This window comes from Hyalella azteca, unplaced genomic scaffold (assembly GCF_000764305.2).
Source record: "Hyalella azteca isolate HAZT.00-mixed unplaced genomic scaffold, Hazt_2.0.2 contig9858, whole genome shotgun sequence".
NCBI classification, from domain to species: Eukaryota; Metazoa; Arthropoda; class Malacostraca; order Amphipoda; family Hyalellidae; genus Hyalella; species Hyalella azteca.
The window spans coordinates 163,982-224,929 of NW_025939917.1; the positions used below are offsets into that span (position 1 = coordinate 163,982).

Below are 60,948 nucleotides of genomic sequence, written 5' to 3' on the forward strand. Positions count from 1 at the left end.
ATAGTGCGTAAGTACTTACGTTCACTTAGCGAGTTCTGAAAGTATGGCCCCAGGCTTCTAAGTGAAAATCCTAATTAAGACTGAAATCTGTGTCTCAGTTTGAGGGTAGAATGTGTTCAATTATATTTACTTCACAATCATCGCGGTATTATTTAGCGAACAACTACATCGAATAAATAAAAAGCCTGAAATTAAATATAATTGAAATGACATACTTGAATATCATGAACGTACTTGTAATAGTATCAAAATACTATTTATGTTAGCGCTCTTTATCAGAAAATATAATGATCAAATAGCAACGTGACGATATGAACACTTTTAGAAACAGAGATTATGTAAACATTTCATTCAAGTGGTAAATAACTCAATAAACCAAACCGACCAAAACCTCACATCGGGATCGAATGAATTGTACATGAATCAAGTATAATCGATCAGGTGATTTAAATTAATATACATATACATTGTAAAAATTACAATGTATATGTAATTTTTACATATACATATATACATTGCAAAAATTGTACAATTACATATACATTGTAAAAATTGTCAAATCATCATAGACATATAAAGGAGTCTCATAACAAAATTGGTTTAAAAAAAGTTTAACGCAAATGTTAATTTCGACCGGAAGTAAAAGTATCCATACTTTATAAAGTGAATAAAATTCCTTCAAACAATTTTTTGATCCTTGATGTTTTCGAACAAATTTTATTTATGTTACAACCTCTGGTCAATACGTTCAACAAAAATAGCGACTTTACCACCGCCAAGTTATGAAATATTTACGTATATAAGAAACGATGAACTATCCATCCACTAACTTGGAGTTTCGTAAGCTTCTGTCCTGGCTTCAGCGTCGTCGTTGTTGTTCCTTTGTCATTTTTGATGCTGGAAATTTCATCATCCCTGCGGGCTTATATTCTTTTTAAAGCGGTGCCGCTAACACCGTCACCGTTCATTAACTTTCACTTTCCATACATGCGGGAGAATCGATCCGAAAATTTATCGTTTATCACTATTATTCTATATTTTTGTTCTTGTTGATTTAGTCTTTTATAATAAAGTAAATTACCGAGTTAATCGACACAAGTGCACATTTTTTAAAGCACTTATCCAGTTAGTATGCTCACAATTATTGAAATTATTAGTTCAAGAACATGAAGCTCGACTTATTTTACATCCTATTCCTCCGACAACCTATTCCTTCGATATGATGTAAATAACGAAACAAATGCGAAAACTCGAAAATTATTCTTCTTATGAGCCAAAAAGGTATTTTGCAGGTATTTCCATTTCATGGAAATACCTGCAAAAAATAATGTTTTATAAGGTCACTTAGTTAATATAGCCACTCATGAAAAATGTTTTGATTTATGCATTCCATTAGGTCTTCTGGAATGCTATAAAGATTGTGAAAAAGAATTTGTAAAAAGATTTTATGCGTTACCTAACTTTCTGTCCTCTGCTTTAACAATTTTTTTGTAATAAGAAATTGTGTGGTTTTTCACATAATAAACTTTGTTAAGGGAAAATAAACTATGAAAAATATATAGGAACTTATATTCTTGGCACTTATATTCTTAAGTTATTATACAGAATAATCCATCGTAAAAATTGAGCCAAAAAATTTTTGCAGTTCATTAAAATTAGTTCCAGGAATTCCCGTATTAAAATATTTGACTATTATATTATATTAGCGTAAGTAGAATGGATATGATCAGAAAAAAATGCTGAAAATATTTACAGTAATTTTAACCGCACGAATTTCGTGAATTGAATCACAGTAAATTTTTGCATCAGAGCTGATAACAATTCGTGATAATTCAGAGTTATCCAGATATTTCCAGATAGTAATATTCAGAGAATGTCCAAATTTCTCTGATCCAATTTCCCCATTCACTTGTTAAGATAGTTCATCAAGAAGTAACTGACATGAATTACTTCATACAGACGAAGGCAAGCAAGCAAAATTGTCGACCAGTCTGCACAGGAAACCTCGGAAGCACAGCGCTAACTAGTGTTACTTTAAACTTTTTTTAACTAACTTATGTTACTTATATTGCGGTTACTAGAATACCTGAACCCCGAGGCCACGACGACTCTAACCACGACATCACTGCAAATTCAAGCAATTTCTAAGAACACAAAAAATGCAGTCAAATTTTGTCTAGCGGAGACTGAGCATGCGAGAAGTATGCCAAGGTCGACAAACATCAGGCCTAAGAATCAACGTAACATTAATATAGGCAGATTTTCGACACAATAACCTACGAAACAAAGACGATGAAGCAACAGCTTCACCCTTTCCGCGCTCCGTAGCTCTTTGGCTGCCATTCAATTCATATAAAAATTCTATGAAAGGAAGTTTTTCTCTAGCACAGCATATGAAAAGGTAATAAATATAAATTTTTCGGAACTATTGTTTTCGTGGCACAGCACAATGTCGACAACACCAGAGACTTTAAACAAATAAATTCTAATAAATAAATTTTAGCGACCCTATTGACATGAATATCAAGTGCTAAAGTATCTATTTCATAAAATGATTAAGCTTTAGAGGACTTATAACATGCATGATTCTTACCACACGAATTTATTATTCATGATGACACAGATTTGCATAGATTCCAAGTTTTGTTTTAAAGATAAATTAATGCATTATCCATAAATATCCACAGAGAAAGCAAATATCCATGTAGAAATAAATGCAAGTCTACCTTATTTCCCTTACATAATCGATGTATTGGTGAGCATGTAAGAAGCAGCGTCGAAGCAGTACCTGTAAAACTAATTACGTTACTATCCTGTCGCGAAAAAACGCCAATCTTCAGTCACTAAAAACTTTAGTCTCTATTGGCAAAATGCCAGTCAATTGTCTTTAATAACTTTGGTCTACACTCTCAATTGTAATTAATCTCCATTCTCAAATAACATCAGTCTCTAGTTGATAATAACATCAGTCTCCAGTCGCTAATAACATCAGTTCAAAGTCGCTAATGACATCAATCTTCAGTCGCTAATGACATCAGTCTCAAGTCGCTAATAGCATCAGTCTCAAGTCGCTAATAACATCAGTCTCAAGTCGCTAATAACATCAGTCTCAAGTCTCTAATAACATCAGTCTCAAATCACTAATAACATCAGTCTCAATTCGCTAATAATATCAGTTTCCAGTCGCTAATACCATCGGTCTCCAGTCGATAATAACATCAGTATCAATTCACTAATAATATCAGTCTCCATGCAGTCACTAAAAACCTCAGTCTCATGTCGCTAATAACATCAGTCTCAAGTCGTTAAAAGCATCAGTCTCCAATCGTTAATAACATCAGTCTCAAGTCTCTAATAACATCAGTCTCAAGTCTAATAACATCAGTTTTCGGTCTCTGATAACGTCATTCCCCAGACGTTGTTCAGGTCTCTCGCATTATCGACGTTAGTATCGTTCGTTGCAGCCAAGACATGTGACAAGCAAGGAGCTTGCTTCGCCCATCGTCTTTCCATTCACTCTTTCTAAAGGTCAAACTCAAGACAGTCGCACGCTAAATAACAGAAGAGTGAAAACAAGAGGTCATCAAAAACATTCTATATCCTCATGTCCTGCTTGAAATTTTATTGACGAGCCAACATGGCTGCAATAACATACTGAAGTAAAATGTGATTATCCACATTTAATTCATGTGGTTTAAAATTCAATTTTTTTACCAGGAATAGTCAGTAAATAACTCATGTTAAAAAGTATTTGAAAATATAATCGGAAGTCATTGCGCATGAAATTGTCAAATTTGTTGTATTTTAGTGTTGTGTTCTTGTTAAATCCACAATTATTTATTAGGTCAAATATTTTTTCAACATTTTATAAGCCAGCATCAACCATTCTTGAATATAAGTAACTTCTTCATGCAAGTAAAATCATAAAAATAACATATAATACTAGATAATACGATTGAAAATTTAAAATAGAGTTGTTGATTGACTGATTTATCGATTGCAAAGAGTGCACACCTATTGACAACGCTCATTATAATTCGTGTACTTTTCAGTTCCATTGATTGTCACTAGTTCATATCTAGTCCATGTTATCAGAGCTACGCCTGTTCATCGTGCTCACTTCACTCATCTGTATTTGTAATTTGCCTTGATCACAATTTAAAATTCTTAAACAGCGATGATACATTTTTTGTATTAAAATCCATGTACACAACAACGTGCATAATAATCAAAGGACAGGAAGTAAGCCGTTGAAAATCACATTTATTGAATATATCCAGATGGAAAGTGGGTCGAAAAACTGCTAAACAATCACTTCGATAATACATTAGTAAGTTTTAAAATTCACATAAATTCCACATGTAGATCCATGATCCCTTCATACATAAATTTATAGTAAGCTGTAGTAATTGTGCTCAATTAGGATTTATTCCTCCCATCTACCTTAACAAACACAAATGTTGACCACCTTTTAGTTTGAATTTCACCTCACATGTGTTCGGAAAGTTGAAGAACCTTTTAAAAACTTTCAAGATTCCTCAGTTGATAAAAGTTCGCGCTGGCAATAAATGCCTTTGGAAGTTTTCTACTAGTAAAATGTTGATAAAATAATGCACAATAGTCCACTCAATTCAGAAGATAGCAAATCCAATACAAAACGATCGAATGGTGTCGAGAAAGAGACTGCACGAATAAAATATTCAATTCAATTAAAAATATTCCACTTTGGACCCAAACTCATGGATATTAAACCTGAAGATGTGCATTCTGTCTGCAATACTCTTACAATCAAGTTTGTCATGCGTGTCTAGACTCAATCTTACCCTTAGATTGCTGGAGCAAATACGCATGCGTTATGTCTGTTTGGAGGACAAGGTAGTACCGACACGATGATCTACTAAAGCCTGTCCGTCACGTGCAAGAGTTCACTTTTACTTTCGTTCCGTGTTATGATGAAGATTAGAGTTGCGTTCCCGCGTTTCTATCCTTTTGCACGGTATTGCAATACACTATATACTTGTGTATGTATTTATTTTCGATTCGAGAACGTGGCATGCCCGATTAGGACCGAAAAATGAAAGGAAAATTGCCAAATTATCAACCATGACGCCCACCGGCCCGTACAGAGAAGGCTGCTCTCACCTTCTCTCTTCCTCTAAATGGGAAAACATTGCGCAAGGTATTTTTACGTTGCAAAAACCCACTCACGCTCGTTTTATGGGAGGGACAAAATTGCACCTTCTCGGTCATTATCGTCTTCATCGGGCCAGAATTATTGTCTGGATGCTTTCAACCAAGTAATAATATAAGCGTGGTATCGCCACTATTTTAATACTGCGATTGAATAAAAACATGGAAAATAAACGAAGTACGACATCGTTGAACACAAGGGTCAGCCGTAAAATTTACAAATATGATTTCACTTATACCATTGTTAAAAAAATGTTCGAATGACGTAAAGTCATATAAATACCAAGAATACATTTTCAATTCAGAACTTTTGTGAATGTAATCAAAGACCGTTGTAAATTAAAATTGTTCAAGTATGTACCTGGATATTAATTCACTACCTTCGCAATCATAGAAATTTCAGAACATTCGGAAAATATAAATGCTGTTATTAATAGTCGCAGCTCAAACACTCGATATTTTAGATAAAATAAAAAATATTAGCTTAACATTTAATCCAGGTAAATTATATATGACCTATCGACGGGTCATCGGCGGCATCGTGGGAGGCAGATTGCGATGAAATTGATGTTAAAAGAAAATGAGCAACTGAATGAATGATCTGACAATGACTTTATATTTCCTATTCATGTCTTCATGGATTATCGGGCCCTAAGGGTAATTAATTGCAAGCTTTGACCACTTCCTGCGTGTTATGTACTGACACATCCGTTGAATTTTGAATAGGGGTAGATTTTGTACCGAGACATCCACTGAATTGCGGAGTATGGGTAAATTTTGTTCTGACACATCCGCTGAATTTCGGAGTACGGGCTAAATTTTGTATAAACTGATTCATCCACTGAATTTTGGAGTACGGGCTAAATTTTGTATATACTGATTCATATACTGAATTATATATATATATAGTATATATATATATATGTATATATATACTGAATTTCGGAGTAGGGGTAGATTTTGTACCGACACATCCACTGAATTTCGGAGCAGGGGTAGATTTTGTACTGACACATCCACTGAATTTCGGAGTAGAAGTAAATTTTGTACTGACACATCCACTGAATTTCGGAGTAAGGGTAGATTTTGTACTGACACATCCACTGAATTTCCGAGTACGGGTAGATTTTTTACTGACACATCCACTGAATTTCGGAGTAGAGGTAGATTTTACTCCATAATAAAAACCTGAATAAATGGGTAATTGTAATGATGCTATGATATATGCATTCGATTTCATGCAAATGTATGTTTTGATAGCAAGATAAAAAATTCAGTATTACTTATCACATGAATTTCTTGCGAGCAACTTTTTGTGTTATTTCTTGGCGAAGGGCATTTTAAATGGGTGTTCCATAAATATTATTATCGGAAGTTGTAAATATCTTGCAATAAAAGCATTTATATTTTCTATGGGAAAATGCAAAAGGTTTACGGTAAATTTTTAGACTGTTGACGTTCGTTATGGCTGGCTGAAGGAATCTTCGACGTAACATTGCCAAATGTAGAAAAAATAATTTCAGATTTACATTGAATTTTATAATTTAAAATGGTTCGTAAATTTACGTGCCACAGTAATCCAGATACACAAAATAGATTGACATGATTTTCGCAGCCATGTTTGCGATCTCACACTTTCAACTTATGAAGTTGTTGTCCGATAATGTTTTTATTAATTACTATACTCAAATTTTCTATTAGGAATGTACAGGGGAACAATTTATTATGCTTGGCAGCTGAAAATTGCTAATGACTTCTTCAGTGAATCTATACGAAATGGACTGCAAAATACACCAATAATAAGAAAATTTTGGGCCGTATATAGCAGTGAGGTATCAATCCGATGCGATGCATAGATGCAACATAACCATGCGTAGAAACAGCACTGATGTTATGTACTGATGCAACATAGCCATGTGCAGAGACAGTACCGATGCTATGTACTGATGAAACATAGTCATGTGTAGAAACAGCACCGATGTTGTGTACTGATGCAACATAGCCATGCGTAGAAACATCAGTACCGATGTTGTGTACTGATGCAACATAGCCTTGTGCAGAGACAGTACCGATGCTATGTACTGATGCAACATAGCCATGTGTAGGAACATCAGTACTGATGTTATGTACTGATGCAACATAGCCATATGTAGAAACAGTACCGATGTTAATGTAGAAACATCAGTACTGATGTTATGTACTGATGCAACATAGCCATATGTAGAAACAGTACCGATGTTATGTACTGATGCAACATAGCCATGTGCAGAGCTTCGTGTTCTACACACTCAGGTCGTTCTAGCAGCAATGCTGCGACTCTTTCTCTCCGCCCTATAACGTCAGGGTCTATTTTTGTAGGCAAAATGTACAACCTTTGTTTTTTATGATTAATATTTCTGCCATGCTGAACGGATTGCTGTCCGGAGAGATCCTAGCATTTTTTAGTGAAAAATTTCGTTGCTTTCATGGCAGGAGCAACACTATTTAAAATAAAGCTACGTAATTTGAAACGTTATCGGGATTTTAATGCTTGGTCTACAACCACAGTACGCATGCCTGTTAATGTCAAGGCTGAATTATGTTTAACATGCGCATATCAATTATTTTAAATAATCCCACTCCAGTATAGCCAAACAGTAATTTCATCGCATTAAGTAACGATATCTTAATTATTTTAACTAATGCTACTCAAGGATAGCCAAGCCTCCGCCAAACTTCACTCTCCTCTTGCGACATCGCGCTTGTCTCTGCGAGGTTTCCCAAGCAAGGCGCGTCTGGTGCCTTGAACTTCTTCCCTCAGTTTCCTATATAACCGACAAGCTCGTGCTTGCTTGCATCAGTCATATTCTCGACGCACCGACAACATGAACGCTGTAAGTCCGACTCGTGGCAGTCACTTTTAATTTGTATTATTTACTATATAATATTAAATAAGTTTCGTTCGTGCTCTATGAGGTACAGATGATTTTTCAAAAATCCTACAAAATAGTAGGATGCTAGTCCAGGCATGGTAGGATACCATGTATGTTGGTAGTACTCCCCAATTCGAAAGCACCGGCGACACCAACTACACATTGCCCCTCTCATATCGGGTATTTATTTATTTATGTATAGGCTATATTAACATACATGTAGATTAGTATCTTAGCTTTTACCTCAAAACAAACACTTATATTCGCATTTAATCTCTCATCGGCAATCCAGTGGGAAATTCAAACTTATTTCTATTAAAAATTAATGCGGATTCTGTCGTGTTAGAGATTGAACGAAGTGATATTTGAGAAGAAAAAAATTGTTCATCCTGATCAACTCTCTAATTTATTGAGAAATTTTGTTAATTTTGAAATTGACTAATATTGAATATGAATACTTTTTGACTCACCATCGATTCGTGAGATAACAAAGTAAAAAATTATAGATTTCTCTACAATGTTGAGAAAATAATCCTGTTGCATTAAAATTACGTAACTTCGATAACTAACTTACGGAAACCAAACGAATGCTTTACACCCGCGTTCAGAGGAATATCTGAAGCACGCCTGAAATCGATTTATATTTAAGACAGCAGTAAGAATGAGAATCATACGAAGATTTTGCTTACACAGCCATTTCATAATAAGTTGCGGTATATTGCTTGTGTCCACTCTTACATTGTACATTTTTGTTGATGTCTCAACAGTCAAAATAAGTGATCCGTTGCTAAGAACTAACAATCAAAGACCGGATTGTCCATGATAATTTTAATAAAAATAAACGTATTTTCGAATTATTGACCATACGGCAAGGTATTCTCATTAGGTCTTACATAAAATGTAATATCACTATTAACCAACTTCATTTCAGATCATCTTCACCTGCCTTTTGGCCGTGGCCGCCGCTCGCCCCGACTCAGGCTACTCCGCTCCCAGATCTGGCGGAGCCAGCCGCGAGGTCCCCATCCTGCGTGACGACCGCGTGTACCCCAGCGCCGCTGGACAGTACAGCACCGACACCGAAACCGGAGATGGCATCGTGATCTCAGAGTCCGGCTACGGCTCAGGCCCCGATGGCGCCGTCGAGACCCAAGGAACCATCCGCTTCACCCACCCCGATGGAACCCCCTTCGAACTGAAGTTTGTTGCTGATGCCGCCGGTGGATACCAGCCCGAGTCTGCTGCTCTCCCCGTGGCCCCTGCCTTCCCTCACCCCATCCCTCAGTTCGTCCTCGATCAGATCGCCTTCGCCGCGACCCAGAGAGACAACTCCGACGAGAGACGATCATACAACTAAGATGATTGAAAAATGTTTATGTGATTATCAAATACTTATTTTTTTCACGAAATATTTAGATTTTAATTGATTTATTTTATTTATGCATAATTTTGTTATCAATGAGTGTCGAAACTCGCAAATAAGCGTTATTCTTCAATTCCGAATGATGAAGTTAAACGATCTGTACACTTGTGATTATCAAAACTAATGGCTTAAAGCATGAAAAAGTTGAATTTTATTATTTTTCTTTAATTTTTTTTACTATTTTGTTATTAACAAATGATAAAGCTCGCAAACAGGCTTTTTTCTAAATCCTTAATAAGGTACTATTTGAGCTGATAATTACCTAAAATTTCCTATAATAGTTAATTAAAAGATCATAAAACAAAAATGATTCATAAATATAAGAAAACCATCCACTTAAATTTAGAGTCACATTCAATATAATATATGCCAAGAATTAATTCATTTACTGATTATAATTTATATAACCAAAATTGTATCGATACTCGACTAATTCCCCTCCATCTGCATCAAACAACATTTACAACATCAAAGGAGATCGAATAATATTTTCAACAGTTAAATGAATTTTTGCAGCAATAAATTGGAACTTGTCGCTGAACAAAGTTCTACAGATATCAAAGGAAAATTTCATTCTACTTAATTAACTATTATTTAAATTAGACTTTATGAACGACGCTTCCGCTCAATCCACGAAACAAATCCAGTACAAAATGAATGGCGCCGTGAAACAGACTGACGAATAAAATAATAAATTAAAATAAAAATATTCCACAAAAAACATTTCTGCTTACTTAAAAGAGACAACTAAAGAGTTTCAAACGACAAAGTTTATTCTGCAATAATTGATAGTTAAACTCGATGTAAAAGTGTCATAACTACGAATTAGAAATATTAGAAATAGAATAATCTCCCCATCCATATGTAGAAAGAGCAAAATTTATATATGGCCACACTCAGGCTTGTCAAATAATTTAATGAAAATAAAAAATAACTATTTCAGATATATTAAATGATCAAGGACATCCCTGAACCGCTGCGTTTCACGTATACTATAGGCACTGTAGAAATCAATAGAATATTAATTAAAATCAAACAACAATTGCTAAACTGCGTTTTAAAGTTCCTCAACCACCTATTTCTGGTACAAAAAATACGCGCTGGAAGTAATTATAGAACATGTACAATTAATTCTGAACGGACACTAACGCTAAAAGTTCTACTGCTTTTATAAAGGACTGAGTTTGAAGGTGACCAGCCATTTTCTGGATTTACAATTAGATGATTGGCATGATTAAAGATAATAGAGATTGAATTATGGCGAGTCTCGATTCGGGAGTCGAATTTGAAATCTTGAGAAATTTAGCAGAACATCAATTATATATAAGTAAATAAGAGTTGTCTATAAAATTTATGCAATAATATGGTACATTGCGATAACTAATGAAAAATTCTACTTTGGAGAGAATTTCTATATCAGAAATTCTACTATAAATGTAATACATATATATGGAGATTTTCAATGAGCGGAAATTAAAAGCTAACAGAAACTAACAAAACTGATTTTTAATGAAAACAATTTGATTACATTACAAACAATTTGATGATCGTAAGTTTCGCCTTCGCAATATTCTTAGCAATACCTTACACGCGTGTGTTCGTTTCTATTTCATGTAAATTGAGATGACTTCCCTATAATGAACTCCTATAGGACTGAGCGTTAAAATTTGACATTTCACATGTGTTTACGGTATATCTGGAACCAACAAATAACAACCTTCGGTTAACTGCATAAGCTTCCATACATACAAAAAAATTTGAAGATTTGAAATAATTTTTTTTTATTCTCCAAATGATTGAAAATGCACTAGAAATATTCTAAAGAATCACATTGGTTTGAAAAAATATTTCAGAGTTTTACCAGCCTCATGGCAAAAATTGGCTTTAATTTAGAAAAATTTAATACAAGCTTATTTCTCAAGGTAAAATGAAAATTTTGAATTTTGTTCGAGGATTGGAATTCTGTTTAGAAAGCAGCTGCCTCCCAAAATTAAACGTGGCCGCTCTTTCGTTTGATATGAAACCCTATCCATATGAGCAACAGCCAAAATCAGGTGGAGCGTGAAAATAACGATACGGCTCTTGAAAGCTCTTCCATAGATCAAACTAAATTATAGTTCCCATAAAATCGCGGTAAATGTAATTATTATCTGATATTTAATGTGAATATCATGCAAAAATTGTCACGGTTATTACAAAAAATCATATCATTAAAATATGCATATTTTTTATACCCAGATTGATTTAGCCGTCAGCTCGATATGTTTTTGTTGGAGCATTGGTCAACTCGATACATATATAGAAAAAGATTTTGCTTTGTCTACAATTTTTTCATCGTGTTTTTGATAAATCTGCCACGTTATGAAATGAATGTTTGCAACGGAAATGATTTATATGGGCTGTACTACTATACTATCTATATAAATTCAAACATTCTAACTTAAGTAACGATACTGAAAAAAATCCGACGTATACAAATTCAAATAATTTTATCCGTGGGAGTTTATTATGAAAGTGAAATGCTTCATGTAAGTGAAGTATGTTGGGTAAGCGAACCACGTGTACTGGATGACCTGTAAATTTAGACGAGAAAAAACTACAATACGGTAACTCCTTGACCATCCATTTTTTCTACATGCTCCCGTTATTTTAGTGTTATTATTCTTGCCTTGGGTGTGCCAAGGCCAACGTCTATGAACAATTAACGAAAATGACCTCCTGCAAGGTATGATCTTGAATTGATCGACTTGATCAATCCTTGAAGCAGAAGGAACTCCACGACTGCCTTGAACTCTTTCAGTTTTCCTATAAAGCAGAGACGTCTGTGCTTGCAGGCACCAGTCCATCTTGAGATACGTCAGCAACATGAACGCTGTGAGTACGCTTCTTGCGAATTGTTGAAAATTGAAAATTGTAAAATATTTAACCAGCTTCAGGATTGCATGAACTAAGTTGACAGACCTCGGTGCAGTGATGATCCTGGATGAAAGATCTATGATCGGGAGTGCGTACCTGATATGTTTTTATTATGGTATAATTTTTGGTTGGGCATTGGATGACCAATGTTAATCATATCCAATTTACCAGAATGTTAGGTATCAAATACTTCAGTATCTCTTCATGAAAGAAATGTGGACGCGGACAAAGTCAAACATAAACAATTTTTTAACTTGTAGTGAAGCATGTTCGACTGAGAAACTTTTGGCACTACTTTACGACTAAAAAAGAAATGATTCGCCAAGAAGTAGAATTTAATTCATCTTCGAGAAATACCTCTTTGTGGGAACGAGACAGGGCTTTATATAATTTTTTTCTGTACATTAGTGTTGCCAATTGAGCTTTTTACTCAGCTGAAATGGTTTCAAAAGTCATCAAAAAAATAAATTACATCGCCTTATCAAGGGCGAAAATGAATTAAAGATGGATTCACAATCTTCGCGTATGCGGGGTGAACGTAAATTTCTTTATAAATTGAGTGTAAACGATTCTAAAAAAATTATCAAGACTAAAAATGTAATATAAATAAACATATCAAAGCAATCGGTGAGACAAACGGCATAATATAAGCTTCGCCATTATCTACTACCTTAAAAACGTTTTCCCAAATAATGACTTTAATTTTTTTGCCTTCAGTTCATCTTCGCCTGCCTCTTGGCCGTGGCTGCCGCCCGCCCCGACTCCCGCTACGCCGCTCCCGCGCAGAGCAGGGACAGCTCTCCCCGTGGCCCCTGCCTTCCCTCACCCCATCCCTCAGTTCGTCCTCGATCAGATCGCCTTCGCCGCGACTCAGAGAGACAACTCCGACGAAGACAGACGCTCGTACAACTAAGATACTGGGATAGTAATCTGCCCGACTGGTGGTCACATTCTAAAAAATGTTCGTCATAACCTGTTGTATTTATTTGTATTTATTGTGGATAAATTGATTCTGTGCCAAATCTTGTTTCATTTTTCGTAATCGAAATTACATTTGTCAGAATTCATCTGCAATCGTAAACGAATTTGCGATGTTCAAATATGCATGCAATATTGCAGCAAAGATCGATCAACATTATTATTCCATTACTCTTTGTTATAGATAGTATAAATATACTAACGATCGTCGGTGACGGATGAAACTTGCCGATGCAAAATTCACAGATCGGTTAGAGTGAAAATCTTTTATTAAAAAAATGTTGCTGGACAAAGTTTAACAATCCATCAATAAAATTTTCAAGGATTCTTTGCGGAACCACGACTTAGAGGTGGAGGGATTTTTGCTGCGTGGAGTACCAGAAAATTTCCAGTAGTCAAGGGATGCAAGAACAGATACCTTATAGAAAAATATAATCCAGTACTCACTGCAGTGAGTGACAGAGAGCGCATTTTCTCGTCGAAAACGTGAAGTCACGGACGGACAGACAGACGGACAGACGGACATGGCGAGCACAATAGTGCATTTTTTCCATAAATGAGACAACGCGCTAAAAAATGTATTTCGAAAACTTAGTTGATAAAATTCGATAAATTCATTTACCGATCGTTTTCTCGTGTACTTTAATTTTCAGTCATTCTGCTTCTATCTTACTCACACAGAACCTGGCTTGTGGTGTGAGCATGAAGTTGTGATAAACAGACAAAACTTGGAAACGACAGAACTAAAACAGGTTGAATTTTATAATATGAATAATGAATGAATAGTGAAAATGTACGAAAATATATCAGTGGTACGTTAGTTCATGAACAAAATTTAAACATCATTTAAATATAAAAACAGGTAGTTAACTCGAACAATAATCATTGAGGTTAGTGTAGCTCAATGTCCATATTTGTCAGGATAATTAAATTCCTAGAAAGTTACCACGGAAGATTTCTTTCGACGAAGTGACATACTTGTACTTCACTGAGGACTAAATTTGATATGTAATATTAAAACTGAAGAAACTTTAAACTTAGAAGGCAACTTCAAGCTTCAGAGCGTAAATACGTTATTTTAAATTGAAATGCAATAAAAGTATTAATATATTCATTTATTTCGCGAATGCTCCGAAAGAATCTTTTTCATGTTTCAATGTATTTCGAGCACGTAACAAGTGACCTCAAATAAGGGTGGTTTTTCTTTGAACAACTTGTAAAATAAAATAGACAAAGGCCAACCTATATCATACAAGAACAACGTTTATGCAATTGAACATCAAACAAAAAACCAATTTTACCAATTAACAATTTTATGCATAGAATGACCACTTTAAACGTTTTGCCTTGAAGATTGGTAGGCGCAGTTATAATTTCAGTTAAATCATACTGAATGGAGCTCCTCCGCTAATTAAGTTACTCATACCATGAAATAATGAGGAAATCAGTGCTAATCAATCAAGCAATAAATTATATCTTAATTGGGGAATAGAGTAACCCTGGTTCATGGAAGGCGTCACAACTGGATTAAAGTTAACAAAATACCGCGAAAAAAATTTGCAATAGTCCAAGAAATATTCGCCTGACCTGACTTGGTGGTTGAAATGCCTAATTAAATGGATTTCAGGTTATATTTGATGATGAAAATAGACCTTTTAAAGATACTCAACAGCAATCTTCTACACATTGTTGTGTCTACAATTCAACATGCACAAATGGAAATAGTAAAATGCTTGTGCGCCCACGAGCTTGATTGAGACTTCAGTTCATCCGTCGAAGACAAAAATTAATTAGTCCAGAAAAAGCTCACATGCAAGGTGCACGAATCAAAACTGTTCTCATGGTGAATTTTGTTATATAAATTTTTCCGATTGAGTTGTACTGACGAGGTTACCAAATGAATATGGATCTGCGTACGGCGATGAATGAACAATTTTTACAATTTGGTGGTGGTTTAATATTTTTTCCACCGAATGTTTAATTGAATGGATAGGTTGATGCATGGTTGAACTAGTAGATCGACTCGACTCGACTCGACTCGATATATAGTTCAACCATGGGTTGAAGCAAAATGGCTGGATCTCTATAAAAAAAAACTCATATGTGGCGGTTCATTCCGAGGTCTCCAAGTTTATCGGGAAAATTTACGCGAGTTTGTAGATTAGTTATTGTACATCCTGGGTGCATTTCAACTGGTTCGTAGTCACCAGAAATCAAATTTAGATGATTAATTTGAACGTTATATGTCGATTATTATTCAGAATCATTCTAAATTTTTATTTGAGATTGACTACTAGGAACGCTGAAATGTGCTCGCAGACATTAGGAGCAAATCTATCTAATTTACAGCACAAAGACGAGAAACATGAGCATTATTCATATTACCTGGGAAGATCACTGCAAACAACCCCTAATTTACTTTTCTTTGAGTGCAATTTTTTTGCATCAAACAACGTCGATCTTTTTACATCAAACATTCATGTCGGCCAATGCAGCTGAAGAAGTATGTTAAGTATGCCGTGGCTCCATAACCCTATAATCATCGTGACCAGGGACCGCTTGCTACTGTGACCTTCCAAAATTTCGAGCTCTCTCGCGTGGTGAAGCCATCCCGAGGCGAGGGGAACGCCTTGCCGTCTGCCTTGAACTTCCTAAAGTTTCATATAAAACCACCACAGTTCTGTGTGCTTGCATCAGTCAATCCACAGACACTTCAGCATCATGAACGCAGTAAGTGAGCTACAGAAGCAAACATTTCAATATATAGATTCATTCAATATTGATATAATGTATTGGCAGTAAGTGAGCTACAGAAGCCAACATTTCAATATATAGATTCATTCAATATTTGATATAATGTATCGAAATAATGTTTAAATAAATTTGTGTGTTTGTTCGAATAAAATAAAATTTAAAATCCAAAAATGTAACATTATATAGCACAACTAATATTATAAGCTGTACAAGAAACGTCGTGTAAAATAATGAATTGACCGAGCGACGGAGAAAGTTTTAATCTAGCAAGCTAAAGAAAATTTCAATTGGGTACCATGCATTTAACATTTGCATCAAATTCTTTATATAAATAAAACCCGAAATTTTAAACGATCTAATTCGAGAAACGAAAGAGTGGATGAGTATCAAGGAGTTGTAAAATATCAAACTTTCGTCTCTCACAAAAAATTTTTCTTTGAGTTCATTCATAGGCTTCTTGAAAAGAAAACAAGGTGGTTTCTGAAATATTGAACGTGCAAACTATAATTTACTTTAATATGGGCTGTTAAAAGATTGAAAATTTAATAATTTTTGCCTATAAAATGATAAAGGAACATATTTTATCGTCTTTCATTGAGCACAATTAACATATACTATCTCCAAAACATTCATCAGTTGTTTTGATTTAAATGTACATCAGATAGTGTTCGGTTTAAGATTAAATGAATGATCATGATTAGATATTTTAATAGAATACACCTTAATCTAATTCCAATATAAACCATTATTGATGATGTTTTATATTGGAAACATCAGCCTCCGTTATTCGTTACTATTTTATCATTAACTATATAAACCCCCGTATTGTGTTCAGTTCATCTTCGCCTGCCTCTTGGCCGTGGCTGCCGCCCGCCCCGACTCCCGCTACGCCGCTCCCGCGCAGAGCAGGGACATTCCCTCACCCCATCCCTCAGTTCGTCCTCGATCAGATCGCCTTCGCCGCGACCCAGAGAGACGACTCTGACGAAGACAGACGCTCGTACAACTAAGATTTCGGTTGCGATAATATTTTTGGTCAGAAGAATAACTCACCATTGAATGGTCAGTTGTTCACTTCAACACTATTTATGAATCTCCACAAATAAAGAATTATAAACGTTACCTTTTGGTTTAAATTTCCTATAAATAAAAATTATAATTCCAACTTTAGCAATTAGAAAGCCATCTATATTTTCAGCGCGTTCAACGAGTCAACGAATAACGTAGAGTGGAACATGATAAATTATTCCAAGCTCTACTTGAAACAGAGGCTTTGGATGTAAGAATTTTTTTCTGGTGCAACCAAAAATAATATACAAACGTATATTCATTACCAGGCCAACATTTTTCGTCAAGTCAATAATAAGTATTGTTTCAGTAGCCATAAAAATGACATTTTATCAAGTTTCCATGATGACGCGAAGATATTTACTTGAGAAACAAGTTTCATCCCAAACATAATTTTCCCTAGAAATTAATTTCTATTATGTGAAAAATCAATTTGGCGTATAGATTTTTCAAGTTAACACTTGCGTGATCTAAGTATTGTTTTGTGCATGTTAAACAAGTTTCCGTTGAACCTCCCGTCTAAATTTATATCTTTACAGGGGATTATTGTTAGCTTCGATTAAAATTAAATGTTAAAATTAAATTAAATACACTCCTTCAGCTTCGTTGAAAATAATCGCCGCGGGCGCCAGCGATATCCTGTCACATCAGTTAGTCTTGAAAAAAAAAATATTTCAAATTTCGACATCGGAAAAAGCGCGAATTCATAAATATAGACCGACTCATAAGCGAAAGCTCTTCACACTTGATTCAAATTAATATTTTGTTACCTAATGAATAAGGTTTATATTATAGATGAAAAAATACTAATTAACTTATTTCAGGCGACACATCTACAGTGCGATAAATGTAAAAAAAATTAGTGAATTTTTGTATGCAAAACATGCCCTATTACGGAGCACAACCTATTCCGAGAGACGGGTTCCACTAAAGCATTTCGCATCTTAGATTTCCCGATTTCATATAGGACTTTTTTATAGGTCATAGGTTGGTTTTGCAGAGAGCTGATTTATAACTAGGAGGCTTGTACAGACTTTTCCTTCCTGTTGATACGGTAAGAATATTACACTATTTTCCAACAATATTCAAAATCATATCCACTTTTTTCCTACTTTCAAGTCGGGTTGTTGAAATAATGAGCTCGTCAAGTAGTATAAGTGATATAATCTTCCTTCACGGTCATCCTCAAGTGCGGTGCTCGTGCTTACAGTTACTAATGACCTCCATGCAGAAAGTAGTTGTGGACTTTTGGTTGTAATTAAGTTAGGCCTGGATTAGGTGGTGGCGGTTGTAGTTATGTCCGACTTGCAGGAAGTTTAATTGGATCATACCACCCCCACCCGTAAAAGTGTTAGATGTTGCAGTAACACTCTATCTGCAAATTTGTTGTAGGCTACAATTATCCCCGACCTTCAAAGTTGTTAGTGGCTGCAGTTAAGTCCAACCTGCAGAGTGTGCTGGTAGTTATAGAATTACTTACCTTTTAATTAAGGTGTTTGACAGGTTGTACAAGGCAACCCGACATGCAAGAGTGTTTGTAGGTACGCTCGTGCTACAAGAAGTGGTGATGGTATTTTAGTTACGCTTGATCTAAAAATGGTGATGTTGGGGTTGTGCTTATGCATGATTTAAATGAGGTGGTGCTGTCATTAGTTGTAGTAACGCCCGGCCTTACAGGTGTTGGTGTTGCAGTAACGCCAGATCTGCTGGTGATGGTTAGGAATTCAGTTATGCCCGACCTACAAGATCGAGTTGGTGGTGGTAATGGTTACGTCCGACGTACAGAGGATGGTGCATAGGGTTGGTGATCAGGTTACTCTACTCTCCACTGACATTTTTTCCACTTATACTTACAGAAAGTATGCTAGTAACCGTACGAACAGGTGGCCTTATTTAGTGGTCTTGATTACCGGAACAGAAAGTTAATTTGAAACAAGGCACCAAGTTTCCTTGGTGCCAAATTTTCATCGCATGCACGGGTAGCGCGTCATGGCCAGGGTACTTGCAACAAGCTTTTCCGCTCCAGACCAAAACTGTGTTATCATATCGTGCACATAGATGCGTACCGAAAGTTACGCCCACGAAAAATATTAACAACCTTCATTTTCTCGATCTTTTCGCCGTTCTTTAAGAATCAACGTGATAGTCGATATCAGCGGTATAGTTTCCTTTTGGTATTTCAATTCATTCATCGATTTTTTCTAGTTATTCCAGGTGCATAGTGTTAGGGACTTTCCCGATCAAATAAAGATCTTTAGCCTTTCCTCGCCTCAAATGACCGCAATCGCTCTTCAATTTAAATATTTTACAGAACAAAGGATTATTTGTGAACAAGCATTTGAAATAAATGTATAAAAAAATAGATTGCAGAAACAACAAACCTACAAAACCAAACACCCTTAAAACCCTAACCGTGCGTTTATATCCACTTCAAATTCAATCCACGTTTCAATTTGTCCATAAGATTCAAGTCAAAATATTGGGATTCGATCAGTTTAAAACTTGAGGCCTTCTTGAAATGGAGAAAAAAATAGCATGTTTAAAATACCTTACTGAAAAATATGAACATAATAGTAATAAATGAAATTCAACTGCTACGAAATAAACCAATATAATAAAACGCGATTCACAAGAAAATTTAACAATCACAAATTATCACAGAGCTTCCTCGGCAGGCACCTCCACGGCACGATCACCCAATAGAATGATAGTTAAACTCGCCAATGCTAGAGGTCACATCAAAGGCGATTGAAAACTAATAATAAAAATAAAAATCGTAAAACTTTATATGTTACAACTTAGAATTTATACACACGGATATAATTTACTTTATTTCTTCTACGATAGACTTGAAAGAATTTCTCAAATAGTTGATTCTTTCACGTGGATAACTTTAACTTCAAAATCCATTATGAAAAACAGTTTTTCATGCACGTTACGAGAAAAAGCAACAGTAAAGAAGCACTGTAAGTCAGTCCCACCTGTAGACGGGCTGACTGGATGGATCCCAGCACGGCACTTGCCTCTTTGCCCCTTTTCTGCATCTGCTCAGCACTCATGTGTCCTCTAATTCACTTTTTACGGCTTACATTCTAGCGCAATGGAACTGTGGAACGGCGTCTAGACATCATTTCCTCGCAGGTTTATCAAAGGACTTTTCCCCATCGTCAATCCGAGTACCAGGTTGCTCATTGAGCAACGGTGTGATCTCAGATTGCACGTCTCCTACCTAACCTAACGAGCCCCGGCTTCAATAACCAGATCTTCCCCCAAACAACCATAAATCCTAGAAGTCACCGGGGACACCCGGTAGGAAGAGTAATACTCAATCGTATCAAGGCCGCTATCACATAGACGACAGGAGCACTGTACATTCTAAAAGCCTCTGAACCTCCGACCGCATCTGAGGAGGCCTTACTCTCATGCTACCACCGCTCAACGCTGACTCAGCTTCTCTCGGGCCACTGCAATGCTCTGGCATATTTTATGTTTAGATTTAATGCACTCATCAAGCGCCGCCGATCGTGATTGCAGAAGTCCCTTTCCATCAACCCAGTATTTTTGAGTCTGCAACTCGATCCTACCTTACGAATCTCAGCGTCTCCACTGGATGGAACAGTCCCGTGGAGGCGGGAGACTTTGTGGCTACCCATTCGGTCTTATAGCATCTCTTCTTCCATGAGCCTTCCTCTCCTAAAAGATTTCGACAACCCTTCTTACTTATGACCGTCAGTGTGAGAAACAACAACAAACTGGCACTCATTTTACGTTGTAAATTCAAACGAAGTACTGTTATATTTTTAATATGGACTATATGGATATATGTGTTATATTAATATATGGAATATATAGTTATATTTTTTACTTAATATGGACTACCGGATGTAAGAAATCAAGTACTAAATTATATTTTTTTAGAAATTTACCATTTTTTGTGACATGCTCTAATATGATGTTCAGTTTTATCATTGTATCTTATCCATGAACCAAAGTCTCAATTTTTCAAATAGCCGAATTGTTAGTAAAATGCAGTCTCATTAAATGTAATCTGTCTTGAAAAAACCGTGAGATGCTCAAAGAATTGAGGACTTTCAATTAATTGAACTTAGAATGGATGTAATACAATCTTTTACTCAAGCAGTTTAATCTGTCAGAAACTTGTAGATCGAAACACGGCAAAACTTGAAGCTGAGATTGCATACGCAATCTGACCTGAACCTTCACGTGCGTTAGAAAAAGCGTAGAGAAGGCCACGGTCAGAAGTCAAGTCAATCTTTGATGGAATAAATTCCTCGTGAATTTTACGGTTGGCTGCAGGAGAACAATGAAAATATCAAGAACGATCAAATGGCTTCGCAGAAGCGAAAGCATTTATAAAGAGTTCCTCATGGATATAAAAAGTAAATGGAAGAATACTTAAAGAGAATATTAAAATGTCAAGAAAGGGATGCGAAGGCTTTCTGAGGAATTCCTCCTGGAGTAATTAATGAACTAACGTAATTTTTTGCATGTATGAAATTTTGTGCTGAGAAATTAAAAAAAATAGCCGTGCGTAATTTACTATCGGATCTTAAGGCGTTGAATGCTGTAAGACTCACCGGTGAATTGCAGAGTATTTTTTTCCGGACAAATTCCGCGATTTAGTTTTTTTCAATTGCGTTTGCCGGCAAAAATGAATACTATCGGTACTCCTTAACGAATTTTCAAAGAGTACAAAATAAAACTTAATTTTTGCCCGAATCCCCGAAACCTACAAATTTACCAGTAAATACTGAGTTATAGGTCTTTTTGTGCGCAGAATTGGCGTTTTAGGCCCTCTGGCAACCCTGTTGGGTCATACCGCACTCAACGTTTTAGCGACACGTTATCTTCACGTGACTCCCATGAAATTAGGAAGCACACGAGGATTGCTAAAAAAAGGTAGCCTAAAAAATACTTTAAATCATTTCAATAAAAGTAATTCAATTTTTCTATCTAATATTCAACCATTACTTGAATGAGTAAAAACCAATTTCATCATTTCCATTTCAATTCTCTAGTCAAAACAATTCATCAATTCTTTTGACAAAATATTGGAGCGTCAAACGAATTCAATTACCGCATCTTCTAGTATTCAATGAATTAAATATTGAGAATTAGGAAGTTCCAAAAGGGCATTGAAAAGTCTACAACCCTGAATTGGGCATGTGAAAGAAAAGTCAAATTAACCGTCATGCTTTTCAGCAGCTTTTCGGATGAATTTGGACAAATGTAAATGTAATGTAGTGCTGAGCCGCCCTCTGGAAGGCAAAAGCACCGGACGGAATCGAGTGCTCTCCTCTTGAACAAACAACGAAGTTTTTAAGGAAAAATACAAAAAGTACAAATTTGTTTGATCGGAGTTTTAATAAATTCACAACGTAACATATTTTACATTAGTCGTTCGACATAGTCGTTTCGTTCGGCAATCGAATACGATCGTTCGGCAGTTTCGATCAGTCATTTTTTCGCAATTAGCATCATCGCCAGTCAGAAATTTCGAAATATTTATTCGTAGCTTCGCTCTTCTTCGCTGTTGTCACGGTTGCGGTCTTCCTCGGCAGCCTTGGCGATCTGGTCGAGGACGAACTGGGGGATCTCGTGGGGGAATTCAGGAGCCACGGGCAGGGCATCGGACTCGGGCTGGTATCCTCCCTCGGCGTTGGCGACGTATTTCAGCTCGAAGCTCTCACCGTCGGGGTGGACGAAGCGGACGGTTCCCTGGGACTCGACGGCGCCATCGGGGCCAGTGCCATCACCAGACTCGGAGATGTGGGTTCCGTCGCTGGTCTCGAAGTCGAGGCTGTACTCGCCGCTGGCGCTGGGGTACACGCGGTCGTCACGAACGACGGTGACTTCGTCCGAGGGCTTGTCGGGCTTGGCGGCCGCGAGAGCGAGGAGGGCAACGAAGATGACCTGACAACAAAAAGTTTAATTGATATTTAATAAACGAAACTATTGATCACAATTTAGCAAAGTATACTTTCTAATATATACTTTTTAATTTTCGATACCACAATCTGATGTGCAAAGGAAACTAAAGCATATGAGTTTCCAATTACTTTGATGTCGTTCAAATTTACATAAAAATTCAATCAAAGATGGAAGCTCTACCTATCAAATTACCAGCGGTTCTGCAATTTACTTCAGCAAATAAATCTAAGGGAAAAAACATTATCGAATAAATTTAAACGATATTGTTTTAACAATTTCAAAAACTACAATTTTTAATTATCTGAAACTCCAAGTTTTTGGATCACGGAGAAAAAAATATTTTCACAGATTAAAACTTAATTAACACTTGTAACCTCGGGATATGACTAAAATTATTATCAAGCTGAAAAGTAAGTGGCGGAAGCTGCACCGCTAATTTTTCAACGAATATTTATAATATTAGAGTTCTTAAATAAATTAGTTTTTAAGGAAAATTCAATTGACAACATTTTATTAACTTAACCAAAGCAGTAACTTACGAATTTCATGTTGGTTGTTGTGGATCCGTTCGATTGAATGATGAGCTGACCACGCCACACTATCTTTATATAGGTGAACCCTGTGGTCAGTAAAAAACCTCCAGTGGTTGACCACAAATCTCGGTAAATAAAGTAAGACACTCATGTAAAGAGCTTGGCAGATGAAAGTGAATCTAGAATTAGGCTTCAGTGTCATGGATTCACCTTGGCATTATTGTTTTTGGTTAAAATGATTTCGGTATCGGAACATCAGGCTAGCACCAGATCGTTTGACTTGTGGATTATAATGAATGCCTTTTAGCCACGCCTTTGTGAATGCATATGCTTGATAAGACTCAATTTAATTCTATGAAATATAATAAGGATTCGAAGGCAGATTCTGAGATATCGGCTCGGCTGGTCTTCATGCCAAGACTATTCCGTGACAGTGAGGAAATCGTCGATACAATTTCGAGGAGTTATTTTTGTCAATTGAACCTGGAGAGGTAATTAATGATGGCGCAAATTGTCGCTAAATGAATATTGCGTATAGAAAAAACTAATAAACAGCACTTTCATTACTCTCATTAAATAGCACTTTCAATATATGCTCCCAATTAATTCCTTAGTGGATTCTGCGAAAAATTATTTTTAACAAAAAATTTTATTCAATCCGAATGAAGGTTTCAAATTGTACGACGAGAAAAATGGCACTTCCGATTCAGTAATAAAACTCTAAGAAGAAGAGCTACATGACCAGTTCCTTCTACTATAAGGAAGATTCGCACAATAAAAATTAAGTAAGGAACTGCCAACTTTATAGGCATGCCAATTTTACAAGCAAGTAAAATCTAATGAATTTTAACAATGAAATTTACTGAAACGTAAAAATTTGTAAATAGACGGAATTCTCTGACGGTTGACACCGCACTTCATTAACAGTGAAAATTTTTGAAGAAAAATGTTATTGAGGCGATATTACTAGCGATATTTTTAATGCAAAGGTATCGGGAATTATTGAATACTAAGCAAACCACTCCAAGATAATAAGCGCGGCTGTAAATTCTACATTAAATACATATGGAGCACCAAACAACCCGCTTTGACCTTTGCTGTACTCGCTCAACAAATAATATTATTGTGCTTAAAACTTTAATGGTTTAGAAATAATGCACAATCTACGATAAATGACTGTAAAATAATATACTATTCTGGGATCGTAAAAAAACTTCATGGACATCATCACCTAAAAAAAGTGATGATGATGAATAATTTTGACTTTTTAACCTGAAACAAATGCCTTTGTTTTTACAGTCACTGCTGAAAGTTTTTACGTTCACTTAAATTTCAATTGCTTCGTAATTTATCCTTCTAACTGTAACATTGATAAGTTAATTATAAAACAACAATCAAATTAATTTTTGCAGCTCTCTCCCTAAAAGTCCATTTATCTCTTAATTTATAACTTCTGGAACTAAGCAAAATCTAAATTAGCAAAATTTTTTTATATTTCAAAAGCTTAGACACATGTTGAGTTGATTAAGTAGGTTCTGCATCTGCTGTTATTTTCATCTAAATAAACTGGGTTCAGTAATATGAAAAAGAAATTCAGCAATATAAAATCTAAATTAAATTGTTTAATTTTATCCCTTTCACGGGTAAGTTACCATATATGATCACTTAAAATCGCGTCACAAAGAGCATCACCACGGCTTCCTGTTTGTTTTTGAGGCATCCTTATAATGCCTCAGTCAATCACTAATTATCTGACCATCGTTCTATCTATAGCATCACCAGGGTTAAGTCGCGCAATCGCGTCGCCCATGAACTACGATAAGTTAACGAGATTCACCGGTTAATATTTCTGTCGATATTCTAATGAAATGAAAGGTTGATTTTTGGTAAGGAGAAAAACCATTTATTCCGGGGTACTGCCATCGTAAACGAATACAATACTAACCTGGAAAACTCTGCAGACAAATTAGCGATAAGTAATACTAATTTTTTTCAATTTAATGTGCGCATGATTAGCGCTAAAATAACCTATTTATAGTTACTACTTTGTGTATGCACTTGGTATGTTTCATATTGATTCAAATTATTTAAATTTTTAATAATATAGAATTTGTTGAACTAAGTAAATCAATCCGTTACATTTAATGTATCCTCAATTTAATTTCTAAAGCAATAACTCATAGCTCACCTGAGCGTTCGCAAAATTCTAAGCTTCTTGATTCAGTGCCTATATTCTACCATATATCAGAGCAGCTATATTCAAAAAGATTAAATTTCATAACAAAAAATCTCGCAACATAAATGCACTATTTCTAAGTGAGAAGCCACAAATAAAATTAATATTGTGCAGGAGATTAACCTCACTACAAGTCCCAAGTCAGCACTTAAACAATTGGAAAAGCCGGAACTCCATTGCGTTTGGAGCCTAGACATTTCGGTCCAGTCAAAAAGAAATTACACATTTATGAGTCTTGCGGAAAGTGTGACTTCAACGCGCATTAGGTACCGATCTTTGCATACCCTAAACCACCGAACTAGCACGAAATACAACTACCGAAAATAAAATAAGACGTCAGGTTAAGGAACAAATATATTTTTGTTGCAATAACCTTATCTGTGCATTATAAGAACGTTGAATTCATGAAAATAGCGATTCGTCACGATAGAAGTCTTGCCGATTATTCGTACAATGATTAGAATTGCAAAAATATCAAGAACCAAATAAGCTTGCAAAGAAGGAATGCTTAAAGCGATTAAGTTAATACAAATGATAGAAGCTTTTCATTTGACGATCATTTGGCATTTGACAATTCTCAGACGAGTGACTAAGGCCGCAAGAAATGACAATATTTGATTAAAATGGTGTTTCATAAAGGTTTTTACTCATACAAATACATTAGTGCAATGAACTACATAAACCTGGAAAAAATGCACAGTTCAGACGAAGCTCATGATAATCTTTGAGCTTCAAAGGGCACATCGAAGTTGTTGAGCAACTTTTTTTGTCAGTGGAACAAAAGAAGTTTTCTGTGATAACACTATCTTATGTAAACTATAATTTCAAGCACATAATATTAAGGCAGTGGCTGTGTCGAAAATCTTCATCAAAATCACGTCCATTAATCTAAAATAATTATTTTTATTTATTGAAAAGATTTAAAATAGGTTATATAAGCTGTATTATAGGATGAAAATAAGTTTTCGGTAGCATGATTCATGGTACTTACAACTTTGCTATATAAAAGGGGAATGTTTCCAATGTTGTCTTTTAACATGTTGGCACATTCGAAGTAGAAAAAATCGTGAAGGCAAAAATATCGACGATATTCGAATATCATTCCTTTAAAAAATCTCCTACCATGTATTTCCATTGTAATCACATGCACGTCTTCCCTAATATATGGAGACAGTATATATTGACGTGGCAATGAGTCATAGAAAAGATTAGCAACGTACTCATCATGCACGCCTTTGATAGTTGCTTTTTATTTGCAAGAATAAGAGTACGCTGATGATGTGGTCACTTCACTTCTGACAGGTCGTTAATTTGTGCCGCTACGCCTTGCAAACCTCATTCAATTTGCTCATGTCAGCAGCGATGCGGCCTATATTTTCGTGCAAAGTTAAGATACAGCAGCTGCTAAGACATGAATTTATTAAAAATCTAAAACCAACGCAGGCATTAATAATTCAAAGATGAGGTAAAGTACTGGGACACTTTGCAGTCTAAGTAATGAAGGGACTCGAGACATATCAACTAAATACTTCAAGAACAATTTTATTTTGAATGTAAAAAAGTAATTTCGTAATGGCTCACTAAAAAATAACTGTTGCAGTGAACACAATATTTTTCTCGAATTTTCAGCAAAATAATACGAATTATTTCGACCAAAAACATTCCGTTATTCTCAAGCAGCATTTAACTGAAGCTTGAATGACTAGTCCGGGAATACATAAATAATGTAGTAAAGCTACCTCAGATGTTGATTACCATCTTGAAAATCGTTTAACTGTACTCTGAATCTTTATTTCTTTACTTATTTCTTTCTATCTGACTCTCTAACGAAATTACGTTTTAATAAATATTGGAGAAATTTTCATGATATATAAATGCATATAAATGCATCATCATTTGGATAAGGGCCAAACTTGGATTTTAATAAGGGCAACAACGATAAAAAATATTGTTACAGATGCCTTTGGCACTGCAAAAAAAGCCTAAACATCCCAAACATGCTTCTGACAATATTCTGAATATGAATTCATTCACAATGAAGCTTCGAATCATCGGGTATGTTTTGGAGCAATAAAATACCAGGCTTTCATAAGATTGGAATTTTAATAAATATACAACATAACAGATTGTACACAAGTCGTTTCGTACGGCAATCGAAATGCTAATTTCGATTTAAAATTCAGTCTTGTACATCAGCATCGTCGTAAAATGATAATGGATTACATATTCATTGAATATGTGATATTATTCACTCTCGTCGCGCTCAGCGTCTTCACGAGCAGCGAAGGCGATCTGGTCGAGGACGAACTGGGGGATCTCGTGGGGGAATTCAGGAGCCACGGGCAGGGCATCGGACTCGGGCTGGTATCCTCCCTCGGCGTTGGCGACGTATTTCAGCTCGAAGCTCTCACCGTCGGGGTGGACGAAGCGGACGGTTCCCTGGGACTCGACGGCGCCATCGGGGCCAGTGCCATCACCAGACTCGGAGATGTGGGTTCCGTCGCTGGTCTCGAAGTCGAGGCTGTACTCGCCGCTGGCGCTGGGGTACACGCGGTCGTCACGAACGATGGTGACTTCGTCGGAGGGCTTGTCGGGTCTAGCGGCCGCGAGGGCGAGGACGGTGGCAAATATGACCTATCGAAAAATAATTTTTCGGTGTAGTTAGAATGACATATAAACTTTTGTCTAAAGATTTAAATGTCGCTAAAGTTATTATAGTGTAGTCGTACGACCTTTTCGAGTGCAAATTTACTTTCAAGCTTTAATTTAGTTATTCACAGATTCTGATATTACAGTTATATGCACAGGAATCAATAATGACAAATGATACCTTCATCTTGACATAAGAAAATTTACCTGATAAGCGATACCACAAACTTGTCAATTTCTCCAACGAGTTAGTAATGCAAAAATGATTATTTTACAGGTTACGCAAACTTTAAATTGTGTTGGAGCCAGCAGTACAAATTGAAACAACACGTTCATAAGACGCAAGTTGTATAGAGACTTACAAATTTCAAGGTAGAAACTTACAAATTTACAAAGTAGAGACTTACGAATTTCATGTTGACTGTTCGGGATCCGTTTGATCGAATGATGAACTGGCTACGCCAAGCGTTCATTATATAGGTGCTAGGTGCATGCAAAAAAAGGTTAAGAGATAAACCAGTTGCCTTGGTTAACAAAATAAGATGCTCATGCAAAAGTGCTTGGCATTAGATCGAAAGATGAAAGTGAATCGAGCAGTAAGCCTCAGTGTCAAGGATTTACCTTGGCATTATTGTTTAAGGTTTTAATGAACCTGATATCGGAACGTTAGGCCGACACTTAATGTGTTCTGATAGTGAACCGCTTCAGCCACACCTCGTTAAGGTCATCAACGATAAGCTTCTATCGATTATTTGCTGGTTTTTGTCTGCGTTTCAGGTTAGCTATGGTCCAATAGGGTACAAAGCTGTTAAAAATTAACGCACAAAACCTGCACAACCTTTAAAGTTTCATAGTCATCTTTTTAATGCATTGAGTATGTTATGTTCAGCTCAAGTTTCCTTGAGTTTCTCTACAAATTTAAAACCTTCACATTCTGTTGACTTTAGAATGATGCCAACTAATGAAACTTGATCAGGCATAGGTTTTAAATTCTATATATGATTCAAAACACGAAGTACCTGCGTTAAAAATGAAAGGATGTGAAATGATAGTTGTCGGGCATGGCATTCATGAGCTATTTAAAATATAATAGTGGCATGAGCGAAAGTTTTGCGAGAGATTTCCCCAGCGCATGGAATACGAATATTTGCGCGGTTTAACAGAAGAAAGGAACATTTAGAATTTTCGCAATTGTTTCTCGTGCAGTGTAACTATCGGAATTAGAATTTTCCATGAGATCCATAGGAAATATTTAACATTTTTACGGTTTATTTGATCGACGCTGATGTGATTGAATAATAATCAATATCTGTGACTTTTGCGAATTACGAAATTTACCCTGAGTAGTAATAGCGTTCGAATATTCATTTTAGCAACTATTTGCCTCTATGAAGCATTTCTGGTTCTAGAGGATGAAAATCTATCAGAAACAATACAAATATACAAACAATACTTATCAAGAGTTAGCTCAATGAAGCTATTTTGAAGTGTAATAAATCAAAATAAAAATTTTAATTGTACTCTTTTGTGCCTAGTTCCGTTTTAATACTCCCCTAAAAACCAAGTTAAATATCGCTCACCTGTGCCATGCTAAATTTCAAATGGCCCGCCATCAGGAACATCGGAAATAATCCTGCAGGATAAGTTTTGCGCGGGCAATAAAAGTTTAGAGACGCGTTATGTTTAATTAAAGAAAGCAAATACTTTAGTCAACAACAAGCAAATCATATCTGTGAATAATTAAAATAGTCACTAGATTGCTTTAATCGCAGGTTCACTAGAAATTTAAAAGCGAAGAAAACACCACAAAAATTTAGCATATCTCTATTGAAAACGTTTCGGAGACCAGCTCCATCGTCAGTTCGATAAATCTAGAACACAGATAAAGGCAGAAAATTAGTTTGGAGTTAATAAAAGATGCATATCTGTGAATGTCATACTTTTTGGCCCCAAAAATTCGACACTCTTAAAAAATAAGCTTCGCTTCTATATACCGTACAATATATGTATATATACACCATGATAAATCCGACAATTTATCAATCATATCATTGAACACGTTCTTAGCGGGCTTGCTTGAATACATTTAGTCTGAAATTTATAAGCTATATTAAAGAAAAATCTGACATCCGAAAATATTGCAAAATTGCCCTTTTATCAATTGAATTTAATTAGATTATCAAATTGTCGAAAAGTGGAAGATAAACCCGAATTTTTACCTGTTCCAGAATACGGAATTATTAAGGAAAATTATAACCCAACTTTTAACATAGGTACATACCTACACACAAGCAGAATGAAGAACCATTAACTGTTCAATATATATTAGCAAATATATATACAAAAAATTTGCAATATTAAGTAGATATTGACAGGGATGCTACCACATTTTGTATGTACCCGTACTAGTAGTAGTGGTAGTGGGATGGTTTGCTGTCGCAAAGGAGATCAAAAATTAACATCAAAGTGGAACGGAAGGTTGCTGTTACATAAACAGGAAGCAGAACGGTTGCTGTGTTTATATAACAGCAAAACGGAAGGTCATAATTATAATAAAAATTTACAAATTAGTCATCACGCACAAGGAGCGGAAGATTTCAAGTGACCTGCCCGCTGAAGCTGGCTTGAAAGAAACAGCGCTAGTATTTCAAAAAGACGAAGTGACAAGGACATGCGACTATATGAGCTAGGGACAGGTTGTTAGGGGACGCAGTGCAATAATGTTTTTATTACACATTAGGTATTCTGATTTTTGGTTTTAAGTCACCTGGGACGTGACCTCGATCGTTCAGATATGCTCTGCACTTATTCACTGCTGTGTGATCCATCACGGAGGTGCGCGTTAACTTAACATTACGTCTGTGTATTTTGTGATAGTTTTTCGTTTCAATAATTCAGTGTTGGTATTTAGAGGGGTTCGTTATTATGATTATCAGTCTATTATTAATTTTTCTTGGTTGCATTATATTCTGATTTTGTTGTTCATTTATTGCTAGTTCTAAATTTTTCAGTCTCGGACAAATTAACGGCCGGACTCGCGGCCGGTCTCACGACCAATTTCCAAATTCTATGATCAAGGAATATCTCTCAAACTAATGAGCTTATCTCCATGAATCTTGGTACACGTATTCATTACGACCTAACGATAATGTTTTACTCGTGAAAATTGTTTGAACTTTGCCATCGTTTGTTTTTGCCATTGTTATATGGCAATACGGGCCGAAATTCACAGTGATCAAGTAATTTCTTCCAAACTACTGAAGAGATTCGAACGAAATTTTGAATTTACAGTCCTAACTACCGTACGGGAATGTTTAGCTCGTGAAAGTTTTTTTTCGATTGTGCCTTCGTTCGCGAGTTTTTTTATTTCACTTTCATGCGTGATATAAACAGCAATACGTGCTTAAATTCGCAGTAACTAATAAATTTTTCCTAACTTCTGAACAGATTTGAACGAAACTTAGTATTTAAATACCTAACCTCAGCAACGGTGATGTTTACAAATTTTTCGTTTTGCCTTCGTTTGCGAGTTATACGGCTATACGTTTAAGGCTCATGGTTAAACCGGCCGGTAGAAAATCCGGTCGTTCCTCCTATATCTGTATAACTCGCGAACGAAAGCAAAAAAGAAAAATTGTCACGACATTGTCATCACCGTTGAGAGGTTAGGTATTTATATGCAAAATTTCCTTGAAATCTATTCTGTAGTTTAGAAGAAATTTCTTGATCGCCGCGAATTGAAGTGACAAATTACCCGGTGATACGGGCCGAATATAAGGAAATGTGAAATCAAGAATGACGGTGAAATGAATAAAAACTCGCAAACGACGGTAAAATCGAAAAAAACTTTATAAGATAAAAAAATCACCGTTTGGTAGTTAGGAATGTATATTCAAAATTTCGTTCAAATCTGTTTAATAGTTTGGTAGAAATTCTTTGATCACTGCGAATTTCGGCCTGTTTCGCAATGTACGCGTAACTCACGAATGAAGGTAAAAGTAAAAAAAAATTACGAGCTAAACATCACAGTTGGGTTCTGATGAATACGTGTTCCAAGTTTCATAGAGCTGCGTTCATTAGTTTGGGAGATATTGCTTGATAATTGAATTTGGAGACCGGCCACGAGTCCGGCCGCAAATTCGCCCGAGACGTCCTAGGTTTCTAGTGCTGAAACAGTTAAAACAGCTGAAAAACATTTTGGTCTACTAAATGGGGTTCTATTTGTGAAATACACATTTATGTTTAGCCTTTATCTTTTAAAATTGCAGCGTACTAAATTTCAAGAAAGAGGCGTATGTCTGTGGGGGCGCTATAAATTCACTAGGGAGCCAAAGGGTGCGCCAGCCTGAAAAAGTTTGGGAACCACTGAACTAGAGCAATGGGAAGACCTGGTTATATTCTTGACTTTATTTGTATTTGTCGTTTGTTTATTATAGTTTTCATTTATTATTTGTATTCATCCATTGTTTACCATTATACCCACGACAAGTTTATCAGCAACAGAAACTAAGACACTAGTACAAGAAGTCTTTGTCTTTCTCGTACAGCACAAGAGAGACAGAGAATAGGAGTGTAATTAAGGTATTCTATCTACCTAATAACTTAACCCCAAAGTCAGATAGTGCGAGCTCAGCGGTGGGCGCTCAGGGACAATGCCTCTATTGGAGAGTGAAATCCAATGGGACTTCTGACTAGCACAGACGCGCGTCAGAAATCCCCCATCAGGGGACGTCTTGTATTTGACACCGCCAAGATTTATCGAGCAAAATAAGCTGGATGACAGCAATACTCTGCCGTTTACGTCACTTAATGTGTCTCAAAAATATAGCGTCAAATAAATTTACGACAAATCGAGTAGTCATTTGCCAGTCATATTAGTTTAAAATAAAATATTAAAATAGTGACTGAAAGGTTAGGAATGACAAAGAAAGTGAAAATCAACAGTGACGAGATAGATTTAGACTTAAAGGAAAAAAATATGTCCGAATAGAACATTTTTGCTTGATGCATCTGACACCAGAATGCCGCTGCCGAGTAATGTTATGACAAGTGTACCGTACGAACCTGATCTAATGGTGCTATAGAGGGCTTCCAAACCTTCAGTCAAATGCATTAGAATTGAAAATATGGAATGAATTCGACGTAACTTGTTGGATATTGAAACGTATTTCTTGAATATACTTTTGAATCCATATTTCATGAATCCGCTATTGTGCCGGATTCCAATTGGCTTCAAATTTGTATTTTTAAATGACATTAATTCATACATTTTTTAAGAATATGTGTACCTAAGTAGAGCGCAAGTTAGGTTTACCGAGAATCATTTCATTTCAGAGAAAGATAATTTTAGAGTACATTATTTGTAAAAAGTACATACTCGTGAGAACCACTATGTTAAGATTTAAATAGATGATATTGTTAACCATTGAAATATATTTTGTCGAATGAACTACATAAGATTATTAAAGCGAAATGCATTTCATCTGGAGTGTGATGCTTAGATGTCTTCATTAAAAATAACCTGATTGACAACTGATTGTATATGTCTTATTTTAATATAAGAATGATTCTGCTTCTACCGATTGTATAAGTGCATTAAATCAATTAGTGTTGAAATGGAATTGCGGAAATATTCAAGGGAGTGTTTAAATAGAGATCTGATCTTCCTGATAGGAAAGATAATTATGTACGTATGTAGGCTTTAGAGAAGCTGATGTGTATTAGATTTATAATACGTTCTGCAAAATAACGTAATGTAAAACCTTTTTATATACCAAGTTTTCCGTATGATACCTATCCATTAGAATAGAATAGAATAGAAGTGTCGGCGTTGAAGAAATAGGCCCATGGCCTGTTGCCGATTCTTGAACTTTTCGTGACTTGATTCACAAGGGATCCGGCCTTTGGAACCCGATCTTTCCATAACTGACGATTGATTGAGATAGCAATATATATATATATATATATATATATATATATATATGTATATCTTATTTTAATATAAGAATGACTCTGCTTCTACTGATTATATAAGTGCAATAAATCAATTAGTGTCGAAATGGAATAGGGGAAATATTCAAGAGAGCGTTTAAATAGAGATCTGATATTCTGGATAGGAAAGATAATTATGTACGTGGGCTTTAGAGAAGCGGATGTGTATTAGATTTCTGATACGGTTTGCAAAAATGACGCAATTTAAAACCTATTCCCGTATGATATCCAGTGTTATGTTCATTTCAGAAAAATTTCCAGGGTAACTAAATAAAAGATGTAACTAAGCGCGTTGGTTATTTCCAGTTAATTGGAAGCTGCAAATGATGTATACCACTATTGCGAAGATAAAGTAACGAGACGAAATTACTTTGTTTTGATAATTTATTCAAATAAATAATTAAATAAACCATGATGCGCACGTAAAACATTATATTTTATAGCTCCGAAACGTCAAAAAAATGACTTAATATTAAATTATTAATGGAAATAATAAATGGCAAGTATTCTGGCAATTTTTTTTCAAATAGATTGCCTACAATAAATAGAATTGTTCTAAAGTGGCCTGAAACGTTCTTACTGCTGTCTTTCATTAGGATATAAACTTGTATCGTATCTCATATGGATACAGATTTGTAAATTGCAATTGTACTTGGTAAAGCGCAAGTAGAAGTTATCTGCACACAAACTAATGGTAGGTGGTAAATTATGAATGCAACTCACAGCACGCATTTTGTGATGTTTTGAGCTGAACTGAAGAAGTTCTGATGATCTATGTACAGAAGTTGCATGCTTATATATTGAACTTCAGGGCCATATTGAGTTTAACCTTCATTGTGTTTATCGGTCGCATGTTTAATGGTTAATTTTTTTTCCTCAGCTGCTCTCACATGCATTTTATGGAACTCTTGATTGGAGAGTTAAATGTCACCAACATATCGAGTGTCATTGATCTACTTACAAATTAACATCTCGAAAGTGTATTTCTATGGACCCTATTCTGTGGACAAAAAAACTAGGAGTATCGGATAAAATTTCTTCAAAATGCGTTCGTTTCGTGAACTTAGTTTTTAAATTACGTGAATGAACGTATTTTCTTAGAGCCCTGACGGTGCGAAAGTTTTCTGAACAAAAATTTCATTCTTATAAAAATATTTCTAGGAGAGAATCACGGAATGTCTACGAAAATTTTAGCCTAGTTGAGTTTCCTACTGGCTCGATGGTAGTTGTAAACTACAGATTTTAGTGTCTTAGCAAAATTTTACTATACTATTTGATCCACATTGCTCAATCAGATGAATATTTTTTTCTCGAAGTTTACATCGAATCACGGCTCATGTTACGAATTGGTTTAAAATACGATGTAGAAGTTTTAAATTAAACATTAATTTATCGTTAGATATTAGGCTTTTATGTAATAAATATGTTGTCGAGTTAGAATTAGGATTAGAAAGTTTGAATTGTAGAATTGTAAGAATTTTTTAGAGTACTGAAACTGTGTTGGAAAATTGCGGATAGGAAAAGAAAGCAGTAGGAACGTGGTCGTGAAAGCAGCATCTTGTGGTTCGTAAACTTGTCCCTCGGACTGAAGTTAGTAGATGCCCATATTGTGTGCTTAAGTCTCGTCTGTGGAGAAAACTTTTAATGTAAACGTAACGTCTTGTGCAATAATTTTACTGGGACTGTGATTAAAATGAATTTTGAACCTGCCACTATACACTCACGACAACGAAAATATTACGACATATCTACGCTTATAACATATTCTTATTTGTTTCCATTTAACACTTTTAACTAATATCATAGAAGTAATAGATTATTATTATGAATGCAAAACAAATTATGTTCTAATTACAAGATTTACTGAGTAGATCCTGTTATGTAATCACGAAGTTATCAAACATTTATTGGACACAGTATTTTGTAATAATTTACCTCTACGAATCAAAATACACGCAAAACATTATACCCACAGTAATAGTTTATTGTATTAGCTACGAGCCTCTTTCAGAATAAAGAAATTTCTCCTCGTGAAATACTCCTTCAACAGAAAAAATTTTACTAACAAAAAATTAGGGAAACATTCAGAAACGGTAGGGAGAAACAAGTCGCGTCTAAACCATCTACCGTCGTGTCACTCTCTGGGAACATATAAGTGTCAAATGAAATTATACGTAAATTATTGAATGTTGTAACCTGAAAACGTTTGTACGCAACTACGCAACAAAAAACATTTTAAAGTTTCGTACGAGGCGGCAACCATCAGTCATTTTGCGCTCACTAGAGCGTATCCTTTTTGGGAAGTAGGATTGTGACATTATTGCTCCGGTTACTCATGTCAGGCGGTATAGGGTTAAGATAGATTTCATTTGTCAAGTTTGAGCTTGTAAACACAATCTACTTTGTTCTACGTATCTGGTACTTAGGCAAGTCTGAGCTACAGTGATTGGTGTATTTTGTAAAGAGGAAGTTCTCAGCCACATTGTTTGATGTATTTTGTATAGAGGAAGTTCTGAGCTACAGTGATTGGTGTATTTTGTAAAGAGAAAGCTCTAAAGCTACAGTGATTGGTATATTTTGTAAAGAGGAAGTTCTGAGCTACAGTGCTTTGTGTATTTTGTAATGAGGAAGTTCTGAGCTACAGTGATTGGTTTATTTTATAAAGATTAAGTTCTGAGCTACAGTGCTTGGTGAATTTGCAAAGAGGAAGTTCTGATCGAGCTTCGGTGAATGGTGTATTTTGTAAAGAGAAAGTTCTCAGCTACAGTGCTTTGTGTATTTTGCAATGAGGAAATTCTGAGCTACAGTGATAGCTGTATTTTGTAGAGGGGAATTTCTGAGCTACGGGGATTGATGTATTTGTGAAGAGGAAGTTCTGAGCTATATACAGCGTTTGGTATATCTTGTAAAGGGAAAGTTCTGATCTACAAATATTAAAGCATCTTATGCACTTTATATTGAATTTTTGGTGCACATTCATGTTAAAGAAGTTTTTCATTTCGGTTCACAGTCTAAAAATTTTCTACCGAACCAGCCAGCCTCGGGCGTTGATATAAACTGTATAAGTATAGTTGAGAAGTTCGTGTTACCCGTGTCCAATTAGTAGGATTTTCCCAAATGTAAGGTAAAAAATTTTGACATTCGCGCTGCATAGTAAACGCGTTCATTTGTTCATTTTCGACCAAGTTTCTATTTGTTTGACACTTTTTGACGGTTGCGTTTGATAAGAAAGAGCTTAATTACAAATTACAGAGCATCCATCGTTACAAAAATATTGAGAAAAATTTTACATTTCAAACTATCTATTTGAATGATCGGAAATCTTTCATATTATTTTTTTGTTGTCTGCAAATTCCTCCTGCTCTCACCCTCTAAGTCAACTTTGATCCGCAAGAGTCTCGGTTTGTCTTCATGATCGAGCTAGGCTCTAACTTCTTAATTGCTAGTCTGAGGGGTTTGCTAACGTTCACGTCGGACTTCACTCCTAGTTCGTCCAATACTGACACGACATCGCTCAAGCCATGTGCCATCATTTCTTCACTTTGATCCGATGTTTTTGCTGGTACATTGAACATGAGGTTGTTGATTTTACGCCTCTCTCTTTCTTTCACTTCTTCTTTAGTCATGTTTTCAGGTTCAGATTTATCTCCTTTGTTTGGAAGAATTTGCTGGAGTTAATTCTGCACAATGTCTGCCACTGACTTTAGCATTTTATCTGTCACGTTTCCCTCCTCTAGCTTGTCGACACAACATCTCAGGTTGCCAGCTTCTGTTTTGAACTCGAAGTGAAGGCTACATAATGATGTCTAATTTTCTTCTATAATGTTTTCTGACTTCTCTACTGAACATGAAGCCTCGTTACAAGCACTGCAGAAAGAATGGTAAGGGCTGCCACGTCTTGATAAATGTTTATAATCTTCTATGGTCACACTTTTAGCGCTAGGTAAACAGACCGGTTTTTCACAACATTCACAAACGAGAAACTTGTCACGGTAATCAACTCAAATGCTTCTGGCAAAATATACATAACCAAACTTTATCATCTGTGAATGAGCTGTAACTGTCTTATGATACGCTTATTTTTAATTTTAACTGGACTGGCGCTCCGCGATCTTACTTCCGAGTTTTGGCGTCCGCCATCTTGTCTCTTTAAAGCTATTTCAAATTCATACCGGTACTCATACTCATCAAGTTATTGATGCTTTTATGGCGAGTTCCCGCCAATGCTCACGTGAACTAGAAAGGTAACACCTAAATTCTAAAACAATAATTTGGAGTGCTAAAATGTTTTTGTAAAAGACCCCTAAAAAATTATCTTCTATATTGGATCACTGAACCAGACACGTCCGCCCAGTTCGACAGCCAGCTTGACAAAATAAGAGCTGACATTACTTGATTTGGCTTAATTTAATAATAAAATAATTTGCATCGTTAGTCTGTGTGTCACTGAGAAAATTTCTCTTGGGTTAGATTCAGATTAATTTACTTCTAGCCGACTTATTGGAAATTTTGGAAAAATAATTGTAAAATTATTATATTTGTTTGTGAGAAAATCGGAATTTTTTGCGCAATGAGTGAGCGTTTGAGGATAAAAATTGGGCCATATTATACCAGTGAGAATCGAAATTAAAAGCGAATCAGAAAATAAGAGTAATTTCAACCTATCTACTCAGATTTGTTGATATTGCATTTGATTACTGAGATAAACCTAATTTATTGGAATTAAAATCAAAATTACAGATTTAAATTTGAAAAAAAGGACCAGGTGCATGAATTAAAGGAAAAATAAACAAAATAAAAAGTGGTTGATTTTATTCAACACAATGTGTATTCCAACATAGAGTGTTGTAAGTTATTGATTTTTAGTGTTTGAAGTAATTGATCAACAGGTTTCAAATAAATGGAATTACGATTATACAAACAGGACATCGAATAATTGATAATTAGAAATAACAAATAATCAATTATAATAATAGCCAGATTGTTGAGCATCAGGAGTGGCCTCAGAAGCAGTCTCCTCATCGCTGGCAACTTCTTCTTCTTGATCATCGGCCTGAGCCTCGCTAAGAACAACTTCTTCTGGTGCGCGATACGAGCCTTCGTCATCATCAGCCTCAGCAGCCTTCCTAGCGTCTTCCTCAGCGGCAAAGGCAATCTGGTCCAGAACGAACTGGGGGATAGGGTGGGGGAAGGCTGGTGCCACAGGGAGACGGTCAGACTGAGGCTGGTATCCACCCTCGGCATTGGCAACATAAGTGAGGAGGAATTCTTCGCCCTCAGGATCGATATAACGAACTGTTCCCTGGGTCTCGACGGCGCCATCGGGGCCAGTGCCATCACCAGACTCGGAGATGTGGGTTCCGTCGCTGGTCTCGAAGTCGAGGCTGTACTCAGTTACGGAAATTTCGTTTCAAGCCATGAATTTCGTACGCCTTAAATTGTTAAATATAGTCGATCGAGATGGCTGAACAAGTCATTGGAATATTAAATTAAATTCTATTTCTTGATGACTTCAGTTTCAATAAATAAGTCAAGTTTGCATCCACGGTTGAAAAACTGCAAACATAATCAAATTTACATTCATAATAAAAGTGCGTAGGTGTTTTTGCAAAGCATAAAATCTCTGACATATTAAATCAATATATTGGGTCCAAATTTCACTAGAAAAGATGCATTTTGTACATTTCAAGATTCAAATGCAACTTTCTCTATCTATCATAATTTTAAAGGACTATAAATCACAAATCACTTTTTTAGAAAGTTATTTTTTCTAATTCATCGATATAAGACATAAGATAAAATTTATTAGTATATATTAAATATTATATATTATATAATATATTATGTGATATATTCTATATTACATATTATATTATAATGTCTCAATTTAACGAAATACTTCACGGGTAAGTGCTTGCTGAGGGCCAGCTGCTCACAAACTCGACTTCAAGTTTAAGATTAGTTATAATCGGAAGTAATTTAAGTAACAGAATAAATAAAAATTCAATCTCATAAAACGTAAATCGATAACGATAAAATATGCACTTTATAATGAAAAGATCAAAGATGGCTATATTTCAGTCACATAAACTATGACTGATTTTGTGTCTGATGTTTTGAATTTAGACAAATTCTTCGAATAATGGTGCACGAGTGCTTATATAATGTAGTAACTAATTTTGATCGATATTTAAGATCACTGTGAACGTGACTTCAAATTTCATTGTAAAAATTATCCCACATTCACATAATTTGGAACCTGCGAGTTTTAGCGCATTTTCTCATTTATGGAATAAAAGGCGCTCGTCATGTCCGTCCGTTTGTCCATCCGTGACCACGTTTTCGTCGACGAGAAAATGCGCTCTCTATCACTCACTGCAGTGTGTACTGAGTTATATTTTTCACATACTTACAAAAAAACGGAATGAAGTTAATGTGGAGGATTAATATTTCTCCGAAAAAATTGAAATCAAATAAACTACAGAAACATGCACGATGTCAATCATCTCCCTTGTTTGGACAATGCAGGTGAAAAAAAAATGCTCCATAAATGTTATTATGCACTATTAATAAGATTTCACAATATGAATAATTTTAAGGAAACAAAACTTTCAATACAAGTCAAAGTATTCCATGTCGTACGTTTCATACAAAGACAGAATTCCAATTCCTTGAAATTTATTAATGTTCAGGTTTCATTCTTTCGCGTTAATAATGAATATTAATGCTGTCATCAAATGATTTCCATTAGAGAACTCGATCAGTTCCTCGCAAGCTTCAATTACAAGTTATTTCTCAGAAGGTTTGCATCACGCATGACGGTTATTTACAATAAAGTTTCAGTCACACAAAACGGTTATTTTCAAGAAGTTTTCAATCACACAAGACATTTATTTCCCAGAAGGTTTCAATCAGTGAAAACAGTTCCAGAATCACATTATAAAACCACCTGTTTTATTTTAAGGCTTCTATAGTATTCGTAATGGTTACTCACGGCACGCATTCCGACGTGTGGTTTACTGTTCACAGAATGGAACTTCTCACAAATGTGATGAGGTCTCTAAGAACATGATGCTTTTATGAGAAACCTGAAGGCCGGGGTTGAAGATGACATTTTTATTGTGTCAATTTACGCATTTTAACCTTTGTTGATGAGATCGCGTAAAAGGCCGAGCACTGGTCGTGGTCTCCATGAAAACGTTTTTTTAGATGGACACCGATCTACGATAGCGCGATTAACGTCAATTATATAGGCCACAATTCTCAAATGCTTATTAACATGGTAATTGTTAACCGTAATTATGACAATGTTCTGAAATAAAAATTTATTATCACTTATCAATTAGGCACAAAAAATAAAAGCTGTAAAACATAGTCTGTCTCTTTAGGGCACATGGATCGAACTTTGCTTCCTAAGCGCTCACACCGCGACAAAACTTAAGTTTCTCTGCAACCACGGCACTGATGAACTAACTTAATTTCTTCATTACGCTCGCCGATGAAACAAGTCATTTCTTATTGCAAATGAACAGATCTTTGTTTCTTTATGTCTCACGGCGTTGTGAAGCTAATTTTGCTGCGTCAATTCACATGAATTTAACTTTGTTTTTTTTTTCAGTTCTCCCGCAGCTGAAAATAATTTGCTATATCGTTACCATGCACCAATTATTTATTACTACGCTATTTTGCCTATTTTTTCCTGACTTGTTAACGGTATTTTTAAATCGATGCATACACTAAGGCTACGATCGGTAACCATATCTTGCGGAGTCCTCTCGAAATTAGGGGAGGATAAAAATGCCCGAGATCAATAGCTGTCACTTTCTCTTCATATTTATAGTAATTTATTTGTTTAATTTACATTCTGGCATTTGTAAAGTTCATTGGAAGTAAACAACTCCCGATAATTTTCGCGCTCACTCTTAACCTTCACATTTACGAGCTTGTTGGCAGCATCAAGTTTTTATCAATTAATAATCTTAGTTTGATTAGTAATGTTTTCTGACATTTATCATATAGAATATTTAAAAATATGTAGAATATATAACATGATCTAATATTATTATTGTGTATTTTTGTGTGAGTTAATACGCTTTGTAAATATTAACATTTCGAGTAGCCCTATTATTTATATCCTGACGTACAAGAATTTATAGAGCGTCGAAAAACGTGTTGTCGAAAAAAACGAGAAATTTGTAATACTATTCAGTTCTTAAATATTCGTCATTACACATGTGTCTCCATGCTTCCCGAACGTTATTGACGTATGATATTGGTTAGCTTGTGTTTCAGCAAATATCAACATTTGAAAATTTTAGGCTCATATTTCAGCAATAAGGAATGCCTAATAAATTCAGAAATTGACTTGTTGTTATTTATTCAGGACAGCACGGATATCACCCTTTAATTGGCCGTCCATGTCATTGCGGTACAGAGACTTTGTACCATAAGGGCTATATGGGTACAATTAGATGTATAGTACATAAGCTTGCATAATTTTGATCGCCGTCGCCATGTTACTAAATAAAAGTTAACCAGAATATATGACGTGGTTAACTGCTGCGAAAAGCCATGTCGTAGTTAATCAATGCCACTCTGAACAATTCCGTTTACTCATAACATAACACAACACAAGATAGTGATGTCGGCGCTAAAGAGTAGGCCTGATGTGGCCTGTCGCCGAATCTTGAACTTGTCGTGACTTGTTCATAGAAGATCTAAATCTTGTCATTTGACCGGATATTTTCAAGACTGACGATAGTTTGAAGTAGCTATAATCTTTCTTCATAGGACTTGCCCTTCAAGCCTGGAATTATCCTTGTTGCACGTCTTTGAACATTCTCTATTAAATTTTTGTTCTTTTTGACCACACAACGTTTCCAAACTCTAGATTCGGGCGCACGACAGCAACGAACAACTGCTTCATCGCTTCTGCATCTAGGAACTCGCAAGAGCGTCTGATTAGTCCAAGAAATTTGTTGGATGTATTAGCTTTCGTTTCAACATGCTTAGGAATTTTCAGCTCCATGTCGACATAAACTCCAAGATCTTTTTCCACACCAGACTTTTCAATCATTACTCTCTCGTTGTAACCATGTCTTCTCATAGTGTAATTTTGCTGTTCATTTTTCTTCCAGAGATGAAGTACTTTACACTTGTCAGCATTAAACCGCAGCTGCCACGCATCAGCCCAGTTAACTAAACTGTCAAGATTATCTTGTAATTGCGCTTTATTTGCCGCATCCTCCACTATATTATAAACTTTTGCGTCGTCGGCATACATGGACCACACGCTGGAGACTGCTTCTGGCAGATCGTTTATAAAAGCAACGAACAAAATCAAACCCCAGGACGATTCCTTGTGGCACGCCACTGCGCACTGATGCGCACCTCGCCGCATTCACCGCTTCAAGGAGTTTAACATACGGAACTCATACATACGGAACTGCAAGATTTGCATCATTTGCAGAATATAAAGAGCACAAATATGCCCCATGAATGGTTCTTCCCATAGCCAGTTCACTGAACCTCCTTTCAATTTTAAAATACACGTATAATTCTAACGAAATACAGTTCCATTAAAAATCGGTTAATTACTGATGTCAGTATCAGATCATGATTTAGATTGTTCCACGAGTAAATGGACAATGTTTTGCCTCGTAATCGATCAAACGCTTAGTAGATAAATGACAAATCTTTGTCCCAATGGCACTGAGCTATTTGCCTTTGTGTGGGTCATCCTGACCCAGCATGGGTATCGGAAGTATTGAACGCTCAGATAAATGATGAATCTTTGTACCAATGGCACTGAACTATTTGCCTCTGTGTGGGTCATCCTGACCCAGTATGGTCGGCAAGCTGCGCATCAATGCTAAGTCCACTCTCAGCTTGTTCTGAGGGTAAGAAAGTTTTTCATTAATTAATATTTAATAATGTGAACCTAGCGTAAAATCGATAACCGGAACAACCTTACAAAGAACAAAGTTGATATTCATCTTCTGCACCGACTGAACTTGTAGAAACTAACATGAACCAATTCTATGGGTTTTAACTGCAGGCTATACGTTTCAAGCTTTCTATTTGAGACCAGAGGTTTTCGAATTGCATCTCGTCCATATAGTACAGATTTATGTAGGTCTGTCGTAATTTTTAGAGCATTAGACAGTAATTAGGCAGATCAAGTAATTTAATTAATAATAGAACGAGTTTTCATACGTGGGTGCACCACAGAAAGAGAATCTGAAATGATGAATGCATAGAGGAATTGAGTTTTTTATTAAATTTTTGGAATAATTGTAAATGCAATCAGGAAGTCCAGCCCTGATCTCAGGTTTCTTGCATCCGCACGGCGTTCTCAAAATGCCAAATCAAAATGTCTTGTGATGTCTTAAGGAATTTTTTATATAATTTGAAGGGCGGACATGTATATCTTAAATAGGGAATAAATGTGAAATATAATGTGATTAAACGTCGAATGAAAGAATTAATTTTCCTATGTAAGCTATATTTCTAGCTCGCACACTCATATAGGGTTTAAATATAATCATGAATGCAATTTCGAACATGGAAACATGGAATAGAAGGTTCAAATTTACGTACCTAACTAACATAGTTATAAACAAAATTACAGAGAAATAAAGGGGTTAGATCAAAATTATCGGTTATTTTAATTTCTTTAATTTGATAGACTCGGAAAAAGTTAGAGACAAATTTGATTTACCACAATCACGATCTAAACTCATATTAACTTGGATATGAAAACTATCGTTCATGAAAACACAGTTCATAATTAGTCAACGGTACCATTAGTCAACTAATATCTTTATTACTAATCAAAACTCATGATTCAAAATACCCACCAGAAATTTATATACCAGTGACAGAATGAACCTGAACTGCTAAAAATAATATGCGGATGTTTGTTATTAAAAATCGCATTTTTTAGATAATTTATAATATAGATTCTTGGATTTGCATCCATGAAGATCTTAATTGATTGGATCTCGAAAATGGTTTATTACTGATTTTGCCATTGAATTTGAAGTGTAAATGTAACGTGGAACCCGGTTAAAAGTACAGGGGTTGGATAGAATAAGAGTAAGACCTTAAAAAGTCAGGAAATTAATTTTAGCATTTTGTGGGTCGACATTTAATGGCAATTACAGCCTCAATTCTACGAGGTTTTGATTCATCCAAATTGGCAATAAAAAAGTAACAAATTTTTCAGTCAAACCCACATTAACCCTATTTCAATTAATTAAGCTCCAGTATAACACTCTTTCGGCTGTCTCTAGAAGCAAACTATAAGGAATTTAAAAGCAAAGAAAACACCAAGCAAATTCACCATATCGATATTGAAACCTTTCAGAGACCAGCTCCATCATCAGTTCGACAATTTAAAAATGAATAAAATCATTTTATAAGTCAAAATTCTAAGACAGACATAAAGCCTAACCAAGACCTAATATTATATCGAATAATGTACGTTTAAAAATTACTTTTTAAAGACAACACTTCCAAAGAATCCAGTATCTCCAATCTTACAGATGAGAAATGTCAAGCAATCGGGAGTTTTCTGTCACACCAGCACTTGCCATATATGAGCACTAACAATTTGGCCTCATTGAAAGCCAGAAAAGTTTGCCATTTTCATGAGGTTATAGACACGACAAAATTTAATAATTTCTATTAAAACATAAAATATCACTTAGCAGCATTACTAGATAATAAATTATCAGAATATGACAAGCTTTCATATTTTGAAAACATGTTAGAAAATTATGATCTCAAAATGTTAGACTCCGGCCCTTATTCTGTCCAGCCCCTGTATGTAACGAGTTGTGACTCGAGATTTCAGTGTTGATATGAAGAATTACCCATGTGTATTAGAAATTCCTGATAATTATCAGACCTTAGTGAAGTATATGGAAGTGGGAAAACGGTGTTCAAAAGCAAATCATGATAAATTTTAATAACAAATCTCTAGTTTAATACCGTAGTCATCACACCCTCAACATTTACAACAGTTTTTGATTGGGTAGATTGAATAAATAAAGACTATTCGATTATTGCCGGTGGTTTAATGATCATAAAACATTCAGTAACTCAAATTCGACGGCTGCATTTACTGGATCTTTTTGATCGCGCATTTATTTGGTTGATAATCAAGAGGTAAAATATCCCTCCAAGTCCGGCGGAATTGCTGCTCAATGATTAATGAGTGGTTGACTTGGGAAGTTAAACCATCCGCTAATTTCGGCGGAATCGTAACTTGGTTATTTGACGACTAAACAAATGAAGTTCGGCGGAATCGTAGCTTAGTTTTTTTTAACCATACCCCAAGTTCGGCGCAATTTCAAGCTGGAACTGTTAACTTCATAAGAATTGATATTTTGTTTGGGCCTGGAAAAAAAAACAATAAAATATTGCTTACTGATTTTATTCCGAAATAAATAAATAAATAAATATCTCGAGTCATGCTTACTGATGGCATGCCTAACGTATTTTTAGGAAAGAGACCGAATATCTTGTTTGAAGAATGAAGGCTTTGATGGCTTAATCGTATCCTCTCTGCTCTTCTTCGCTGTCATCGCGCTCAGCGTCTTCACGAGCAGCCTTGGCGATCTGGTCGAGGACGAACTGGGGGATCTCGTGGGGGAATTCAGGGGCCACGGGCAGGGCATCGGACTCGGGCTGGTATCCTCCCTCGGCGTTGGCGACGTATTTCAGCTCGAAGCTAACGGCGCCATCGGGGCCAGTGCCATCACCAGACTCGGAGATGTGGGTTCCGTCGCTGGTCTCGAAGTCGAGGCTGTACTCGCCGCTGGCGCTGGGATACACGCGGTCGTCACGAACGATGGTGACTTCGTCGCTGTCTGAAGGCTTGTCGGGCCTGGCGGCCGCGAGGGCGAGGAGGGTAACGAAGACGACCTAGAATAATGAGTTTGTTGAAATAACATAATTAGATATTAGTTCCATTTCGTCGTCTCTCCGTCTAATATTAATAATTCGACATACTCAGTTTATAAACTATAATTACGTTTGTTTTTGCTAAAGTAATGTATGGATGCGAGTAAACCAAAGCAACATGGAGCAAATACCCAAAAAATTCTGTCATGAGTTTGAAAGAATGTCATTAATATTCGTCAGATGTCCCCCTTCTCGGATGGCTCTCTTCTCAAAATATTCTCTTGGCATTTATAAAAATTCACAGTCAAGTTGCCATGAACTCAAATCAACTTTAAAGATGCATTAAGTTTACAAATTGAAAACAGTTCATTAATGTAAATCAAATTAGTTGAGAGAAACACAATGATCGCTGACAGAATACCCAAATCCAGCGTCATGTCAAATTAACAGTATAATTATTTCAATTCAGCTACTGTTATAACCGAAACTGTCTAGCCGCTCCCACATCGTGAATGACGAACGGTGGAATCGTGTATGTAAAAGGCCAAGTCGTAATCATTACCTTATAGCCACAAATAATCAAAATGAGAGGTGATAATGTTTTGATCTTCCGTCAAATCCAACACATGTACGATTCTCAATGTATTTTAATGGCAATTATAATCTTGAGATAACCTATTTCGACAGGATAATATGGACGGAACTATTATTTGATGATTAAGCTTGAAAATGTGTGAAGCTGGCAGCAAAAACAAAATAATCATTCAACATTGTATAAAATTTTTTATAAATGCACAACTCCTGGCAACACTTACAGCCCGCATGTTGTTTGTGAGAGAGCAGAATAGAGATCTGATGTCCGTCATCTACAGAGCCTGACTTATATTTGGCTCAGGAAGGTCATTATTTGAGTACACTACCTTCGCCTTAACCTTTAAACGGATATCTTTAGGTTTTTTGACGCCACAGATGCGTGCCATTTATGGGTTTGCATCTATGGTAGATGATGACTGTTTGTTGCAATGTCTGTTGCTATCAGATTGATCATGGTAAGTCATTTGGCATTGAAAATTTCACAGTAGATTCAGCTTGCAAGGTGGTGAGCAAGTGCGTCTATAGAGGTATAGTTTATTAAGTAAATAACAGCAACATCATAGTGTCGTATTTCTCTATTAAAAGTTATGAATCATCGTTGAACTTTTACTTAAAATTCAGTAGTTAAAAAATTTTAAGCTTTGATTTTACTGATATCACTTATTTTCCCCTCTTGGAAGAATTAGTTGCAACGCTAGTTCGCAGGCTGATGATACATTGTGCGATTCCATGAGACAATTGTCGCTCGTATGGAATATGCTAATTAAATGAGCTAACCTAATGATATTCAAAATGAAACAAAAATAAAGCTTAAACTAAAGGTTTAATTAAATCAGCAGATGGATAAATTCATTGTTCATTGAGGGTCTGATCGATGCAGCCACCGGTTAGTAATCGAGATGAGTTATCCTGCGCGACTATTCTAACCGATTCATTAATTCAGAAAAATCAAATATTTCACTCAATAAGCATGCTTAAGATTGCGCTAAAACCTGTACCTTTAATTGGTCAATATTATTTAGCACAGCGTTGCCAACTGGTATATTTACATACCAGATTTCACAAATCTGGTATGTTGAGACGGTGCCTTGTATGGATATTTTTGATCTAGTATACAGTATTTGCCAGAATCTGGTATTTTTCTGGTATGATCAGCCTCTTTGGACATTTGACTGAAATAAAGCAATATATTTCTGTTCTATTTATTTTTTTTCCTATGATACAATATTGAGTTTTTAGCGTCACTTGAGAAATTTGTTAAAAAAATCCCCTTTTCGTGGGAATTATCCCCCCAAACTATTGCCGAACTGAGTCTTTATGTACGGTCCACGGAAGGAAAGTTAATGTAAATTTTGAAGTCTAAATCCACTGGCAAGACCGAATTTCTTTTTTATTTCAATTTTCATACGTTTCCTGAATTGGATCAAACTAAGACGCATCATCGAAAATATTTACAATGATATTTAACTGAATGGTACTTCTAGCGAACTGCAGTTTTAACAGCATATAGTAAAGAGTTTGTTTCTCAAATTACAAAGTAAAATACATTAATACTCAAGCTTTGAGATGCACACTCGAAAATTTTGATCGTAAGCCATTTAAAATATTGTGCTAGTAACTATGCAAAAATATGTATGAAAATATATTTAGATGAAATCTAATGAAGCAATACAATTTACAAATAAAATACACTAAAATATGTTTACAAAGGTCAGAAAAATTTAATAATGTTTACCAGTAAAATTGACCAGTCAAATAAACTTCTATGAATTGATAATAAAATGGGAATTAAAACGTGGTAGTAAAATACTCTAAAATTATACAAATTAACTGCAGCTAGTTTCGCCTCTGGTGTTGGAGCTTCCCCAAGGCAGGCAGTAAGCCATGTTTTTTATAGTGTCACAATGTTACAAAACAATGGAAAAAATAAATATAATATGTCCAATTCCGCTAATTCTATTTTGAGCCAAGAAATATTAATTAGGATAAAAATGACTTTTCTTGTTCTAACCACTTTTCTCACGAATAGATTCATTAAATTTGGGGGTAATAATGCGTTTTGAACGAGAAAAATGTCTGGTATATTTCTGGTACTACTCTGAACTTGGCAATCTGATCTACTCGGAGAGAAAAAAGTTGGCAAAGCTGATTTAGCATGCATGAGCATATCTTGTTGTAATACTTTATTCTCATATGTTATTTGATTTGTAATAAAACTCGGAAGATATTTGCTATTTTCACTTCAATCTCACTTTCACGATTAGTGAAGACAAGAGAAATATGAAAGGACGTAGGTTAATTTTTACATAGTATCACCCCTTTGACTTCATGAATTTGATGCAGAACAACAGTTAATCGAGATAAAGAAGATTCGAGCGGATTTTAGATAAGTGATAGCTAGAAGGTAAGAGAATATTGTCTGACATCTTTAACTGATAAAGTTATCTTTTAAACTCTTAACCAAATTTAATGTGTTTAAATTTTGAAAAATTCAAAGTACTTTTTTTCGGAAATTTCGAAACGTTATTCTATCCTGAGTTATATGCTATGGGTTGCGGAAGCATTTGTTTGATGAACATTTTGCTAGTTAGTAAAGGAAATAATCCTTATTAGTTTCTTTAATCCAATGATATACTGAAATTCGGAAAGAAGTGTCGAAAAATCGAGTACGTTTCTTTCAAATTCAGATAACTAGAAGCAAAAATTGAACCAAAATTCGCTGGAAGTTCCAATGGCTGCTCAGTAATTTATAAGTTACAATATTCATTGCAAGTCTATCTCGCTAGAGTTCAAGGAAAGTTTGATTTTAAAACATGTATTAGTTGTCTAACATCAAGACATAAAATTACTGATATATTTCTTCCCTACCGAAAAGTCAACTCGAAAACTGTTCCACAATTGTTAGATTCTATAACATGACTCATTGAATTGGAAATTTCTCTTCCATATTGATAAATCAGCAGCACACCTTCTGCAATAATACGAGTTGAATTCTTCACACACCTAGAGAAGCAACGTCGTGGTTCCTGATTCAGATTTACAGCCACATCTTCAAAAACAGAATTGACAACCGCCAAGTTTTTTCTGCCTCCATAATAAAATTTTAAGCATTAAATGGAGAAAATATAGCAAATTGAATTGATAGAAATTTTTAATATACAAATGTTGTAGATTTTTCATTAAGTTAGGCCGCCTAGTAAGCTGAGAGCATCATACTGTGTGTAGTTCAAATTTCCAATAAATACTGTTGGAAGAATTTATTAAATCGCATTAGGAAAAAATTCCAGATTTTTACGAATCAGGGATTTGAGGCTGCTTGCACGGCGTTAAGACGTGCTTCGCGGAAATGATAGCTGAAATTTCTTCACGTTATGTTTTAGGTAATGTCCTGTTTAATATTAAAAATGTTAAAATGTCCTGTTTAAACGAATTCGACGAATAAGATAAAATTTAGGCGCTCTATAAGATTGTCTTCTATAACTAGCATAAGCAATCGTCTGAACAAATGTTATACAAACGACATTAGTTTCAGTGTGAATGGGACGGATAAATCACCAGTTCTCATGAAAAAGTTTCCTCAGTTCCATATAATAGTACTTGCAAGTATTTTCATGTATCCTTGACGCGAATATCCTCGGCATTTTTAGCCAATCCAGAGGATCGTTTCTCTAAAACAGCGGAGGAATATTTATTCATATCATAAATTAATCATACTTTCATGAGCAAATAAGGAAGCTCCTGCAAATATCTTTAATTGAAAAAACGACACATCTCGTTTAACTCTCATTTTAACTTCATCACCTATGCATTCATTGATTCATATTACTAATGAAGATAGGGTTTCATGAATCGAAATTTGATCTGAAACCTGTGATGACATATCAGTTACACAAGAAAGATTTTCAATTTCGGTCCTCGTGGCAATAGATAGCTCATGATATAATTTACATTGGAATAAATGAATCTAATATTTTTGCTTTATGACCAATTCCGTACGAAAATGGGTATCAAGTACCTGGAATTACTCAATTTCAAGTACTCTTGGAATGATTTTCGAATGAGGGCGCATTCTTCGATCTACAAGATATTTTTTATTTATTAACGCGATTCTATAGTAGCTACTAATATTCGAACATCGATGTTCGAGATCACGATTTGAAATTTTGTCAGTTTTATTTGCGAAAAAATTTAAAAATTATCGATTATCAACGATAGTCTTGGCTAGTATAAATTTTCGTTTCATAATTGCTTACATTGTCAAGTCTCAAAGACCTAGAGTGCTAAATTTTCCATTCTCTTGGATATAGGGCAGTTATGCAAAAACATGCGTCTCAGAAATGCTCAGAATGATCATTGCGCTGAAATGGTCTAAAATTATTTTTTAGATCAATATATTCTTAAAATTATTTACCCTTGCGTGTAATAAATCTGGTGTGCTTATTTATACTTCTAAACTATATTGTGCCCGTGAATTTTTCGTTGCAAAGCCTAAATGATGGAAGGAATAAAACTATTAGTAAGTTCGCAATTTATTTATAAATAAATAAATAATGACAGACATGCAAGATTTTCGATGTACATTCGAATTCAGAATTCGTGAATCGTAGGTGGGGGAAAATGACTAATGGTTTGGCAGATCTGCTTATTCGTAAGAGCGCTCATCGCTGTTGTCGCGGTTGCGGTCTTCCTCGGCAGCCTTGGCGATCTGGTCGAGGACGAACTGGGGGATCTCGTGGGGGAATTCAGGGGCCACGGGCAGGGCATCGGACTCTGGCTGGTATCCTCCCTCGGCGTTGGCGACGTATTTCAGCTCGAAGCTCTCACCGTCGGGGTGGACGAAGCGGACGGTTCCCTGGGTCTCGACGGCGCCATCGGGGCCAGTGCCATCACCAGACTCGGAGATGTGGGTTCCGTCGCTGGTCTCGAAGTCGAGGCTGTACTCGCCGCTGGCGCTGGGGTACACGCGGTCGTCACGAACGATGGTGACTTCGTCGCTGTCTGAGGGCTTGTCGGGCCTGGCGGCCGCGAGGGCGAGGAGGGTAACGAAGATGATCTGAGAAAGTGCATATGTTAGTATTCTTAGAATAGTTAGGCAGAAGATGTTTTTAATAAAGTTTCATGAAGACCAGATAGTATTTCGGACAATTCTCTGATTGTTTTTCTCTATTTGGCAAATCAGGCTTATTGTGAGATTGGAAAGTTAGTAATCTTGTAATGAAGAATCCAGCCGATTTGAACACAAACGCTGCTTCATCCTTCGATTTCGGTCTTTGCTAGAAGTCAGATCTAATGTGACATTTTGGTTTTAGACTCGTTGAAAATATTTCGATCAGCATAAATGGCCCGGTTCCGATCAAAATTTATAAGTTGCGAAAGCGACAGGAGTTAAAAATATTTGTGGTAAACGTTTATTTTTGTAATATTAGATGTTATCAATTTTCAACTTATATCAACTTCTGTTGCTCATAATTGCATTACGTTGTAACCATCTTTAGCACCCATTATTCCGTGAGAACTTATTTGCAGCGAAATTACCTTTTCGCAATGATATGGATTGCTTGAATAGTAGAAATTATTGTATATTCATCAGGTAGTTTGTAGTTCGACTTTTTTTTGTTATATCTATCTGCTCAGCTGAAATTATTCCTTGACTATGCAATCAGCTGATGAGAAAATTTTTTCTTGAAATTGTTATCACCGAACGGTTAAGAGGCTAAAATAATTTACAGAGAGAGCAAGCAAAGGTTTAATCTAGCAGAAAATGATTGCGGCAACTATCCTATTGCACTGTTTCAAGCTAACATACAGTTTGCAATTCTCGTTTGAAAGTCTGTAATCAGCAGAATTTTTGGACTTAACTCGTCTGTCAGTCTACCGTGGATGCAATATAATTTTATTAAATCGGATTATTGTTCGGAAAAATTCCATCTCAAGATTAAGTTTACGCTGCAAGAGCATTTCATCTCAATAACGAAGAAGATAAATACATGTTTCGATATTTTTGATTTTAAGAAATTTCATTTGATTTGCAAACTCAAAGTTAGTTTCACGTGAGCATAGTTACTTACAATTTACGAAGTAGTTCATCCTCTCCCCAAAAATGTTATTTTAGAAAATTTATTGCATTTCAATTATTAAGAAGGTTACATAACAATAAAGTAACTAAAATATATCGGAGAACTTGAGCTGAAATTAACCTTGGTAATCATCATTTGGAATCATGTTCAAGTGACTCAATTCTAGGTAGAATTTAACATTAATAGGATTATAAAGCTATAATTGAGAAGAGAAATACGTAAAAGTAAGCGAGTTAACCCAAAGACCGCTTGGTACGTAAGTAAATCTCTTCACAGTAATACAGGAAGGTAGAGTGCAACTATGAAGAGAGTGGGACTGGTTGTAGGAAGCAGGTTGGTACTTACAGCACGCATGTTGACTTGTGTTGTGCAGAACTGGAGAGTGTCTGATGATGGCTACCGCCAAACCCTATGCTTATATCCGAGAACTGAAGGTCACGGTTCGTGTTTACTACCTCTGCCCTAACCTTTAATCGCGAGCGTTTGCACTTATTGACAGTAGAAAAAGTGTCCTCATTTAACCCCATACTGATATTTGCATATGCACACATATTTATGTAAAACATTTCTTCCTGATCGTACGAAATAAAAATTATGTTCTGGGTTGATACCCATTTCAACATTCTTCCAATATTGGCAATGAAAGTATTTCATAATAGAATTGGAGCATTTCACTTATTTGTATGATTTCTAGCTTATTTTATAAGGAATGATTCACCTGAACAGCAATCAACTGTGTTGTGTTTTCTCGATAAAACATATTCTATACATTTTTAAATGATGAAAACTAATGGATTACCCTATTCTTGTAATTAATAACATAATCTTTTCATTCCTAATTGCATATTATCCGAAATTTGTGCCATGTGATTCCACAAAAGATTCCACAATGATCAAACCCCCTCATTCATCTGATAGGATCAAAAATAATATAAAATATAACCGACAAGAAAATTATACTGGTCAAACACTCCTGTATATTCACTATTAACGCGGACTTTGCAACATTCAAGACAAAAAATCACATATGTACGTAAAAAAATTTTCTCGCTATACAGTAATATTGCGTGCCATTTTCCCCTGCGTCCATTCTGATGAGTTTACGCATCGCTATATTAATGCTGACTTAACAGTATTATGTTATATTGCAATAATATTACCAGTAAAAATAACCCACGTCATATAATGTACACAGAATAAATTGCTGCTAGTAAATTTACGCTGGTTTACTAAAATGCCAACTGAGGAGATCATTGATCTAAAACTTTCAAAAGGTTTAACAGAAATGAAGGTGAATAAAAAAAGCTACATAATAACTATATGACTATGATTATTACGCTAACTAAATGAACGTCAAATCAGCAAGTTAGAAATTTCAATTAAAATAGAACAAGTTATAATAAATCGAATCAGAATTATGGATGGACCCTATAGGTACAATAGATTTTTATATTTTTTATATATTATTTATATATAAAATTTCTGTTCCAGGAAACATTCTACAAAAATTGAAAAGCACTATGTGTAAGGTTAACTGGTCCTAAAAATTATAATTTTCATATCCTAGACTATTGACCTGATTAAGTAGTTGTGTTTGAAGTAGGTAGTTATCATCTACAATGTACGCCTACATTTACTTTTTGGGAATAATTTGTTCAATTATGAACGCACAAAGTTACGCAAAAATATAAATCCGCAAAAATAATTTGCATTTTACATCACAAACTTCCTGTGCATAGCTAAGTGAAAAAAATTCGATGAAGCTCAATTGAATTTGTGAGATGCAATAAATTCTTCATGACTTTTAATATTTTCAACCTGGTCACAAATTTTTCAGGGACGCTGCAAACAGAAACAAATTGTTCAGGAAAACTGCAAACAGAAAACTTTCTTTCTGAATATGTCACCTTAGGACCATTCATCGAGAATAATAATATATAAATTATAGGCAAGAAACTTTGTATCAAAATCGCAGTGAACTCCATTTACTTTGGGTCCTTTAAGGAGTCCCATACCTTAACTGGGCTCAATTACATTAAAAATAAATTGTAGAACTTAATCAGAATAGTGAACGGTTTTCACACCTCTTAATAAATTTCATTTCAATAATCGTATTTACTGGTAAGTTAAAGATATATTTTATTCATAACGTGTCACATCGATAGAATTGTGGCAATTTTCTCCTTGTAGCAAATAAAAGAGAACTATAAAGAAGCATACACATCGAGCTTACCTTAATTGATCAAAAATAATTGAAACTAAATCAAAGAGTAAAAAATTGTTATTAGTGATTATTAGTCTCAAACAGTCCCTTTCAATACATTTAAGAAGAACAGGCACATTATAATAAATGAAGCCGTTTTTTTCTTGACCAACCTATGCATTCATGTCCCAATTTTCTTTTACCTTTAAGTTTTTATCGCAAAGGTCACTGCTAAGTGCTGTATGGCATGGCGGTAGAATGTCATATGAAAGTCTGATGAGAAAATGTTAAGTCTATCTATCTAAGTGTGGAAGCACAAGGAAAAGCCAGGGAATTGTTGCACGCTAGTTTTTGTTTGAACAAACATGTTTACATTTTTGATACATTTTTCGTGAATAATTCTAATTTAGCAGTCCAATCCTTATAGGCGCAATTGTTTCCTAGTCCAATACTTCATACTTTGAACATGCGATTTTGTCAAGTGGATAGTACGGCAAGGAAATAATACTGAAAGATACAAAGGGTAAAAAGGACTAAAAGTTACTGTTGACTAACAATTTGTGCTACAGTGAAAATAGATTATAATAAAGCAGATATACTAAATTCAGTGACTATTTGTTCAGTAAAGACAGGACTCAGTCATTCATTACCATAAACATTAGGTACAAGAATCTTGATTGCCAATTTGTATCTCTTTTAGCAATCATGACGTAAGTGGCCTTCATATCATTACAGACGTGTGCTTCGAGAAGGTTACAGCCTTGACTGTGTTTTCGGTCTTCTGACAAAGGTGAAATTAACTTCCTGTTCCACTTCAAATTTTTAAGGAGTAACCTCGAAACTTATTTTTTTTTCTATTGGTGTAAAAAATACTCATGATGACAAGTTAGAACTCGTAGCAGAAAAGTAATGACCATTGAAATCTGAAAGTACACGTAATGAAGGAATGACCAATAGACGCCAGTTTAGTTCAGTAGCCGGAAGTCGATTGAGAATAGGTTTTTACAGTAAAAATATTAATGTTAAAATTCGTTGTAAAATTACAAGAGATAGAGGGCAAACTACATGGCTTTCGAAAGCCGAGCCCGGCTCGTTGCTGGGCTGCTAAGGACAAAAACAGTCTGGCGACTTTAATATAAAAACCACTACCCGCTCGTACCAAAGCCTTTTGTTATGCTAAATTCCTACTAAATATTAATGAAGGAAGAAGATACGCTCCTTGCGCATGTAGTAGCCACGTAAGAAATGAACAAGGAAGTAAATGCTCTTCTTTGTTAAAGAAACTCGGAAATCTTCACACTTTCGATTACAAAATTTAATGCCTACGGAAAAACTTCTTATGTGACCTAATGTCAAGCTTCTTCGCTCTCTCGCGATTTCAAAACCCAAAATACATATGCTCTTTGTTTCTCGATATCAACACATAAGCGTGGCGCAGAAGCTTGTTTTTCCTTGCTGCTTGCCCAACATGATTATTAATGAGGGTGAGGAGGTCAGACAGGGAGGTTCCATCACTGATATTATGTTGGGTCAGCCCACGCTGCTTCGTTGTGCAACCATGGCCAGTTATTTACGCACTCTTAAATAACACGGAGGAAAAAGGTCTTGACCAGATGCCATTCATGACTGCAGTGGATATAATTCAGTTTAAATTAGCCTGAAAATGAAAGCGTGAATTGCTTAGTAACAATCCAAAATGAAATGAACCACTTTCGTGAATCATTATTGAGAATACTCGTTATCACTGTCCAATTTATAAGATCGCTATAAGAAATTTCTGACTCTGCTTATAGCATGCACCTTAGTTGCATAACGTTAATACGAATAAAAAATTTGCAGTTCTCTAAATTCTAATCATCTGAGCAGCCGATGGCTACAGTAAAAAATCAAGAATTTTATCATCCAATACCGAAATGCTTTGTTTTACTTATGATCAAATTTTTTGAAGTTTTAAATTCAAAAGCAAAGTATCTAAGTGACATTAACCGATGCGTTATCGCTGCATTACCTTCCGTCTCGCAAGCAGGGAATCTTTAATTTTAGTTTCCTGAATTTCAACTGTACTATACTTGCGATTATATCTACAATCAAGTTTCTTCGACCTGACGCTGTAGCTGGACGTTTTATACAAAGGTATAATGAACTTTTGTGGAATTTTCTTTGCTTTTTTGCTATTTCTTGCGGAGAATCTTTTTTTTTTTTGGGCATTAAGAATAATTTTCTGGAAGAGCATGTCTACTTCTCCGTCTTGAGTTTGCATGTAAATGGATTTAATTGATAAAATTATTACTCCGAATGAGAAAATAATCTCTAGCATGTATACGATTTGTATTAAGATTTTTTTTCGTTAATAAGGAAACAGCCGCTGTCTCGTTAACACTTCGTCAGGCCTTAGTTTTTCAGCACCGGTATTTTTTGGAACAATCTAGGTATAGATTTGATTTAACTGTTTCTTAGGCTTGAATTAACGAAGCATTCTAGTAGCTGATAATTTAAAATCATTTTTATAATTTTTTCAAATTGATTGTGAATTAAAGAAGAAGTAATTTCTTGAGGTATAGCCTAAATTTCAGATTATTATAGAAGATGAGAACAGTTAGCAATCAAGTTCATAGCACGTCTTGCATCGAAGGATTAATTTTGCAATATTTTATTGAACGATAGAGACTTCAAATTATTTTCCGCAACGGCTCACCAGACAAAATAATTTTAAAGTTGTGGAACCAGTTATCAATTATACCTACAATAAAAATGCGTATCCTCTATAAATTATAATAGAAATAATTGTGGCGAGTTTTCATGCGTCTTTTCCATAATATTGTTTTTTCATTGATTGTATTTTGCAATTTTAATTAGCTAACTCTCATGCAGCTACTCTCGTTAAAATAATTAGCAATATTGTCAATAGCTGGAAAAAAAGCTCCTGTCACTCGCCAGAACGAAATAATTCGCATGACTAAGGAGACATTTTTGGCTCAAAGTATTAGCGAGTATCTGTATTCGAGAAAGAATGATAAGAATTATCGTGTCCATGCAATCGCTTTAAGTGATAGCGCTGATTTAAATTATGTAAGTATGCTGAAGACAATACCCAGTTTTTATGTGTTCAATTCCTTACATGCTTTCTATGGTAGGGTCGTTCATATCAAAGATTGCGATGAAGTTCCAGCGCCGGAATTTAGATTTCTAAATAATTGTCTCATCGTGGAGAAATTTAGAGCAAATTCAACGCATTCCCTGCTGTTTTTCTACATTTAATAGTTTTTTACCTGTTCCTGGTTATGTTAATATGTTTCATAAATCTAATTTACGTTTTTAAGCCATTGAAAATGAGAATGTGTAACATCCGCTTGAAAAATTTGTAATGAAAGAACTTAAATCGCAGTCACTCTTTTGAAATTATTTACATAAATATTCAAATTATTATCGTCATAAATCACATGAAATTTGTCAAACATTGATATTGTTTTCAAATTTGAATGAAAAGCCAGTAATAAATAACAATTTGAAATTTTATTCCATGCAGAAACTGTTTTGTATAGCGTACATGTAGATAACGTACGTAATTCAAATTTAACATCTTACCGTAAAGATAACATTCAGCATGCAAAATATGAAAAATTTTTGATTAGCTACTGTACTGCATCTCGAGCGTGTATGATCACAGGCATTGTTCAGTAAATGTTGGCTACGCACAGATTAAATCGTACCTCAGCTAGATATTAGTCTGAGATCGGGTAATTTTCATGTTTGATCGTCTGCTCACCATGCCGGGTAAAATTTAAACTGTTAGCTACCTGATCAATTTTTGGTTATCATTTGGTTAAATACTAATTTTTGAAATTTTTTACAAATAGTTCATCTCTGTGATGCTAAGATTACAGCAATAGTTAAAAAAATGTAACTCAGTACTCACTGCAGTGAATGACAGAGAGCGCATTTCCTCTTCGAAGAAAACGTGAAAAGTCACGGACGGACAGACGGACAGACGGACGGACGGGCGGACTGACATGGCGAGCACAATAGCGCCGTTTTTCCATAAATGAGAAAATGCGCTAAAAATGTGAACTCGTATATCTAGCTCAGTTTTGAGCCGGCTTAGACACTTGATATCTAAATTAAAAGAAACCCTAATACTGTAGATAAAAAATTCATAGTCTACTTGAAGTACGAATTATTGTTATTATTATTATTGCTATTATTATTAATTTTGAGGCGTTCCCCTCTTCGCCATTATATGAAGCAATTCCAACGGTCAGACTGAAGCTCCTTTCACCAAATAGAGAAGTAGCGTTGAAAAAAAAACTTTTGCATAAATTTTTCATTTATTTCGTCTATTATTAGAAACATAAAATGGTTCATGATCAAAATTTCAATGTTTGTGACACTTGATTTTCAACGCATTGACAATAAAATGCTAATTATTCTGAAAAGCAGTTGCAGCTCAATGATTTAATCAGTATTTCTCATGTCTTACATTATTTGCCTGTCACATTAGTTCAAATAGGGTATGTTTTGTTTAATAGTGATATAGTGCGAGTTGAATAATTCATAATATTAGTA

The 60,948-nt window shown here is 35.4% G+C and overlaps 4 protein-coding genes across 8 annotated transcripts; 1 reads left to right on the forward strand and 3 right to left on the reverse strand.

The window, feature by feature from the left end:
• The first annotated feature begins 7,986 nt into the window (after positions 1 to 7,986).
• On the forward strand, positions 7,987 to 17,295 carry LOC108671912 (cuticle protein AM1199). 2 transcript variants are annotated; one of them, XM_047882189.1, is made up of 3 exons: positions 7,987 to 8,063; positions 9,034 to 9,402; positions 17,124 to 17,295. In XM_047882189.1, the coding sequence occupies exons 1-3, from the start codon at positions 8,055 to 8,057 to the stop codon at positions 17,181 to 17,183; spliced, it is 438 nt and encodes a 145-aa protein (XP_047738145.1). In that variant the 5' UTR covers positions 7,987 to 8,054; the 3' UTR covers positions 17,184 to 17,295. The 2 variants fall into 2 exon arrangements, with proteins under 2 accessions (XP_047738145.1, XP_018015001.1); XM_018159512.2 differs by lacking the exon at positions 17,124 to 17,295 and having other exon boundaries at positions 9,034 to 9,512.
• A 5,312-nt stretch (positions 17,296 to 22,607) lies between these two features.
• LOC108671968 (cuticle protein AM1159) lies at positions 22,608 to 35,369 on the reverse strand. Of its 2 annotated transcripts, none has more exons than XM_047882192.1 (2): positions 35,326 to 35,369; positions 22,608 to 23,175 (listed from the first exon to the last, which is right to left on the reverse strand). In XM_047882192.1, the coding sequence occupies exons 1-2, from the start codon at positions 35,332 to 35,334 to the stop codon at positions 22,768 to 22,770; spliced, it is 417 nt and encodes a 138-aa protein (XP_047738148.1). In that variant the 5' UTR covers positions 35,335 to 35,369; the 3' UTR covers positions 22,608 to 22,767. The 2 variants fall into 2 exon arrangements, with proteins under 2 accessions (XP_047738148.1, XP_018015064.1); XM_018159575.2 differs by lacking the exon at positions 35,326 to 35,369 and adding an exon at positions 23,733 to 23,811.
• On the reverse strand, positions 28,047 to 48,396 carry LOC108671775 (cuticle protein AM1159-like). 2 transcript variants are annotated; one of them, XM_018159359.2, is made up of 3 exons: positions 48,327 to 48,396; positions 47,467 to 47,532; positions 28,047 to 28,536 (listed from the first exon to the last, which is right to left on the reverse strand). In XM_018159359.2, exons 1-3 carry the CDS (start codon positions 48,375 to 48,377, stop codon positions 28,207 to 28,209), a joined length of 447 nt encoding a protein of 148 aa, XP_018014848.1. In that variant the 5' UTR covers positions 48,378 to 48,396; the 3' UTR covers positions 28,047 to 28,206. The 2 variants fall into 2 exon arrangements, with proteins under 2 accessions (XP_018014848.1, XP_018014842.2); XM_018159353.2 differs by lacking the exons at positions 47,467 to 47,532; positions 48,327 to 48,396 and adding an exon at positions 29,019 to 29,069 and having other exon boundaries at positions 28,047 to 28,596.
• LOC108671790 (cuticle protein AM1159-like) lies at positions 47,027 to 54,610 on the reverse strand. 2 transcript variants are annotated; one of them, XM_018159372.2, is made up of 3 exons: positions 54,528 to 54,610; positions 52,911 to 53,158; positions 47,027 to 47,326 (listed from the first exon to the last, which is right to left on the reverse strand). In XM_018159372.2, exons 1-3 carry the CDS (start codon positions 54,534 to 54,536, stop codon positions 47,158 to 47,160), a joined length of 426 nt encoding a protein of 141 aa, XP_018014861.1. In that variant the 5' UTR covers positions 54,537 to 54,610; the 3' UTR covers positions 47,027 to 47,157. The 2 variants fall into 2 exon arrangements, with proteins under 2 accessions (XP_018014861.1, XP_047738147.1); XM_047882191.1 differs by lacking the exon at positions 47,027 to 47,326 and having other exon boundaries at positions 52,623 to 53,158.
• Positions 54,611 to 60,948: the final 6,338 nt, after the last annotated feature.

What these genes read in the sequence shown, in the direction of transcription:
- LOC108671912 (XM_047882189.1), top strand. An exon ending in CTCAGTTCGTCCTCGATCAG is followed by an intron (nt 9,403 to 17,123) that starts ATCGCCTTCGCC and finishes GTCCTCGATCAG; the next exon opens with ATCGCCTTCGCCGCGACCCA.
- LOC108671790 (XM_018159372.2), bottom strand. An exon ending in GGTGAGAGCTTCGAGCTGAA is followed by an intron (nt 47,327 to 52,910) that starts ATACGTCGCCAA and finishes CTTCGAGCTGAA; the next exon opens with ATACGTCGCCAACGCCGAGG.
- LOC108671775 (XM_018159359.2), bottom strand. Translation starts at nt 48,377, where the DNA reads ATGACGGACATCAGATCTCTATTCTGCTCTCTCACAAACAACATGCGG. An exon ending in TCACAAACAACATGCGGGCT is followed by an intron (nt 47,533 to 48,326) that starts GTAAGTGTTGCC and finishes TCATTATTCTAG; the next exon opens with GTCGTCTTCGTTACCCTCCT. An exon ending in AGCCTTCAGACAGCGACGAA is followed by an intron (nt 28,537 to 47,466) that starts GTCACCATCGTT and finishes CCCTCCGACGAA; the next exon opens with GTCACCATCGTTCGTGACGA.